Source organism: Centruroides vittatus, unplaced genomic scaffold (genome assembly GCF_030686945.1).
Source record: "Centruroides vittatus isolate TY-2023 unplaced genomic scaffold, ASM3068694v2 contig_644, whole genome shotgun sequence".
NCBI lineage: Eukaryota > Metazoa > Arthropoda > Arachnida > Scorpiones > Buthidae > Centruroides > Centruroides vittatus.
The window spans coordinates 141,922-214,010 of record NW_027122398.1 but is presented as its reverse complement, the minus strand read 5'-3'; the positions used below and the strand labels follow the sequence as shown (position 1 = coordinate 214,010).

Below are 72,089 nucleotides of genomic sequence, written 5' to 3'. Positions count from 1 at the left end.
TTCCGGTTGGACAAACGTTTATTCAACACTAATCACTTTTAACCTTTTCATCAGTTATTTATCTTGTTATTTAAGTGACAGTAATTAATAAATTTATTCATCAGTCTGCCAACTGCTTGAAGATCTATGTCAGAGCTTGACAGCAATTTTGTTTAGTCCATTTCCTTACTATGTGTTACTGAATATCAGATTTCCTTGCTACGGTTCCATGACTCACTTGCAAGGATAATTATCTACTTTGTATTGGATAATAATTACTTATACTGAAAGTAATTATACTTTAAGGTACTTCGCAAACATCTTTTCAATCAAAAATATTGAAATATAAATAAAATAAACTTCATTTTCAAAAATTAATTTGGAATTCGTTGCTTATCGTTTACATTTCTGTTGATTTATTCGTATTTTTATCCCTTTTCTTGTTATTGTAGAAAGGTAAATTAGTGTGGTATTAGTTTGAATTGCAAATTCGATAACAGCTAAATCTGTGTAAGGCGAGCTGAACTAATTAGCAGTCTATTTGATTAATATAGCTTTTCTCATTAAACAATTTTTAGAATAATCAGATTCATTGTTATTCATTAATTATTTTAAATGAAGATAAAATTTAAATATTAGTATATACTTTTAAATACAGAATATAACATATTCGTTTCAGAATTAAGATATTTCGTGCCCATTATATACGAATATAAAGAGAAAAATGTGGATATTCAACAAAGAGAAACACAGGTTAACAGGGGATTTTTTCTGTATGTTTGCATGTCATTGTGTTCACTGCATTTAAAGTTAACTAACTCCTGTGCCTCTTGTCGAAAACTTATGAAAGTTTGCAGAAATGTTTGTGTTTGTTAAGGGATTGATGCTATTAAATTTGGTTGTTTAAAGGTCAAAGGGTGAAAAGTACAATAATGTGTCATACCTCGAGTAGAGTTTAGAATGTTAGAGTTAGAGTTTAGAGTTTAAAATACGTAATGACGATTTAACTTTAGACATAAAACTAACAGAATAACCGAAATTTAAAGAGGAATTTCAAATTTATTGACGTATAAAATATTACTGTAAATTAAATCTTCTCTTTCATTTTTGTGCCACTTTTAAGTTATCACTTTCTCAATTTTCTTCACAATTCTTCTCCAACTGATATTTTATTGTACTTTCAACTTTATTATATACATATATATAACACTTCGCTTCTCTTTTATTTTCTCACACTGTTTAGTTTCCATTCCTTTTATTCCAATTTTATTCCATTTTCTATTCTCATTTCTTTCACCTTATGCATCTCATATTTGCAGTATTTCCACCATTTAAATTTCACACGTAGAAGGAAAAGTTAGTCAACTATGTATAAAAGATATATATATAATAAAATTCAACCGTTGGTGAATTATATTTTCAATTTTAAAACAGATTTAAATGCTTTTTTAAATAGGGGGATGAGGAGATAGAGGAAGTCGCGTGTTATATCTCGAGTGGTGTCAGACTTAAAGATTTTACTCGTTATTAGGCATTTACAACCTTTCTAAAACTCATCTCACCCTCAGAATTAAGCATTTGCCAATTTATAATTATTAATAATAAATCTACCCTTTCAATTAGTAAATAGAATACATATTCCCTGCATCCCTATTTCTCCAAATCAATCAATCACTCATTGCATATAATATAAATTTCATGAATATCTATAGAAATTTTTATATTATTTAATTATTTATATTATAACTGGAGGATATGTTTCTTTAATTTAATAAAATTTAATTGTATAATTAAGGTATTATGTAGGAAGGTATTAAGTTATCACCTTTAAATACCATAACTTTTTGGATTAAATTAAATCTTTAAATGTAAAAATTGACGTTTTTAAAGGGGGTAAATTTTATTTAATGATTAATATCATTTTCTAAAGGATTTAATTCTTTAAAATTTTGACAAGTCTAATCCTTAATTGCGTTATTCGAATGTAAAACGTGGTATTTGTGATGTCACATAAAGTAGAAGAAGAAGAAGAAGAAGGAAAATATCTTATCAAATTTTATAAGAATATTTTGAATATTTTATTAAATAAAATGTCTAAAATATATAATTTTGTAATTTAAATTCCATCAATTTCATGTAAAATAACTTGTCTTCTATAGAAAATTCGTTCGATAAATTTCAATTAAACAAATGTGGATGAAGGAAATAGATTTGTTTCGGTTGTTCGAAAGTAATTGAAGTATATTTGTTTTTAGGATAACTAAAGAGTTTTTTGAAAATTATTTTAAATAATTATATTTTTAATATACTAATCTTAAAAATTAAATCGTAAATGAGGAAGCATGTCAAAAAGGATCAGGCTTATGATGACTACAAGAACGATGCTTGTGTTCACTAGGATCCAGATGTTTATGACTATTAGGATTCAGATTCAGATGATCACTACGATTAGATGCTTATGATCAGTAGGATCCAGATCTTTATGAACCCTACGATTTTCTTAATCTGTATACACAAAATTGAATTCATATGTCTATTCAAACATCACATGAGAATGGGTTAACTGATTTATATAAAGCTTTGCACATAGATTCAGGATAGTCCTTGAAAGGATATGTGAGGGACTAGCCGGAGATACGGAGTTTGGAATGTACTCTTGTACAGTACCGTTTAATCTGCATCCAGTTGAGGAAACTGGCCCGCGATTGTCGAAAGATGGCGTCCTAAGACGTTGTTAAAGAGCAAATTCGTGTGAACCCCTGTAAAGTTTGTTTTTCCTGACACCAGCCTAGTTATAGCGTTAGGCGCGCTAACATTCGCTCGCGAGGAATTTCGAGTGGGGAGGGACGCAAATAAGTGGAAAGGCGGCTCGCTCGGATTCGAGTTATGAATGAGATCTTGTTAAAACAATAACAAAGTTTTAATAAAAACAAAATTAAATGGATTACAAATTATTATATACTAAGACCTATCTCGCGGAGAGATCAAACTACCTACCCTAATCTTAATTAACCTATACGCGTGAGAGAGACTTTGCATCAATCTAACATATTATACTACCTTCACTTGAGGTTTGATCTTCTTAGTTTCTATGTGTTGATAAGTAGTCTGAAGGATGTGGAACGGGAGAATCGGGTTCTATGATCTGCGCTACTTTATATGTGGCCTATGGCAACCTTTCTATGTTTATCTACTGAGATGCGTAGTTATATGGCGAATTCGGGTCTTATTGAACTGCCCAGAATGGCGGAAAAATGCCCCTTTTTATAGGGACTTCTGTCCGGCTCTTTCTGACAGCCCAGTAGCGTGTGCAAAGGCCGTATCTGATTCATCACACAAGTCGGACGTCTAAAAGGAAGTTCAACTTCCCTTCTCTGTAAAAATGACGAATGTTACATCCTTTTTGTTTAAAATTTTATCAAGAAAATAAAATGATATTTTACTCGAAGTTAAAACGTTCTTTTAACGATAATTCCTTTAAAATAATTAATCCCTTAATCTCGATTCTCACACAGATACAAATCTTAGGATAAGTTATATTAATTTTTCAATTTAAAATTTTTCGCTATTTTAAAAATTATATCGACTTAATATCTACCTCCTCACCTTCGTTTTTTTTTTTTTTTTTTTTTTTTTGTTCCTTCCAGTCATGAATCTAAAAAGTTTGGTTCGGGAGGTGATACTTAAGTCGAGTAATGTCTTTCTTCTCACCATTACCACATCATCAAAATGATTCAAGCGTAACTTAACCAGTCATCATTACAGTAATAGAAGATAGCTTGTATTTATTGATCGAAAAGTTAAAGTATCATTTATTCTATGTGTTTCTGCAGAAAATTATTATATAAAATACATAAACCGAAGAATTATCAGATTAATTTTATATATAATTTACTGTAATTTTATAAAAATATTACTTTTTATAATTTTACATCATGGTCATATTCATATTTCGGAGCAGCATCCTTCATTGAAAGGATGCTCCTCTGCATCCTCTCTTTTACTCGAGGATACAAGGATGCTGTAAAATATTATTGTATAAAACTCTATTTTTTATATAAAAATGTATATTACTTTATAAAAAAATGATAGATAAAATGCATTTTTTGTAAGATAAATCACGAAAAAATACTTTTAAATAATGAAAATTTCGTTGTACAGGAATATGTAAATCACTTTCTCTTTTGATGCGTGTTAAAATTTATTTTTTTATTAACTTAAAATATAAATATTTTTCTTTCAGAAGCAGTTTTTATTGAAAATTTATTGTCAGAATTCAATGTTAAGAGATAAGAAGTAAAATGTATTAGCTTCATCAATAATGTAGGATATAAAATCACCTCCAAACAACGGACACCTCTAAACAGCGACCATTCTTTTCATTTTCCTCGACAAAAATTGCATACAATAACCTCCACACAACGCATTTTTTTGCATTTAAAGTAACTTTATTTATTTTAAAATGAATTTTTAATGCATTTTCTTTTTAAATAAGAAACTTTATAATTTGTTTTATGAGTATCAATTCTTTAGAAGTTTTTATTTATTTATTTAATTTATTAAAATCTTCTGAATATAAAATATATTTTAAGTTAATATTAAAATATAAAATTGAAGAAGTTTTTATTTCATAAATGGAACATTTTTAAAGGGTAAATAAGCAAAAAATTCACTAAAAAGAATTTGTTTGTATGAAAGTTCTGATGAAATTCATTCGAAATCTTAACTATAAAATACTCTTTTCATCTCTTAAATATAGAAAATGAAACGAATTTAATACTTTAGGTTTATTTTAGACGAATCTCTATTTAAATTTCGAGTATAGTTGAACCTGTCAATGACGGCCACCTCTAAATAGCGATCATTCTTTTCAGAAACTTTTCCTTCTCCGTTAAGCAAAAGTGTGTACAAAATAACCTCCAAATAGCGGTCATTGTATAAAGAATGGCCACCTGTAAACAGCGACTATTCTTTCCAGAAACTTTTTAATTTTCTTTCAGCAAAAATGCATATCATTTCCAAATTACGACCATCTCTAAGCAATATCCATTTTTAGGACTTTTTCCTCTTAGATAAAATGTATACAAAATAACCTTCAATGATCATCACTATGTCCTTGTAAGTTTCCGTTATTAAGAGGTTTTACTGTATAATGAAGCCCGTTTAAAACGGAACTCGGCGATACTAGCATTAATTGTCCGTCGTAACAGGTTTCAATTAGCCTATACAAAAGGATACGTTTTTATTAATTAACTCTTCTAAAGTGGTGGGGGAAACAACGATGTTCTATTGTCACAGCCACCTTTCAGACAATTATAGTAACACGTTAATTAACAAAGGAAATAAATGACAGACTAGAAGACTCCTAGCTGACAAGTTACGACGTTACGATGTAGAATTTAGCTGCTGTTACTCCAAAAAATTCCGCATTACTCAGGTTATGTTACGCAATTGTTTCCAAAGATGTCTTTCGCGTCCGTACTGGACAGGTTTCCGTCTTGTAATACTGTTTTCGGTAGCGAAATGTTTCGTGTTTTCTTCATTAAACAGGTTTCTGTTTTGTTGAAAATCCATTTTAGACAGGTTTTCCTATATAAAAGTTCCAACCAATAATAAATAAATAATTTTTATTATTTCGAAACTTTCTTCTCTTCAATTCTTCTCGAGAGGTCATCAGATAACGTTAACTCTGTGAAATATTGACGACGAGTTTTTCTATTCAATAATAACTTATCAATCAGGCTAATTATATATAAGAAAATGAACGTTCTTATCCATGACTGTACTTGATATAATTATTAAATCGATTAATTCAATAATATTAGAAGTAATGACGATAATGGGATTCGCATTACATTTAACAAAGTTATTGATATATAAAGCAGAGAGGGCATTTGATTTCCTTTCACCATTAGCCGAGTGGATAAAAACTACTGTACTTGGTCATGGGTTCACTCCTAACTAACGGGCTGGCTACGTGGAGTTCGATTTTCTTTACATATCTAACATCTAGATAGGTGCTAGTACCCATACAAATTCCAACCTCTCCGGTCTTCTTCACGTGTCTAACATCTTGTTATGTGCTAGTTTTCATAGAAATCCCTCCTTCCTGGTCCAACATCTAGATATGTGATACTTTCCAGTAGAAAAACCTTTATTCCTGGTCTTCTTGACGTGTTTGTCATCTACATATCTGCTTATTTCCATTGAAATTCCACCCAAGAGGCACTATTCTTGGTAGATTGTCTACGTGTTGCGTTGCCTACTTCCAACAATTCAGTACGATTCCTCTTACAATGACGTCTGGATATGCCACTACACATAGGTAAAAACTGTTCATTTCTTGAATAATTTTTTCCGAGAAAAAAGATTATGGAATAAGGCAACGCAACACATGAGCGATCTGCCAAAGAAAGTGTCTCCCTGGAGGATCTTCTATAGGAACCTAATCTTTCTAAACTATTGAAGAACGTGAAAGAAAATTAAGAAAACTCCACGTGGCATTTCGTTGGCGATGCGCGAACCCACGACAAAAACTCAGCTACTTGGTGGGAACTCTGAAGAAAGAATCAAAATTGCATACTAACAGAGACTTCTTTCAAGCCAATCATGGATTCGGCAACCGGGTGGTGAGGGACCCACGCAACCAATGAGGCAACCGAGTGGTGAGGGACATATTCGAGACACCCCCAAAATTATTTACTATATTTCTTTCTACTTATATTTTACTCAAACAAAGAAATATATGATGATAAATTGGTCTAGCTATTTTAAAAATTAATATAAAAATAAATTTTATAGAAAAAATAACCCGAAAAGTCACGTAGAAAAACAAGAAAAAAAACCTTTTCTGCTATGCGAATTTGTACAAAAGAGAATTGGATACACTATTTTCAAACTTGTTTTGTAAATATGATAATTTATTATTTGTTTATTTGTAGAGTTAACAAGGCATTGCAGCGAACTGCAAGAAATACCCATGAATATATCTTATGTTTGGTAGATACTATAGAAAACATTTACTTAAATCATAAAAATCACTCTTTACACTTTACTTTTTATTATGAATTTTGAAGACTTTTATCCATAACTATTTTATTCTTTTCATAATTTAGTATTTTAGCCAGGCATAATATGGATGGATCATTGAAGGCAGATCTCCCACAACACGTGGTAAATCTCGTGAGACACTCCCTCCTGGCAGATCGTCCCATGGACTTCTACAGAAAATTTGTTTATTCAGGAGTTAAACACGTAAAAAAACCCATAAATCTCCACTTGGCAAAGAGACTCGGCGTGTTCGGTAGTTTTATCCATTTACTCACTGGAGGATGTTTTCTTCTTCTGGATTAATCCTTTATGGACATCGATGGTCACTGGAAATCGTATAAATTCGAGGTAAATCCAAGTTAATCTCCTGAAGTTGGATTAATAAGAGTAATAAGAGTAACAGCAATAGAAGGAAAATCTATATAGAATATTTTACAAAAAATATGATAGTAGGAATAGGAAAATATCAATCCTACATTGAAATATTCCATAGATTCTAAGGATGAAAGTGGATAGTCTCCGAAAAGGTTACCAGCAACGTCACGTTACGTAGGCGACGTACGTTACGTTGCCAGGAAGCCGTCTCGGGGGGCAACAATAACGTTACGGAAGTAATCTTACGTTCAGCCAATCAAAATTGCCTCACCATTCCATGCCGCTTGACGAATGAGGAGGGAAAAGTAAAGTTTTCTAGATAATTGTTTACTCATCTCATCGACAGTGTTACAAAATTAAAATACGTTAAATGTATTTTATATTATTAAAAAATAGATATAAGTAGAAAGAAATTAGAAATGTACATTTTTAAAACAAGTTTATGAAACTGACTAACTTTGTAGTTGATTATCATTAAAGATAAATGTCAATTTTCCTTTGGATTAAAAATTCAATGATAATTAAAGATTTAATTATACTTAACTGAAATTCTCATTTTTAATAATCGTAATTAAAGCGTATTACAGTTAATTTTGACAAATTAGTTAAAGTAACATTTCTATTTTTATAATTATAATTAAATTTCAATTGTAATAAAAATGACAATTAAAGTTTAATTATAATTTTAAAAAATAAAAACATTACGTTGCTAAAAATGAACAATAATTATAAAAATTCACAATTGATATTTAATTATGATTAAATATTTTTTTAATTAAAATCAAATTCCTTGTTCAAAGTGAAATTGACATTTATTTTTAATAACAATTAAAAATAATTGTCAAATTATCTTTTAATTGTTATTAAAAATAAATGCAATTTCACTTTGAAGAAAGAATTTAATTGAAATTTAAAAAAAAGTTGTCATTTTCCAAACTTGTAACATTTAAATACGTTTAAAAATTGACGTTTCTTTACTTATGTTCATTACTTTTTTCAAGATATAAAATTAAATTGACTTTAGTTTTTGCAATTGTTAAAAATTTATTTTTGTAATCTTAAACTAATTAACTTTTTCTTTATTTCTCTATCTGATTTTGTATGTTTATCGTGTATCATCATACTTCTAGGATTGTAATAAAATAATCTTAACATTTTTTTCATTAAATTTTAAACAATTAAATTAATTTAATTTTATTTTTTTTCTATTCTTGAGGAAAGTAAATTTATTTTATTCTGTATCAACTAAGGTATTCGATCTGGGATAAGAATTTAAACAAGTTATACGAGTCGTAAACTGGATTTGTAATTTTTATAACATTTCTAAGTATTTGAATAAAGCAATTTAGACTTTACAATGGTTATCGCCCTATAACACACAGCAGATTAAGTAAGGTATACATTCAATATACGCATTTATATTGTAAATTATAATTTTTTACAAGGTAGGTCACAAAAATTATTTAAAATTTGTGAAAAATATAAGAATTAAATACTACCTTAACCCCCTTTTTTATAAATTAATCTTAGTTATAACTTATAAAGTAATGAAAATATTTCAATTTTTATTATGTCTCAATATCAGTTTTGGGTAATTTAATTAAAGTAATGCATTTACAAGAAGGATAAAGAGTTTGGGTGTTGCAAGTAGTGACTCCAGTCCATGACCTTTTAACAAATCTCTCTTCCATCATCTCATCAGACATCCATTGTGTTGGGATTAAGTCGATCTTTCTGCCTTTACCTATGGGACACAAAAGAACTACTTCCTACTTCTAGAGCTACAATTAAGAAACTAAGATATAAGTTGGAAAAATAGAGACTAAACCAAAATTAACTTTTCTTGTAATTTCTAAAGCAATGTAATAATCAAGAGCATGAGAGGGGTAAAAGTAATACTTTATACACCTATAGAGAATCTTTACTTATACGTATAATGTTTATCGATTTTTCTCTTATTATAACACCATAATATTTTTAAAGCGCATTACTAACTTGACACCTGTATGGCACTTTTAGTATACACTGATGCTCAAAATTATGAGATAATATGCAAAGGGATAAATGATTCATTAAATATTGGAAAAATGCCAATGTTATCTTAATATTATTTTGTACGAACAGAAGGAGCATATACTACAGCTTAATACAGACAGCCATACAGCTTTCACGATTCTTCGTGCTGTTGATAAGCATACTAACGAGGTTCTGGCGAAAAATAAAGCCCGTTCTTGAAGTGATGTTCGCAATTTATGAAGGATTCTGGAACATGCTGCAATGCATCTCATCCGAGCTCGATGGGGGTTGAGATTAGTTGATCTGAATGTCTTCATTTTGCAAGAAGTCATCCACCAGATGGACCCGATGATGTCAGGCATTGTCACCCATACAAATGAAATCTAGGCCAACAATTTTCCTGAAAAGTCTGAAATAATTCAGAATTTCATCGTTGTATCCCAGCGCAGTTATCGAGAAACCCTGGAAGACGTGCGCCCTTTTACAATGATTCTTATCCATTCAAGAACGTCACTATTGCCTATCGTTTGAGGTTCAAAAGTGATGTCACGAATCTGGCGGGTGGAGTGAGATCTTTTATTAGCCTTTACAGATCCTTATGACGTCTTCTGTACACAGTATGTCGAGATACTCCTCCCTTATTTGATGCAGGTGTGGCATGAAGATAACCTTATCCTAGTCGACGACGTACACCCCTGTTTTTTGCAACTGTCTCCAGTCTCAAGAGGACATTCATGGCACTGGACACTTAAATATGAGACTGACAAGGCCTCCATCTTATCGCTGTTCACTGTTTAAAATCGTCCAAACGATATTTTCTGGACTTGACTAGTTCCTTTTGTAGATGAATTAAACTTAGCATTATCACACCTTCACCTGGTATCAAAGGCAATAGAATTGGAATACAGTACCTCTTTTCAACCCAGCTGTAATTTGCATATTCGAAGCCACGATATGCATTTGCATGGTGCTAAATTTTCTATGTACGAACTTTCATCATATTTCCTTGCTTACATTGAGAGTTTATCTAGAATATCCTTAATTTTGAACAGTATTATTTCTCACAATGAGGCCATACAGTATCTAAATAAGGCATTCTTAATCTACTATCAATATAAAATTTTGCACTGTTAATCTTTCTAACCTCAGACCTTTATAGAGCATTTTAATATCTACCTCTTATAATGAAACATCGTGACCTCTATCTGGCATTCTTGAAAGTTCAATCATGCCGACTGGAGCAAAGTAACTCCATTAAAATCGTACACTTTAACTTCTATTTAATTTAAGCAACAGGAAATAAAGGTATTAACCTTGTTTAGTCACCCGCGTGTGATTAATTAATACTAATTAAACAATGTGTGTATGTGTGTGTTTCTACTTGTCACTCGAATACATTAGTAGTATTACTAACAATACAATATGGTAATGTAGCGCCATCTATGAGCGTAAATCTTAAAATGTTCCTTTCACGTGTGCTTATCCCTCAGAGTATAAATTAAAAATGTATATTATATTATATTATATTTTAAATTGCTTCAGACGCACAATTACAGTACGAAAAGAACTATAATTCTCCCTGTAATGGAAGATAACTTTGACAGTAGGGGAAGGATTTAGAAAGCAGCCCTTATAAGGTTTTTCTCTAGTAAACCCTCAGGCATTAAGATTTCGTAGGGCATCCCCTTTAAAGATTTTTGGATCTGCTATTGATTACACACTGTGTGTGTCAATTGAAGATAATAGAAGAGGGATCTGTTTGAAGTGATCTGTCTTTCTGGTTGGAGGACAATATTTGTCCCCTGTCAGCATTTAGTGTTGATAGTTAACAATATCTACAATCAACGAACTAGCTGACATGTTACCGTTGATAAACGACGCTTAAAGTTAGTGAAGAGGACACCAATTTATCATTTTCGATCGTTATGATGATAATTTCCAGCATAATGTTAGTATGACTGGAAGGAATGAGTCGTAATTAACATAACATTTATTTTTATTTTTGCTTCCCTTCTGTTATATATAACAAAGAGAAAGTATGGTGAATGAACCCCATCAAAACTTTTACATCATTCTACTCAAGGAAACGTCGAGACATGTAAAAATTAGGGGGGGGGGGTTCTTCTCTGTGTACTATTTTGTTTACCACTTTAAAGCTCAATAACTCTTGCGTCTTCTGTGAAAAATTTCTGAAATTTAGCAGGAAGTTTTGGGTATTAGAGGGGTTAATATGATTAAATTTTAGTTTTAAAATTAAAGGTCAAGAGAATGGGGAGCTAGAGAGGGTCACGTGTCATATCTCGAGTGGGGTTATTTTACTCGTTATTAACATTTACAATTATTATACTTTTTAAAAATAAAAGTCATCCTTACTTTCAAAATTAGCTTTTCGCTATTTTAAATATTATATAAAACGTCTTATAATAAAAATATCATAACAGATGGCGCCACACGCAGTTTTAAATGTTACCGAAAAGTTATACAACTCGTTGCTGGATTCGTTATAATTAATTTCAACGCTTTTAAATATCAATATATTGTAAAGTATTGGCCTTTTAGCAGAGAGGGAACAAAAGAAGCGCGACCTTGTTAATTGGACCCACTGCGGTCAGGTAATATACCACTTGTAAGGTGTTGACTTGTAAACAGAGGGAAAACAAAGGAAGCGCCGACTTTTCAATTGGACTCACCTGTGGTCAGACGATAGGCCATTTGCCATATAAAAAAACTACTAAACGTAAACAAGTAGTGGACGTTAATGTAAGCTCCCCTCTCGTCGGATAACAGCGGACCTAAGTGTAAGCTGTTCACGAAAGAACGGTTTATGATTGGTCGGAAGTTTTCCGTCCAAAAAACACCCTTAAATAGCGAAGCGAACGGGAGATGGTGGAGAGAATGGCAAGAGACTGGTACACGGTAGTCTCAGGCAGCAGCGCCGCTAGCTGTTTGAGCGGCCGTGTGCAATACCGATTATGCCGCCCCTGTTTAACTACAACTACCTACGCAGAGCCTGCCAGCAATACCAATTTGCCGCCCCCTGGACGTGCCGCCCGCGTGCGGTACATGCCTTGCACGCCCGCTTACGGCGGGCCTGGTCTCAGGCACTTGGGAAGCCCACTGAGCGTAAAGAGAGTGTTCTCCTCTGGTAAACATCTCAGGGACGGGTTAGTGCGGAGACTGGACTGACCGTGCAGTTGAGCCAACTCCACAAGCTGACTGAGGCCTCTCCAGAGTTTAATAGTTTCCGGAAGCCAATCCAATACGTGAGACCATACTTTAAAAAAATGACAGATATATTATGTTGTCGAACTTTACATTCTACGTAATTTGTTTTGTAAATAAACTGTAAATATTCTCTGAATTGAGTGTGAAGGTGTACTTTCCATCGAACCTGGATCACTATATTGAATCGTGATACACACGGAAACCAACTCAACGAGACGGAGTTTGGGAAAAAACTTTACTAGATCCTCACTTTTATAAAATATAAAAATATTTATCGATTTTTCTAGTGTTAAGACCCAAATAGGGGACACTTTTATATTTACACTTTAACTCCTCAATAGTGACCAGTTTTCTATATTTTCACGTGTTTAACTCTTAAATAGGGCAGAATTTTTTATAGAAACTTCCAGAGAGCCACCCTTTCTGTAGATGAATTGTCTCATCTAATCACTATACTTCTCCACTCTATCACGCCCATTTATAAGATAAATTCCATCGTTACCTTGCAAGTTTTAATTACGTATCCTCTTGATTTTGTCACAATTGTATGAGATCCTATCGATTATTTCATGGAAAAAAGACTTATTTTTTGTGTTTATAGTTACATTATATGTACATCAAGTCTGCAGATGGAAAGATAATATATTAATGCATTTCCATCATATAATTATTTTCCTTTACTACTTAACTAATAACAGACCCATCAAATAAGTAACAGGTGAGTTACATTCAAGAGAAGTGAAAGAAAATCATTGTGAAGTGTTGATCAATAAACTTCACAAATTATAGGTATGTTTAGCCATATATTTTCTTTCATTTCCGAGCTGCATTAATGTATTTTCATTATCAAAAATACTGAATTGATGCAAGAAAAAATCGATATCATCTTGAAAGCCTTCCTGTACAAGAGAGGGTGATCACAATGAAAGTAAGTGTTTAGAGCTTTCTGTAAAAAAACTACTGGGCGTGCTCAGTAGTTTTATAATAATAAAACTCTACTAAATTTGCTACAAACACTGTACAGGGTATGCAGTTTTGATTTTCAGAAGAAAGTTTTTACTGCAAAATTCTACCGTTAAGAGAAACTTTGGCGCTGCTGTATACGATAACGCAACACGTGGGGATGCTTCCCGGAAGGATTTTCTAAAGGATAATTAAACTAGCTCCTATTTAGTTGTTACAAACGTAAAGAAAATCCGGAAAACACTATATGGCTCGAACCCAAGGTAGTGTTTGTCAGGTAGTTCAGAGCAAACACTAGTTTTGCATACCAAGATTGAGTGACTGGTCAAAGTTTACTGCAGAAACTGAGTGAGGACGAACGACCCTGACATTTTGAATGTGTGTGGAGTGGTTGCGTCACTCTTCTGAATCTCCACGTGCAACAGGATGGTAATGACGTCAAACATGAACAGCTAATTTACTGTGTATTAGAGGAATGGTAAATGTTATATGAAATAACTTTCAAAAGCAAACCTTTCTCTTAAAAAAAAAAAAAAAGCTTATTCTTTACATTTCTTTCAACCTTAAGATCGAATTTACTTGTCACGTAACATAGCAATTGTTGTACTTAAATCACGGAAGGTATACACCCCCTTACAGTGAGAAATTATATAATAACAGTCATTCGTACGTTATACAGTCGATACGTCATCAAGAAACAGTGTAAAACGTTAGTCAAGTGTTATATTTCCGAGTCGAATTTAAAACTAAGTCATGACATTTTTATCTTCAGACTGAAATGAATGTACTTTTCACGAAGATTATACCTTTCTATAATAGTCTGAGTTCATAATAATAGAATTGTTATTACACACTGCTATTGCTTAAGAAAGTTTCAGAAGTGGAGAATTTTTCGTTATTATTGTCTTATTGATCGATGTAGAAGGAAATATAATTATATATCACGATATCTTGCAGGGCATGAGCGAATACGTTAACGATTTTTGCTGTTATTGCTAGCTCTTCTTATCTGATGACCTAAGGAATTAAGAGGTTGACTAGCCCTTTCAGAAGGGTCTAAACCATCATTTTAAAAAAGTTAGACTCTTCTAAAGGGGCTATCACCCTTCAGAAGTTCAAGAATGATAAAGACATTTCTAAATCATCATTCTTTTTTTCACCGTTTAAAAAACCCTATGCAGAAATAAACCTGCCAAATCGGAAAAATATTCTGTTCAGTTCATTCCGGTTTATACAGGTTTTACTGTACACATATCTCACCATATAATTTGATATTTTTAAGTAATGATTTTGTATTATGTATGTTTCTAGACTTTTTCTTTTTAATATACTCGTAGAATCTCTAAACTTAAGAAAAGAAGAAAGAATTATTGATTTATTTTTAAAAAGTTACGCTGGATAAATATAAAGAAATATTTAAAAACTTTACATAAATATGTTAAAATAAGGTATAGGGTTTAGAATATTAAAAAAAAACAGAAAAAGAAATGGAAAGAAAGAGTGATCCAGAGAGTGATAGGAAGAGAAGGAAATGGATTTAGAGAAAGTAAGAGTGTCTGAATAGGAAAGAGTCGAAAAAGATAAAGAAGCTTTATCGAGTTGACCCAGCAACGGAATGATGGAAACTGAGAGAAAGACGTATAATATAAAAATGTGGCAATATTATAAGATAAATTTTTCATTAAACTTAAGTAATTATCAATTTTATATTTATTGCAAGTTGTTTATTAATTATTAAGTATGCCTATCAGTGGCAGAATAGATAAACCCACTGAACATTGGGAGTTGGTTGCGAGTTCGAACATTACCAACGAACTGGCCAACGAGTTCTTTCTAGAGGCATTACTTTCCGGGTTTCTTTGCGTGCCAGTTTTCCATAGAAAGTTTTTCCAGTGGTATCACCTTCCGGCAGAGAAATCCCATTCATTTGTTTCGTATTGAAAAATGTATTGTCTTCAACAGTCCATCAGAAGTAAAGGAAGAATTGTTTTTTTTTTTTTTTTTTTTTTTTTACAAGAGTCGTAGAAATATCTGGTAAAATGTCTTATTCTTTCTTTTATATTAAAGAATTGTTATAAATTCAAGTAAAAGAGAAAATAACATTATTTATTATAGCATAAAATTTTACTTTTTCTTAACGATATTATTACAGAAACTGTACTTAAGTAGAAAAACACACAAACAGACAAGTGTGTGTCTAATATCCGACAAAATCACTAACATTGATAAAAGATTATTGGATTTTGTGCAAGAGTAACATATTGGAAACGGAAGTAGAATCGACGTTGCATGTTTTTTCCTAATCCCTGGTAAAGATAAATTAATCTCAGAATTCAGGAAAATAAATAATCACAGTAAACAAAAAATTCAGATACGTAACTTAACTGACTTGTGGGTATGAAACATCAGAATATTTTTGTATCAATCAGATACAATTAAATTCCATGCAATACGATATTTCCTTTTCGACTTTTTTATCCACGTGAGGTTAGCCAACTGAAACCCACTTCAAACCCCTGTAATTTATAATGGGAACTATGCAACATGCAACTTTGACGCAATACCATGATTTTCAAGTGCTTGTTACATATTTTTTCATGTTTCAATGGCAAGCATGTCATTCCTCCTTTCCAATAATAAGCATCTTTTAACAGATGACGTTGAAGACTAAGAATGATCTTCAACACCATCTGTTAAAAGATGCTTATTATTGTAAAGCCTACAAATTATTGCATCTTATTCAAATTTTAGTAAACCCGTGTAAGAAAACTTCAATAAGAATTTTACAGCATTGTAAATTCGTTCATGGATGCTCTTCCTAGAATTGAATTCAATAGGGTGGTGTCTTCAAGCTCAGTTTTACTTCTATAATTTGCATTAATTTTCAGAAATTCCTGAAAACTTAAATTCCTTAATTTGTATAGAAATTATATTTATAAATATCTAGAATATTAATAATAAAATAAAACAGAGCAATGTCTATAAATTAAAAATTCCATACAAAATCATAAAGAGATTCTAGTTGATGCCCATTCTACGCAGGAAATTTCTGCTACAAGCTATTGAAAATCAACGTATTGCATGAAAATTGCATGTTATATATGTTTTTAATGCAGTTACATTTGATTGATCCCTGTTGATTGATTTTAATCATGTATTTGTTACATGACAAATGGATCGGATTTAATTTGGTTGATGGTTATGGCTACGCATCATTACAAGGAGAATCTGCCTAGGGAAGAGTTTTTATACGAAACTGACCCCCATTTAGGTGTTAAAGTATCGATATAATTCTATTAAATGCTGATTTATATGCGCTCTTTTCTAACTACCCTCTTGTGACGAATTACGTTGCATTGCCAAATACAAATATCTTCTTTCTTATATCGAATTTAGCAATCTTTGTAGACTTAAAAATAAGAAAATCCTATTATAATAACGTAGATATGTCATTCTATCGGATCTTCTAAGTAAATCAATGAGATAAAGAAACTAAATCCAACTTCAAAGAAAATTCCGAGCCATAGTATAAATATACCTTGAATAAGAAATTGAATATGTTACTCTATCTTTACATAAATTTATTTTTTCTAAGCTTATTTTGATTCCTATCTACACATATAAATACCAATATCTTGCGGCATAACTTTCTGGCTCGGTGCTGCCGTCATTAATTTCAACCCTCGTGCAAGAAATTTATAGTGACGTTTGAAGGGCTGTATTATGAGGTGATAACAGGTTTCGCTTTACTCCTCCCTTCCCTCTGGTTACTTTTCTCATTCGATCCCTGGTACATCTTGTTTGAGAGGAGCCAAAATATCGGTCTGTCTACACCCAAAAAATAGCTACAACCATCTTCTGTGTTGTTTCAGATCTTCGAGTGACACTCCAACAATACTTGTACCGTATGATGTAACTTAATTTCAAATATGCATAACAACAAATTACTTTTTTACTGTTATTTCTTTACTGTAATTAAATCAAGAACAATTTCTCAGTACAGACGGAATTTAATTGTAATTAAAAAGTTAATTGACATTAGAAACAATGTAAATTTTAAAATAATTACTGAGGTAATTTAATTTTCTGTAACCGTGTATAATGAATACACGGTTACAGAAAATTTGTGTGCCCATCAGCAGTGTAATCGATAAAAACACTAGACACTGGTCGCGTAAAGTATCTTCACCTGTATAACACCTGAACAGGGACCAGTTTCCCTTAAAAGTCTTCCCAGGCACTCCTCTTTCCTAAAATAGTAATAATCATCATCAATATTTCATATACAATTGAACTTGTGAACAACGGCCACTGATAGGAGCATAAAAAATAACCGTTGTTGACAGGTGGCCGTTATTACAGGTTCGGCTGTAATACATTTAAACAATTATATTTTTATCTCTGATTTAATAAATATTTAAATATTTCGAGAGGATTATCTTGCAAGGAGGACACAAATTAATAAATTAATATATAAAAGAATTTAATTTATAACATGATAAACAATATGAACAGTGAATAGTTTACTATTGATTCATAGAAAAATGCCGCATTCTACAGTTTATAATAGAGTTTAATGGGTGGAAAATGGAAGAAGAATTGCAAATTTTCATAATACACCACATTAACTTTCATTTTAATTCCATTTAAGTTGTTAGTAAATTAATTAAAATAATGCAGGTGGGCTTTACAAATCACTTTAATACTTTCACTTTATTGTACAACCTTTTAAGAAATTATTCCTCCATCATCTCATCAGTGATCGAGTTGGGAATAAACTTCAATTTCTATGCTTTTACCTGAGGGAAACTGGAAATTTTCTACTTATTTCCTGTCCCTTCTTACTTAAATGTTAACTTATTTCCTTTACCTTTTATTATGTTGAAAATAAGGATATTTATACAATACATTCACAATATCGATATCATACGAGCAAATAGGGCATTTGCCAGGGGCTCCCACCATCTGGGAACCCCAAGACAATTATTTATAAGAAAATATTTCCATCCAGGAAAAATCTCTGAAGTCAACACTAAACATGAGGCCTCTAATTCAAATTCACCTGGGCCTCATGGATGCTATAACACGCTACATACAGTCCATGTTGACAAAATTTTATATGAAAAGTGTAAAACAAATAAATAAATAAATAAAAAATACTGTATTCTGCCAGTAGTGTACGCATTATATTCTTTTTTAATAGAACGACGTTTATCTGCCAGGGCCGAATTTTGTTTTTTAGTTCGCAGTTTCAGGAAGGCCTTATTATAGAGCTAATGAAGGCAGGATAGCCATTTTGAACTGACTAAGAAAACGTTCCGGGTAAAAGAGGACGCAAGGTTATTATTTTTTACTGTACCGGTATTTAGCGGCTTTTTTCTATTTCGTGAGCACCACGAGGACCGTTTTTACAAGCCTATCGTGGCAGTGGCCTGATGGCCAAGCGGTCAAGGTGGAAGCCTACCGCTTTAGGAGACCAGGAATTGAATCCGAACGTGTCGAAAAATTTCCAGGAATTTTTCGGAGAGTGGTTTGTCCAGATATGTCGGCCCCTTTCCTATACCGCCCGTCCGCCCCATTGTGGGCCTGGCCGAACCCATAACGGGCTTGATAAAGGAGGCTCTCTGAGTGCCCACAAAGCGGAAAGAGTTTAGGAAAAGGCCCATCAAGTGGCGAAAATCGGAATTAATAATTTATTCATAATTAATTGCCCAGGAAAAATTCTGAGAATTTTTTCCGATCGCCCAGATTCGAATCCGGGTCCGCCAGCGAGGTAAGTGACGTTCTAATATCCTTTATTGAACAATAATAAAATTTTTGAAGTAAAAATTATACTTTTTCTAATTACTTTCCAGTAAATTATTTTTATAATTTAAAAAAACCTATTAAAAGTTTTTTAACTTATAAAAATATAAAACATTTAAAAAATTTATGATAATATTTATTAATGTATTTTATCGTAAAAAACAAATTTTAGGCAGGGGGCGTTGTCGATTAATATGGTGGCGGAATGGCTGTGAGTGGGAGTGTCAGGATGAGGTTGAAGTCTTCTAGTATCGATTATGGGGATTCTCCCAACAAGGTCAAGCGTTTTTATTGTTATTTTAGTACATAAACGAGTCTGTCTGTCACACTATAACGAAGTTAAATTATTAAACGATGGTATTTAATTAATATTCTAGGTTGAAACTAGGGAAGATGAAGAACAAGCTATCAAATTGCAAGAAATAATCGATCTTCTTCTTGCTGCTGGTTATTTTAGAGCCAGGATTAAAGGACTATCGTCGTTTGATAAGGTATATGAGGGTTTTACAGTCACAGATGTGTGAATCAATATGGTGTTTTTTGTAGGTATTTATCATCTACTGACACTGAAATTGTATTATAAATGTTAGTAGAGTTTACATCAATACTTTGCACATTCTACAGAAACAGTCAGAATGATACAAATGAAGCTGTTATTAGAGCTATAGACCATGCTTGTGGAAGTAAAATGCTCAAAGGAACTGACAGTCTGTGCGTGACTTTTTGGGAGATATTGCCTCTCAAAATTGGTGCATGTGGAATTTTGGGTAAGATTTGAGCGCCAAATGAGGGGTTTTTCGATCCCCGAATTGTAGACTCCCTTACACTAGCAGAAAAGTCAAAGGATGCGTATCGGTATGTGCAACCCTTTCTGAGATATTGTCTCCGAAGGTTGGCAGATATCTCGGAAAGACTTGTATACTGCCTATTCTCTACACTCCGCATCTTCAAGGTTTGCTTTCGCTTGCCTTGATCGAAGCTTCATGTGTATTCATATGGGTGCTAAAACTATATAACATCAAGTACTTCACAAATAGTCAAGTGGGTTACTGAAAGCCAGTATAGTTGTATGGGCTAAATAGTTAGGTTCAATAGTCTTAGCAGAGCAATGCAACTCGTGATCTTGTGTGACCTGATTCTGAGAGATGTATCTTGCAAAGGGTGGCTTGTAGAGGTATGATTCCTTTGACTTTTTTGTTCTTATAGGTATGTTGTAATGTCCCAAATGTCTCATTTAGAGCTTGAATTGAGCTGAATTTTGAGGACACTCAAAAATTGGATAAAATTTAAAGATAAAGTAATCTGGAACTATTTCCTGAAACAGTGCTAAAAATTTACTGTTTTCTACTTTATTATGGATGGCTTATGTAAAACATGAGAAATTCTTTTCATTTGACTACTTCCAGGCTATATGTATATTAGGGTGTCCCTTATTTTTCGAATATTTTTTTTTTCTAACACATAGGGCCTAGTTTTGTTTATTTTACCCTTAAATACTCTCACAATAAATTTCAGCTCATTTTGATCACTAGAACCTGTGTCGACTTGCATCGAATCATTTCCATACATATGGTGCTAGAGAAGTGGCACGTATTCGCTTTGTTTGCCATTCTAACACAATTTGTTGGGCTATTAACACGTATAGTTTTTTCAATGATGTCAGTGGAATTACGAAGCATTAAAAAACATTTTCTTAGTTGGAGAGATAAACCACCAAATCATGGGTGCAAAATTACCATCAAATTGGCAAGTACTCACAATTTTGTTTTTTAACATCCGCAAAGTTAAACTAACTGTGAGTGAAAGCATAAATCTTGTAATATGCGAGTGTACCATATTTTGGGAAAAAGCTAGAATACCTAAAAACTCTATACCTAACTGTGTCAAGAAATTGGTGGATATTTGTCAGGTATGGAGAGTCTCCATAGCTGATAAATATCAGTGGCGTGCCGTCATTGGAAGCGGTGGAAGCGCCGCATCCACCTTCCAATGACCTTCCCTTGTATTTTCTAAAATATAAATTTTCATATTTTAACGTACTTTGAATTAATTAAAATTAATATTTTATTATAACTGCATTATGTATCTTATTAAAAAATTTTATACTATATGTGAAAAAAACGATAAGATTGCTATTGTATATTCGAATGTCAGTGGCGGAATGGAAGCGCTTCCAAGACAGCTTTCAAGGCGAGGATAACTGAATGGTGTAAAGCGGCCAGAGGGCATTGGCGCATGCGCTTTACAGAGCACCAACCTCAGCCGGTTTAGCTGGTGGAAACTACACACGTGTAACGCTTCCAACGATTCTATCCCTTAGCCACTTGGTAGGGAGCTATCTGACTAAGTGAATTGTTTAAGATTTAAAAAATAAAGAGTATTCAATGTTATTTTTATGTACATTTTGTACATTTGTACATTATGTACGTTTTATTGCAAAGTTATATTTAATTACAGTATAAGTAAAAGAAAATTATAATTATATTGACAGATTTTCAGACAAAATCTTTAGAATTTTTATCACTTTTAGATGTTTTTCATAATATTAAAATTATTAACAATTTTTCCGAGCGTATTTTAATTCTTTAAATTAAGTAAATTTTATGGGAAATTTTTTGATTTATCTAAATTACGTAGCGAATCGCAGTATTTATATTCGTGTCCGGACTATATCGACAAGTAACTCTTAAACATAAAACATATTATAATTAATGTCGATCCGAACAAAGACGTACTAAAAGAATTATATGATTTAATATCATTAATATTTACGGTACCATTTACCGGTGGGTCTGCTGAGCGCAGTTTTTCGACCACGAAGCAAATTCATACATTGGCCAGGAACACTCGGTCAGAGGGAAAAATTGTCGTCGCTAGCGTTGCTTTCGATAGAAAGAGAGCTTTCAAATGCGTTGATGGAGTCGACGACCAGCGACTTTTATGATAAAGTAATTAACGACTTTGCGGAAAAAATCGCCGAATAGAAGTTAGTTTATAAAAAATTTAAAAAAAAGTTTTTCTATCATTGTTTGTATCGTATCAATTTGTATTATGTATGTATTATTTGTATTTTATAACTAAAATACATAAATTGTTTATTTTTGTCATTTCCAGTATTTGTTTAAAACTTTTATGGAAATGTCATGTACCGGACAGGTCTGACCCGTCACGAAAGACGCGAAAAAACGGTTAATTTAGAGAAAAATTTATTAGTTTAAAAAAACATAGGTAAAAGTCGCTTGTAGTCGGACATCCATTGTTTATATCAAACTGCCAGGCAGAAACCATAAATCGCGGAAGGAATCGTTCTATGATCGGTGGAAGATCGAATTTATCTTCGATTTTGACTTTTCTCACTCTCCAGGTAAGAGTCTCGTTACGTTTAGTAACGATGGATCCACCACTAGGGAAGCGTGATTGAGGGAGAACGACCAATCAAAATGGATGAAAGAAAGAACGGAGATTGATATAATCTCCGACAATCGAGGACACCTGGCACTCGGTTAACGTTCCGAATAACCAAAACCCGTGTGTCAACGCGCAAAAAAAAAAAAAAAAATTTCTCGTCTATTGTGCCAACCTGTAACCTGTGCCACTTCGGACTTAGACCGTGTCCCCGACTCCAATGGACAAAGTCTCCCCGTGCCTTACGGACTCGTCAACGCCACTGTCCCGGAGCCACCTTCGATCGACTATCAAAGAACCACATCGACGCTCAGGACGTCCGAACGGCCGATTGTCCTAAAGCAAACTATTTTGTACATAGTGTATGTTTATTTTATGTTAAAATAAACGGTTTTTTGTCAGATACTTGTCATCTTTGTCTCTACAGCCACCACCTATGTACGAATGGACCCTAGATTATTACTGACGCGCAATTAACTGATTGCCCCTGGAAGTCGGCTTCTTACAGAAACACAGCTTCCCTATCATCAAATGTGACGGCATGCCACTGATAAATATCCACCAATTTCACTATCTCTCCGACTAAGAAAATGTTTTTTAGTGCTTTGTAATTTCACTGACATCATTGAAAAAAACTATACGTGTTAATAGCCTGACAAATTGTGTTAGAATGGCAAACAAAGCGAATACATGCCACTTCCCTAGCACAATATGTATGGAAATTATTCGATGCAAGTCGGCATGGGTTCTAGTGATCAAAATGAGCTGAAATTTATTGTGGGAGTATTTAAGGGTAAAATAAACAAAACTAGGCCCTATGCGTTAGAAAAAAAAATATTCGAAAAATAAGGACACTCTAATGTATATATATATATATTCACCTTTGTTTACATTAAGAAAAAATAATACTTCAGTCACGGGCTGTTCACCCAGTAGTCAATCAATGGGTCACACAATTGTTTATGGCAGTTGAAAACTGGGTTTTTCTTCAAGAGATTCACATATATGGCAACTGAAATGATACACAAGGTCAATAATAGGCATTTTGTAGAAAATATGCATCTGAAACACAGAGCCCTCATTATCTTCTAAAGACCTGACAATGCCTCACTATGTGGTTGTCTATCAGAAGGAGTGTTGTACAATAATTTTCCATCACTGTTAGGGTTGTTGTTAGGCCAGGAACATGCATGTGTAAAATTGTGTGGCAGAAAACTGAATCAGAAATCAGCTTTCAGTTCAGTTTCTGTTTTACACTTTTATGCCAGAACACACATACGTAAAAATTCTGGCCGAATGGGAACGCCACTGCCACTAACAGTGCTACATTTTATTAATTTTTGTTTCTCTCATATATCTATCTCTTTATACCATCTGATTTTTCTCTGCTTCCTCTGCTATAATATAGAAAATTTAAATTAATAGACTTGTATTCCGAATTGAAATAAAGAACATGTGATCGAAATACTATATATTGATTCTACTAGACCTACCTGTTATTTGAAATTCAGCACCTATGGCTGTCCATACACTTTGTTTAAACAGTGTCTTTATACATGACACTTTTTTGGTCATAAAGACACTGATGTGATCGAACGGATTCAATAAACTCCCCTATTTCAATTATTTTTCGTTTTTTAAGACCTACACAATAGTAAGGTTAACTCTCATTGCCACCATTGTTAGAATAAAAACCACGTGTCTACTTTGACATCACAAAAAGGACTTCTCTCTATTGGAGGAATTTTATGGCATAAAAAGTAGAGACATGCTCTACTCTTTTCTCAGTTATGTTTCAGCCAAAATTTCAGAAAAATTTTTACACTGTTTTATGCTAGATTTTATGCCAAATTTTATGCATGTGTGTCTGGCCTTACATGTCATTGAGAATGGGGTCGTCTTATGCTTCCTGTAAAGATGGTTTGCCTAAGCCAACTCCGATGGACTTAATCACACGTGGATTTTGGCATACGTTGTCGACTACTGGAAGTGGCTGACAATAGGAGCCCCCCACTCTATATACTACATATAAATAAACAAAAATGCCACAAACCCAATTTTTGATTAATGCCAGACAATATGTTGAATTATCAGGCTACAGTAAGACTAGTTCGAAGCAATAAAGTAATTTGTCATAAGGTTGGCATTTAAGTTGCCATTTAATAATTGTAATAAATTAACTTTAATTTGGAATTTCTGGAAGAAAAATTAAATTTTGGATATCTAAATTAAAAATTAATTAGTTAATTTATCTTCATCATACACACCGGGGTGTATAAAATATAATTCGAACTCACTTGTGCCTGTGACCGGTGTGAAATAAATAAATTCAAGTCAACGAACGTTTTCTGGACGCCTTCCGTGTCCTTCTTCAGGTTAAACTGCTGGATTGTATTATTTTTAAAAAACTGCGTTCCGATCTTTTAAGAACAAATTCAAATGAAGATAGTTCGAAAGCGCGATGACCAGTTTTTTAAAAATAATAGAATCCAGCAGTTTAACCTGAAGAAGGACACGGAAGGCGTCCAGAAAACGTTCGTTGACTTGAATTTATTTATTTCACACCGGTCACAGGCACAAGTGAGTTCGAATTATATTTTATTACAATTTTTTAAATTATTACAAGAAGCCAGCTTAACCTACCTCTAGACTAATTACTTTGTAACTAATTATTAAATTAACCTTATTATAGCCTGATAATTCAGCAGATTGTCTGGCTTTAATACTACATACTTCACCACTATATCTTGCTAAGGGTGGAATGTAGATCATTGGTTCCTTTTGACATTTTTATTCCTATGGGCTTGTCTACAGTTCTGGTAAGGTTCCAATTGCTTCATTCAGAATTCAGTTTTATTCCAAATTGTATTAAAATTGTTAACAGTCAGTTTGTATCAATAGACTATTTCATTTTCACATTCTAAAGAAGCGATTAAAATATACAGTTATTTTAAATTATAGATTCAATTCATGAAGCAACAAACTGTTTCTGTATGATCTGTAAAAATAGATTTATTACAGATATAGTAGCTGAGTGATTAAGCTGTCAGCCTATATCTCTGGAGGACATGGGAACAAATTTGGGTTGAAAAATCCTAGGAATTTTTCGGTGTAGTCTGTCCTCTCAGATATGTTGCGTCTGTTATGGATATGGGCCTGGCTGAACCCACAATGGGCTTGATAAAAAGGCAGAAAGAGTAAAAAAAAAAGAATATGCAAAATGTAACTCTGTATTTTACATATTTATTTTAGAAACCTAACTCTTTCTGTATCCTGTAGGCACTAAAAGGGTGTTGTTTCACATACATTGTGGGTTTGGCCAGGTCCACAATGTATAGGAATACGGTTGGACGTATCTGGAACTGACCTGCTCATGAAAAATTCCTAGAATGTTTTGACTGCCTCCCATTCCAGCTTTTCCATATTAGTAGGTTTAAGTTTTAATTGCATTGGCCATCCATATGGTGTATTGTAAAACAATATATTTATTGTATTGAACATCAAGTAATACTGGTAAAATATTTAATATATATAGGTTGTATTATTCATATTTAACATAAAATGATTATTTAGTCATCTAATATGAATGAGAATGAATAATCGTATTTATATATAATTAAATTCTGAAGCTTTTCAAGCTGTAAATAGCTAATAAATGTGATTTAGTCAGTTGGTTTTATAATAATAGCAGACAAAAATTCTTAGATAGCATTTAGTAAGTTAATGACAACTTACTAAAATAATAATTATGAAAATTGTCATTCAGATGCTCATGAAACCTTTAAAAACCACAAATACAATTAAATTATGAACATTTTTGCTCAATTTGAAAGATGCGAAAGTCACCTTCCTAAACGAATGCAGACCTTGGGGTATACCCTATCAGCAGGGAAGCATATTCTCTGAGAATATGCTTCTCTGCTGATTTTGTTTCTCTCCTCCTGAAGTTAAGGTCCATATCAATACCTTCTCCGTGGCATGGAGAACCTACTTTGAATTAGATGTGGCATAACAGGAATCGACTTCTCCACACATCTGGACGTTTCCCATATTTTTATTTAAACTAACCGGCATTTTGTGTTTGAAAATTATCCGTTATATTCTAGTTTTGCTAAGTTCAATTTTGTATACTGTTTGTGGATGATCTTTAAAAATTACTGATGATGATTCAGCATCATAATTACACCTTGGCACACTGTTTGAGGTGTAATTATCAGTCTATGGTAGCTTAATCTGAATATTCCAATGTCAGTTATGAACTCCACATAATATGTCTAAGCTTTTTTAATATACAAAGGCAAAGGATCTGGATTCTTCAGTGATGATAAGTAGACAACAAGACTATTCTTTGATTTTTATAATAATAATAATTTACAATGAACTTCTTACTTTCAAACAATGTATTAATGCTTTGATCTTCTTAGTCTTTGCTGACTTAACTTAATGAGGAGGTATGCAATTTTACTTTTTAATTAAGCAATTCAGCAATTTACTGCATACCAGAACCCAAAAGTAGCTAGAGAATTTCAATATTTATGAAGAAATTGTTATTTTGTCATCATAAGTAATCATTTGCATTGTTTTTTTTATGCTTTGTTATTAATGAATATCTATTAGTTTGAAGGCAGCTGTCAGATATTCTTACATGAATAACTATACCATACCATGAAAAGCATTAAAATTGCATGGCATTTTATTGTTTTTTCATGGTGTGGTTATTTAATACAGGTGCGGTATCCAAAGAAGTACCTTTGTTTAAATTTGTTGTGTGATTTTTTTTAGTGAAGACTATAACATGAGAATGAATCAAAAATTTGAAGTTCATTATTTTCCCATACATGACAATTACTCTGAAACAGCTTTATAAAAGTATTGTTATGGAATTGACTGTACTTCTGCCATTAATTTTGCCAATCCTGAAGTTGTATCCTTTGAGATGTTCTTCAGAATCATCTCTGATGCTTTGACACTGCTATTGTGGGTGGAAAATGTGTTAAATTAACTCTGACTTTAATGATGGGAATAAGAAAAGGTTCATTATTTCAATGCTACACTGTGTTATGGATGTGGGGCAGAAGATGTTTTTTCTTGTCCATAAATTCCATTGCCTCATTACTAACAAGTCAGTTTGTCATAGATAAGCTGTGTATGACCTTCGCTCTGCATGTTCTATGATCGTACAAAGGGTAGCTTATTTCTTTATCAATATTTTGTGAATTGTGAAACTTATCTTGTAAAAATTTACTATATAAAATATATAATTGTTTATACATTTATAATATAATAATGTTTCTTTGTATACAAGGTAGTAGGTGGGATGACTTGGTGTATTGAGACATGTAATGTTGATATAGATGTAGATCTTCTCTTTCAAGAAAATTTAACAATTGGGCAGAAAATGTAAGTCTTCTACAGTTTTCAATACTTAAATTCTACTTTACTGGAGAACTTAAAATAGTAATGGAGAAAGAAAACAAAGTTTCAAGAACTTTTAAGTATTTTGACTTATCTCCACAGAGGCATAAAGCCATAGAAATTTTCGAAATCAATAGCTTCAACCACTAAACAGTAAACTGTTTTCAGTTCTCCAATCAAATAGCATGTAACTTACTTTTAAAATATTGAAAAACACAAAATTTACAATTACAAAATATATATTCTATAACAGCAATTATACAGAATTCTGCTCGCTTAGGAGACTTATCAACGTTTCTAAATACTCTAGTGCTTTTGGATATTTCTCATCCATCTTCAGATGTCATGTTGCATTAATGCTGAAATATTTGACTTTTTAAGATGGTGAGAAATGTCTGAAAGCACTCAAGATTTTAGAAATATTGACAGTACTTCAAAGCAAGCGATGGCTGCGGTGGTTAAGGTGTTGGTCTGCGTCTCTCGGAGATCTGGAATCAAATCTGGTTGTTTGAGAAAACTCCGGCAGTTTTTTTGTAGTTAGCTCATCATACATATGTTGGGCCCCATCCCCCTCTAATTTAAGGTGGAGAGTGTATATTTTAAATTAAATAAATTAAAAATATCATTAAAAATTGCAGTTTAGCATTGTAATGATGTCACAATAAATTGCTTGTTATTAGTATATTGTATTAATCAAAAGCATATATAAAAGAAAGTTCATAGTTTTCCACTAAATTTGGTAGGAGATACAGTAATTTATCTAGTATTCTGAGTAGCCACATTGTTATGTATGGCAATGGTATTGGTAATACCCAAGAGTCAACTAGTGTTGAACTAGCAAACAGCCATATTACTGAATACATGTACGGTTTACTCTTGGTTATTACCGATACCGTTGCCAAGTAGCAGATAAGTTCTCCACCAAATATGCATGTTCCCATTGCATGTATATTTATAAGCATACATGCAATGGGAACTATCATAAGCACTGTTAATATTTTATTTTAGATTATAGATAGAAGGATATAGTTTATCTACAATTTTAAAATCCAGAAATGACTAAAAAGTAATTCTAAACAGTATAAAAATAATTATAATTACAGATCTCTAACAGAGAAAATAGTTGCAGTTCTTCCCAAAATGAAGTGTCCTCATCGTTTAGAACCACATCAGATTCAAGGATTGGATTGCATTCATATATTTCCAGTAATTCAGGTACAAATTTGCTGATGGAAGCTTAGTTGTCATATTAAATATATTTTAGATTATACATTAACACTGCATAATAAACATAATATCTTCCTCATACACACTGGGGTGTATTATATAACTACAACTTACTTGTGCCTGTGACCGGTGTGAAAATAATCAGTTCAAATAAACAAACGTTTTCTGGACGCCTTCCGTGTCCTCCTTCAGGTTAAAACCGCTGGATTCTATTTTTTAAAAAACGCTGTTCCGGAAGGCATCCAGAAAACGTTTGTTTATCTGAACTGATTATTTTCACACCGGTCACAGGCACAAGTAAGTTGTAGTTATATAATAAACATAATTTATCATTTTTTGCAATAGAGTACTGATTTATTTTTTTACACAGTGTGTGGTAAAGTCCTTATAAACCTGCGTAACTGACGAACACAGGTAGGTATAGTTACAAACATGATGTATAGTTTTAGTAAAACTATGCATTACGAGACAAGACTGCATGTGGTGCACCTAGCAGTAAAATTTGAAAGTTAGCACGCCTTTCTTGAAACTGTGATGATATGAATGAAAAGTCAATTACAGAGGCGTAGAGTACAATTGATTTAGTACGAAAGGACACACTGCATATGTGAATACTACAAATAGAAAATGTAAAATGGGAATGTGTGTGTTGAGCACATGCAATAAAATGTGTATTAATGTGCTTAGTTCTGCACATTCCAATTTTAGGATGATGTTGACCTGAAGAAGATCAGAAACATTCGTCAGTTATACATTAAAATTATTTACTGAATTATAAAGGTTTTGTTTGGTGTATTTAGTTCGTGTGCTTATTTATAATGTGTATTTCTCATTTTCCTATCTTGAGTGGTCAGTATTTATTACTGTGTTGTATGTTGCATGTCATTCATAGATCAGTATATAAGGACTTCACTATACACCGTGTGTAATTTAAATATTCTAAATCAGTTAATCTATGTTTTATTAAATTATAACATAATTTTGTAGATACTTCTCAGTATTGAATTAAATTTTTGAACTTTTTTTTGTAGTGGCTGGTGAAGAAAGCAATTGAAACCAGACAGGAAATGGGAGATTATATTAGAGCTTATTCTATTTATCAATTTAGTAAGAATCATTCAACACCTCAGGTAAAATAGTTTTAAAATAATTGCTACTATAAAAACTAGTTTTGGTACTAGTGAAGGAATGTAAAAATTGGAATAAATTAATATAATAATAAGCTAAGTGACAATTGAAAGTACTTTCTGTATTTTATGGCATTTATGATGCAAGTTTTGTGTAAAAAGAAGGCTCAAAAAATTGTTCTGCATCTTTTATTCGAAGTTTTGATCTCTTGTAGGCTAACAAATTGCCCAAGCAGTAGGTTACAAATAGCCTCTATCCAGCCTGACTCTTGAATAAAAGGCTATTGTTTAATTAAACACATAATATTAGTATTATTTTTATTTACTATAGCTAAGTAGCATTTGCATATATTCATGTAAAGTATTTTAATTGTAAATAACATTTTTTAAACTCTTGTTTCTCCCAGTAAATGAAAGTTTGCATTGTAATTTTACTATTTTTTTTTAACTAGAATACAGTAAAAATAATTTGGGGCTGAATGTCAAAGGCATGATATGGCTTAAATACACTATGAACTTTCCCTGTAGATATTCTGTGCTAAAATAAAGGTGCATCTTATGTGCCTGTGTGTCTTGTATGCTGTAAAACATGGTAATTAACTATTATAAGATTTTTCAATATGTATGATGATTACATCTATGTTAAGTATACAAATAATTTTGCTGCAGACCTGCAAGAAACTGTAAGGATTGCATCATCTGTGATATCTTAAACACAACAATGCTTCTCATTGGCCAACAAGTCTACTGCAGCAATTTTCCTAACAACTTTGTCATCTACTGGTATAAAAGAACCTGACAATGGTACACTTTTAAAGGAAAAGTGGAAACTTTTTGACAGTTTGACTACATAAAAATGTCCGTAATTGTTGCTTTGAATAATGAAGGTCTGCGTAGGGCAGAGAATGCATTTGTTAAGAAGATGTGAACATGGAAAGTTGAAAATAGTATGAGTATGCCATGCTGAGAAAGGATACTGAATTATTTCAGCCTTCAAATACCACTACTATTATCAAACTGAAAGTATAATGTAAACTGCAGACAGCCATAAAAGCAAGTGCATAAACCATGCAGCATTGGTTTAAGAGCAATTATTGATAACTAAAATGTACAGATAGCTGCTTATCTGGGCTAAACAGCTGGTAATTCAAAAATAATTTATGACAAGTTGGTGATTCAAATTCATTATTTAGAAGTTACAGTAGAATCTGTCACTCACCAGTCTGACACATCCAGTAATCCAACACTTTGCAGGACGATGCACGTGAAATTTTCATGTTATCCCTTGTCGAAGTATGTGACGGAGAGAGACTGATGTACTGTACATGTATACTGATAGTTGCTAGTTGTTTATTGCACTTGCAAGCAGAACGGTCACAATCATGATTAATATGACAAACTAAACTATGAACTGAATGCATTTTTTACTGTACAGTACATTACATATATATGTACAAAATCCAGTAATCTGACACCTGCCAGTCTGATATATATCAGATTACAGAGACTCTACTGTATTGTTACTTATTATTTAATCCAAATATGTAATGATAATGAATTTAAAGATGTTTCTAAAGTAGGATATTGAAGTTTTATATGTACGTTTTATGTAAAGTTGAGTTTTAATTCTAGCTTAGTGATCCTAGCATCACCATGAAAGTTTTTCACACTATATTTAATTCCTTAATAATTGCAAAATAAAGATAAGGTTTCAATAGAACAGAGATTGGGGAATTTATTGCTTTCCAGCCAACATAAAATTAGACTTGAATTCAGCCTATATAGTAAAAATTTTTCTCAGAGATTGTATGAACTTAAGTATGACACTTGCCACACTAGAAACAACATTGCATTCAGTCATTTTGTTAGTGTTGTACTTCGAGTGCATGCAGTGAGATTCAACTTACTAAGGGCCATATTCTGGTCACTGTCTCTGGTCTCTCATCTCTCACAAGCCGGTCACTGATTGGCTAATCCAAATGATTAGCCAATCAGCGACAAGAGACCAGAGACGGTGACCAGAATACAGCCCCAAGAGTTTTATTTCCTTGTGTACACCTTGCACTGTAGTAAAAATGGAAACATTTAAATGAAAGCTTAAAGAACATTGTTTAAATGCTAAAGGTGCTGATTCACACTCTCATTTTGGAGGTTTTCTTTATTGTCTGTATGCTTAACCTCTTATAACACACATTGTTCAACATTGTCTCAATATGGCAGCACTGACCAAAACTTGTTGACTGTTCTCTAGCTTGTTAAAGCACCAGTAAAGTGAATCTTTCATAGTGTAAATATAACACATTTTCTAATGTTGGTAAATTAGTCTTCTGATAACGAGTATGTTGCTGGCTACAAAGGTCAGAATTGTTTGTCTCGATAAAGCTGCGTGTCTTACCAATTCCGTTGTTTAGTCACACTGATAAACCTGAAGAATAAAGACCCCGATGTGTAGAATTGTTGCTTTATCTAAGAATCTAGTGTTTATGCACAAAGGAAATATACTTGTAAGTTAAAATAGATATTCTGTAAGCAGTACCCCATATCAACTAGTAAGAATGTGCTGTTCATTGTATTTGAACCTTTTATCTGGAACCATATATTTTACTATTACATAGCAATAGTAAAATATGTGATTCAAGGTACAATGTACTTGAATGCTTCTACATATACAAAAGTATATGTAGAGGCATTCTGATTGTATGGAAAAATGATGATAATGTTTAACTAAATCTCTATTTTTAATCCAAAATTTCTCTGAACTTAGGATGTAGAAAAGGAAGTAGTTAAGGAAAAGGTGATTTCAACATTAAAGGATTTGAAGGTAAGAATAAAATAATGTCAATTAATAAATATATATAAATATGCAAGAAGAAAGAGCTGAATATTAATCATAACATGTACAGGAATCGTACCAGCCGAAGCGGCGTTATCGTCACCACGCATCTCATAAGTTAAAGGAGGAGGAAGTCAGGGTACAGACGACTTTATTAGAATACGGAAGGTTTGATACATATAAAACTGTTCGTAAAGTTATATTTGCCTATATTATTTTAATTTCAATATAATTATTTATTTCAGAAAGTACGGAATATTGAGATTACATCATAAAAATCAAGTTTGTATATTTAATTAAATAACTAATCGAAGATTTAGTTATTTAGTTAATTATAATTTAAAATTGCCTGTCTTATAACTGATTTTAGGCTACAAGTCAGGACGAAGAATCTAATTTAGCACCTAAAAATGATGTGAAAGAAAGTAAAAATGCCGAAGAGGTAACATGTTTCTCTTATATTATCCGTATAAATGGTATTTGTGGATGTGAAGGTGCATTTCGTAGCATGATATTAAAACGTATTAGAAAATTTAACTAATGATTAAATACCTACATATTTTAACAATGTTTAAAATTTATTTTTTGAAACAATTAAAAATATTTTAAAGGATCCAGCTTTATCATACAGGTATGTGCTGCTTAATGACACATCTTGTATATGATAGAGGTCCTTTAAGTTTATGACGGAGTTAAAATATTTGTAGCTGCCTGTACTTTTTCTATGTTTAGATACATAAACACTTATAATTGTGTTACAAATGCAGAAAGTCAAAAAGTTTCTGTAATTACAGTATAGCACTTTAATAGTAGGACACATGGAAATGTTTACCTAATCACTTTCAAAGTAGGATCCTTCAGTGTACAGAACTTGCCCCATTAATCCTGCCATTGTTTGAAGAATCATTAGCCCATTGAGACTCATTTTCAGCATAGGGAACAGCCGAAAGTCACTCAGAGTGTGATCTGGTGAGTACAATGGTTGGGTGATGATGGGAAGTCTTTTCTCAGCAAGGAATTGTTGCAAAACAAGTGGTGAGTGACTCATGATGCAGAAACCATCCTTCTCATCACTTCACACACAGTTTTCTCGAAATTGCATGTAGACCAGAAACACACTATTCAGGAGGTACAAACAGTGCACTGCATCATCTATGCTGAAATATGTAATCTTTTCAAATGCAATGAACATCATTGAATGTACCAGCCAAACTCCCAAATATTCTGAAAGAAGCTTCCAATAATGGTAAGATTAATGGAGCAAGTGTGTGTTTGTGTGCTTGAAGGGTTCTACTTCGAAGGTGATTAGGTAAACCTTTACCATTACAGTGCTTTTTCACTGCCTGTGTATAGCTTATGAGTAGTGACTATACTAAATAGTACACATCACTGCATTCACTTAACAACATATTTCTCAGAACATATCTTCATTGTTAAGCATTAGATACATGTAATTGTTGAATATTTGTCATGAATATGAATGTAAGAAAATAACACAGAAAATATGAATATTATGCAAGAACTAAGGTTTATAACATGCAAGTTTGCATAAAACCATATTACAGAAATAGATTGCAATGACTTCATGTATGAAATGTTTAGCCAACTCTCTAAATTTTTTCATGAAGGAATGTTTTCATTCTGCTTCACTGACATAAACATTGTTTGATATGTGAAAAATGTTCAAGTTCAGTCGGAACAGCGACTTTTGAAGCTGAAGTGGTCTTAAAACAAGTTGGAAATGCTCCTTTATGAAAAAATTTAAACAGTTGGCTACCTGAAAATAAGCATTTTATACCTGAAATAATAATATGGAGCTAGAAACATGAGATAATATTAGATTGCAGTGAACTTGCTATGTAAATTAAAGTTGATTTGTAGCATTATTTATATTGACTATTTAAATACATTAGAGTTTGTTGGAAATTATATAAGTTTTTTTAAAAATCATAAAATTTTATGTCAAATTATACATTAAATTCTTAAATTCTATTTCATCAGAGAACAGACTCTTATTAGCATACTCTTTTTTAATGTTTCCAAATGCTTTGAGATCTTTTGATGCATTGTCATCATATAAAAATATCTTAAATCTTATATTTAAATCATCATCTTCAATGTTTTTTTATTAATAGATTTTTACAAGGATTAGTGGTATGTGAGATTTGATTAAAAGATGTTAAAGATGATAGTTTAAACTGCACAAAATAAAAAGTATAGAAATAATAGACAAGAAGAATGATAAGACCATGGAAAGGTTATCTGTTCATTACGTTGAGAGCTCGGGAAATGGATTTCTACCAGAAATTAAAAAAATTAACTAATGTGAGATTCAAAATATTTATCCACTCATGGACTCTAAATGAAAACTGTTATTTTGTTAACTTGTATAAGAAACTTCAAAGGAACTGTACCCGGTACATTCGTCGATACATTTCCAAGAGATCACCAATAACCTCAAAAGATAGTGGCCTATTCCTACAAATTACTTATTTATTATTTGGGCCTAACAGCCCAATAAAAGAATTTGGCTGTTTGTTTGATATAAGTTTTCCTGTCTTGCTTAGTAATTTCTCACAATTCTCTTTTCCCTTTCCAATTTCATATTTTCTCTGCACAATCTGTGCTTTTGCCTTTTCTAATCTATTCTATAACTTGTTTTATTCCATTTTGTCTCTAGCTGTTTTCTTAGCACTCTTAAGAGTAATTTGTTTTTTGTTTCTTACAGATTTCTTCCTTTTCAAAACCCTTTTTCTCCTCTTAGGCTTGCAACCACGAGAGTATTTTGACTTCATTCGTCTGTTCTTCCTTTGAAGATTTTTGACCTTGATTGGTTTGATGCAAATAAAGGCTCCATTCTCACTTCTATTACATTTTATCATCTCAATCTTGGGCAGATCAATAAGCTTTTCTGCAGAAAAACATCTTTTTTCTTCAGCAGTGACTACAAAAGCAGCACTCATTATGTACAAAAGATTTGACAAGAAAGAAACAGATAATAAAACAGAGAAAGTGAATTTAGGAGCAGATTTCAAGGTCTTCCTTAGTATGTGTCTTGTCTTCTGTCAGAAAAGACACGTTACAACTGCAGTATTTTATTTTCTGGATTTTATTTGCCAATGTTTATGTGAGAACATAGGGACATACTAACTTCAGTGACACGTCTACACATTCTGACAGGAGAGAATCTCTTTTCCTTCTGATTCACTCCTGATAAGAGATTTAATGGACACGAAGGCCTGCCAATTCAGTATCCAGACAGGTCAAAAAATCCCAGGAATTTTTGGGAATGATCCATTCAGATATGTTGAGCTCCATCCACCATTACCTGGCCATAATGGTCTTGCCAAAAATGCTCTCTTAGTACCCGTACGGCAGAATGAGTTAAAAAAAAAGACTTGAATATGAGATTTAAGATATCTCTAAAGGTTGGTCAAACGGCCCAAAATCATTTGAAAAGTTTAGAAAAGTATGCAAATAAGAGCCTGTTCTCAGGTATGGAAGGATTTAAGAGGTAGTAGATCCTAAAGGTAGGCGTAAGGTGTCATCTCAATGGCACTTTATGCCTACCTCCAGGGTCAAACATATTAGTAATTTATAATTATTGCTGCCAATATATAGCTTGATGTTATACGACAGTTGAGGTAGTGTTATTGTAATGTATCGGGTTTTATTAGATGTTTATATTTAATTATTTAATATTCTAAAATTGAGAAATTGTTGAGAAATTTCATGTATATCACAGAAACTGTATAGTTTAAATAAAATTCTATCACTTCTCTGCACGAAGTTCTTTATGCTCAAAAAATTCAGGATGAACTTCAAGAGCATAAGTCACAGGAGTCACTTGTGAACATGAATTTATTCATGAATTTTTCGAAACATTCTTATAATTTTAGTAAATTGTGACCTTGTGAATTGCATGATAATTAATTTTATGTAAAAACTTGCAACCATACAAATGCATGATACCGCTTGTGCTAGAAGTAATTTATGAAAATTATTTTTATATTTATTATTTTCTGATTTTGTGCATAGTTTAGTTGATGTTAGCTTGCTTTGTTTTTATATTTAAATAAATATTTATGCATCTTCATTTTTGGAATATATGTTTGCCTATTTAAAAGATTATTATATTAATAAAATTTCTAGGAAAATCAGAGTAATTATCTGGAACATTTGTTAATAAATTTGATGAGCCCATCAGTGGCCAAGTGGATAAAGCTACAAAATGATGGTAGTCGGTTTTGAGTTTGCACCTGAATGGGCCAGTTGTGTGGGATTTTTCAGGATTTTCTGGTGTGTAACACCTAGACAGGAGCCAGGAAGTTTTTGTAGAAGTTGTCTCCTTTCACAGATCTTAAAGTATAACATTTCAAATGAAAATAGGCATACAATATGTTTCAAAATTGCATGATTTTTGAGCTCTTTTATTATTAATTCTTATATATTTAGAATTTTTCTTGATTTTTTACTGATACGTAACTCGAACGAAATAACCGAGAATGCTTTTTATTAAATTCTCACTTTGCTTTGTGCCTGCTTTGCATAGACACAGATTGACAAGTTGATGAGTGGTATGTCGGCAATGGATGAATTCGAGGTTGGTCCATTTTTCAATTAATATCTTTAATATTTCGAGTTAAAATAATAATTAACTTTAATTCTAACAAGCATTAATCATTTTTTCTAATGATTAATATTAAATATTACAATTATTTTATTACTTTTCAGTTTAGATTAATTGTGTAGACAGTAAAAATTATACAGTATTGTAGTGTAGAATTTAATTATTCATTACGTAATTTAATTTACTGCTTTTCGGGAGTGTACTAATCATGTATAAATGTTTAATGTAAGTACTTCTGGGCCGATGAGTCTATCGTTAAACTCCAAACCTTTTTTGCAAAATTTAAAACATAGAACATGTTACTTCGATGGCTTTAGAACAGAAGTTATCAAATTAAAAACAAAATTTGAATTTAAAAATCATGTTAATTTCTTCAAGTACAGTTTAAGACATTCTTATCTAATCAACTTAAACAAACTTAATTACTATTGATAAAGCATACATCTGCCAATTATCATTCTATATTATGGCTACGTAATTAATTTATTTACTGAATAATTAAGTGGTAAGTGGGAGTTGCAGGTTCAAGCCTCGATTCTTTTCTTATGGGAAAAGCTCGATTAAATTTATCATAATTATTAAATCTAGTGTGAGATGACAGCATCAGTGTCTACCTGTAGACAAATTAATTATTAAAGCTAAATGATGGTACCTAATGAAAAATGTTCTGTAATTATTAGAGTTTTATTCATGCAGAATATTGGGCAGTTTTGATAAAGAATAGTAATTAAGCATGATGAGTGTGCAACTTGATTTTTGAGTTTATTGAGACGAAACTTTTCATCTTTTGGTGGCATTGCGGGATGTCCTTGGGGGATGAATGGGACAGTTGCTCCTCCTTAGATTGAATAAAATTTTCACAAATTATAATCGTAAAAGTGATTGAGATACATAACCATTTACTTTCGATCATGGGATGCTTTTTCTGTTGTTCTGTATTGTTGCAATACTACATTCTATGATACACATGTGAAAAACCTCAGAAAAAATTAAATAATAAAGGCTTTTTGAAGTTTTTATGTCTCCAAGCTCATGAATGCCTCCTTAAAATATTTTCTGTGGATGTGAATGGGCGTTAAACTTCGTTTTTATTGTGGCACAACTGTAAATGAAAGAGAGCGAGTTTCATATGTAGCTATATCGGGAAACTAAATTGGAAAGTTTGCAAAAGTGACTTCTATGTTTTTATATGAGAATTCTATACTAAAATGACTAAAAATAGCTTAATTTAGTGTTAAATTTAACAATTAAATTAATTTACAACTGAATATTTAGCTTTTGCAATTGATTTTATTTGCTAATATCAAATCAATTATATTATTAATTTAATACATGTTTTTTAAATTTAATGTTGCACTTTTTATAGTTTGTTATAAAAATATTGGCAAAATGCTCTTGTTATATGCTATGTTACATCATAAGATAAATATTAAAATATAGCAGAAAATAAATTACTTTTTAAAAAAATTATTATTTTTGCTTAGACCAAGGTCACAGCCAGTGTGGTCGGATCGATCGTCAGCATGCAGTCCGACAAAATCCAACAGATCGCCTCAGAGTTTGCCGATAAGGTATGCGAATAGAATTAAGACGTCTGTTTACAAATCTTATATTTTTCTAAATGATTGTTTTAAATGATGCAAATTTCTTTGTAGCAAGCCGAATTAGCAAGCGAAGAACTCGGAGAGAAATACGGAGGAATTCAGCATCACAAGAGAGTCATTACTTCATTAAACAAACAAATAACGGATAAAACTGAGAGTTTAAATCAGGTTGGTAATTAGTAATTAATGATTTTATTGTAGCAATGAGCTGTTTAAAACATGTGCGCATTTGATTAAATTTGAAGAGGTATTTTAAACATGTACATTCAAATTACTATTCAGTTTTTTGGACTCTAAAGATTCTCCCCTATAGTCTTTTATATGAAGAAAAGTATGTCAATGATTTGTTTATGGAGAAAGGGAACATTTTTTTTTTTTGATATGAAGTTAGTTCATTAGTTCATCAGATTAATAGGAGTTGAAATAGTATAATTGAGAAACTAAACAGGTTTTGAAACACTTAATTTCTCAATTAAATGAATTTCTTGGATGAATCTGAAGCATGATTAATTAGAATGTGATGTTAAACATATTATTCCTTGCTAATATTCATGGTAGAGAATTGCTTGAATATGCTCTTTACTATTATATTGATATACTCTATTGGATAATGAATATAGTCTATATTCACTTCTACCATTGAAACAATTTTGTGACATAGACAATAGATAATTATACTGATAAATATTGGCTGACTAGTCATTATTTGATTGATGAATTCTATGAATTTTCTTGTTTAGCTCAGATTCTACTCACAATTTCTCAGACTGGAGTGGAAGTATAGTTTAAAACATATTACAGATTTCTTTAAATTAATCTCCTGTTATCACCCATAGAAATTCAACTATTTGCTTCTCAAAAATTCTATTTTTATAAAATTATCAAAATGTTTAATCGGAAATGATATGGGCTTTACTAACTGCATAACATAAATGTTATCTTTATGCTTAAGGGAATCATTAAGAAACTTTACTTACTACATAGCTTTAGCTTATGCTAGAAAAGTTTTAATATTGGAGACAGCCAATGCACATTTTAGTTGTTTCTTTAGTGTTTTTGAACCTTTATCAGCACTACAGCAGGTAACTTAAGAGGAAGTTATTAAATTGTCTTTTACCAAAGCCACTTTAAAGCTGATTTACATGCATTTTTTGCCAACATGAAGCATATGCTGGCAATAGTTGTATCATGTAAACTAGTCTGTAAGCATCTTAGCATACAAATGTAAGGAACAAAATTAATGTTAGAGCTTTGCAAAATAATTAAATTTAATCTAATTTCAGTTATAACTGTGTATTTACAAATATTTTTCTTATGAAAACTATTGCAGCTTAACCAGAAGTATAACGAATTAAAATCTAGTTATGAAGAGAAGCGTAATAAACTGAAAGAGGTCAGAAAAATTTATTTTAAAACAATAATAATTATTACTCCAAAATAATTTTTTGTACCTTTATTTTCAGCTTAACAACTATTACGATAAACTCTCCAATGAGATGGAAAAGTTTGAAACAGTAAAGAAGGAAGATAAAGAGTAAAAACTTTTATTTAAGTCATTTTATTAAGAATATTTTCATCTGTAATAAGTAATATTTAATGCTCACAGAATTATAGAAAAGTTGAATTCATTAGTGTTGATGAATGAAAATTTGAAACACCAAGAGCAAGAATTTAAGTCCCACTGTAAGGAAGAATTAGCAAGATTACAAGCCGATATTGAAGAGGTTAAATCATCTAATAAAGAGTTATCATCAGAAGATAAGGTAAAATAAAATTAAACTTGTATGTTACAGTGCTGTTTAGTAAAATGGTGCAATTGTAAAGTCCCTCTGCTAGTGGACATACATACATATATGAAAGACATCAACTATACACAAGGTGTTTAGCCAGTGGAAAAGAGAGTAAGAGAAAGGGGGGAGAGGAGATAGACAGTAGAGAAAGGTAGGATCTCTCTGAATGGTGTATGCATGGCTACTGTACCTCTGTGTTTGATGTTGGCATGCAGTTTTTCGGCTGCAAGGTTAACAGAGAAATGGGAGAAGCTTACCGGAACAAAGTAATGATGTCTCTACGGACCGTGTGTCAAAGGAGTTAAAGTAAGCTATGACGTCGGCACTTGCCTGAACTGCACGAGTGTGGTCCACAATTGCATCATAGTAATATTTAGTGTTTCATCTATGAATTTGATTGAATAACATTAAACTAAAATTTGAAGGATTGCATGTGATTAATACTTAAACTTAGGGATTAGAAATGGCAACAGTATTGCCTCTTTCTGCTGTTATTGATGAAATATATTTACCATTTATAATATTAGAAGTATTTTTCTGTCATATCAATTAAGTTTTGTATATTCTGAAAGCTTATATATTAACATTGTTGAATTTCAGTTTGTTTTTGATGATTTTGTTGCAGCTCAAAATGGTGTTTTGGCTACAGTCGCTAAATTTATAAACTGCAGTAAATAATGAAATGTTTAACATATTCACATACATAATTTTATGATATTTAATAACATATATTATAGACATAATGTTAATGTTTATCTTTCTGTTAAGTATGATTTTATAACTTTATAAATTAAGAGAGAATTAAACTGTCTGAGAACTTAATAGTGTGGGGGTTGGGGACCATCAAAAATTTGATTACACAAGTTCAGGGTAGGATCCTGCTACCAGGTGTGTTTTGTCGGACACACCTTTGATTTAGACAAAAACAAATAGTTAAGGCGTGAGAGTAAGAGTCACTCTGAAGTCCAGGAATGAGTCTCTCAGGAGGATGAATGCAAAGTCAAATACAAATGGAAAAGAAGTTTATTATCAAAATCAATGTACTGAACGTTATAAAATCTAATTTAGGAAATTGGCCTATTCCTATCTATAAAATGGGGGAAACCTAACGGGGGATATCCGAACTGCGCGACTCACAACATACCAGGAAAAGAGTTGTCTTCTCCTCTTTCTTTTTGTCTTCTTGTTCCTTTACTTGGTTCTCCACTAGGTCCTTCAGTAGGTCGGTTGTCTCTTCTGGTCAATCTCCTGTCAAGTCAGTCGCAATCCTCTCTCTCACTCTTCCAATTCTTTTTTACTCTCACAGTTCTGTTGCACTCTTTCAGTTCTTTCTCACTCTCCCAATTTTATCTTACTCTGCATTAATTTCATCATTTTATATTTTTCTTTGTTTTTGACCAATCATGCTTTCGTTCTGGAGGAAGGTGAAGTAATTTGTAAAATGCATGATTGATCATCTAGTGGTTCTCTTCCTCTCTTGTCAATGAAGAATGATGTGTGTCCATGTGACATGGATAGCATATCATTTGTCATATAACACCGTCGAAAAGGGGGGAAACGATGAGCATCTCCTCATCTTTTCCTTTGCATGTTGTGAGATTTATAATGATTAATTGATAAATTTTTTGTTCTAATTTGTTTCTCTAAATTATTTTAAGTTGATATTACAAAAATTTTGGAAAGGGGTCCCTAAAATTGGAATAATAGGCAAAATTCCTTTACACCTTTACTTGATAGATAAACAATTGATATATAAACAATTTTGGTGTCACATTTACATATGCATTTTCTCTTTGAGATGTGGGTCTAAAGGCATCTTGCATATGGCTAGCTAACAGTTTTTTTTTTATACAACCAGACAGAGCAAAAAAGGATATAAAATAAATAGAGTTTAGAATACAAAAAACAATTTCTAACTGATTAATTAAAGTAAATACATTATTAGCAAAAGGATTAAAATAAAGTGATTAAAACTAAAATTATGCAGATAATATAGTATAAATGACAATTTACAAATATATAATATATAGATAGATAGATACAATAATAACAAAATGTTCTTGGGGGAGGGAATGATGGACTTCACAATAGAGATATTTGCAGTGGGAAGCTTTTCTTACTCTTATTTGTTGGACCACTGTATTTGTATCTGTATTTGTTGGACCACTTTATTGGTTGGCATTATATTATTTTAAATCATAAAATGGCTGATTAATAACAGCAGATTTTGACAATTGGCAAACATTCTGTTAAGCTGTTGGCATTTGCTGTAGAGCTTTCACTAATGGAAAAGTAATGCTTTAAATAAGCTGCAAAAATTGATATATTTCAAGAAAAACTGCACCTTTAATGATCACATAACATTCTATCTTTTTAACTTCTTTCCTTCACTTCAATGTATCATTTAACTTTGTAACTATCAACTATATACAGTGAAGTCCCATATAATGCACTCCCTTATAACTGAAATTTGTATATGAGATGAAAAAATTATTATTAGTACTCATACAAAATTCTAATTTAGTCATCCGAAGGTATATGTTTTCTTCTTCAACTTCCTATGTTTAAACTTGCATGAAATCAGCCAATAATGCATGTCTTGATAACACAATTTCCTATAGCGCAAACCATTAATGCTCTACTGACCGATGACTAAACATATGAATACTCTGTTTTTTTTTTATATTGTAATACATAGCTGAAATTATTATTTCTGAAAGTATTTAAAGTGAATTTAGTTTAAACAATAAATTTATAAAATTTTTGAAGAATTTTATAGCAGAAATTTATTTAATTTTTCTAATATTATAGGAACGGAGAGAAGTAATAGAGAAACAATACTCTACTGACAAAGAAAAGTTACAAAAGATACGAGGACTGCTGGTATGTTGAAAACTTGGTAGCGTTGTTTTATGTATTAGTCATGGAAAAACATTTTATTTGAATTATTGTTTTGTACATAAAATAAATTAAGAAAGTATTTATAAAATCTTTTAAAATTAGGGTTGATTTACAGTCCAATGGTTATGCAGCACTATGATGGCAGGGTTTGTGGAGTTTCACAAAGTTTGTCATCTGCTTTGTTAGATGCACACTTCTAGTCTATTGACAACTGTAAAGTTGAATGACATTTGGCTTTGACATTCAATGCCTATTCTACCAAGTTAGCCACTGGACAATGTTTTTTTAATTCCTGTGATAGCTAGCAACCTTGAATCTTTGTGTTACAATTGGACAGTAAACTAGCTTTCATTGTTTTCTTGAAATATATATATTGATTTAATTTTATCCCAGATTTGATCTTCATATCTACAAAACTCATATATCATATAAAACAATGATCTGTCACATTCAAATTAGAACAGAGACCATAATAATTCTTTTAAACATTTGTCTCCTTACAAAATAATGATAAATAATTATTCAAAGTGTAAATTACCTTCATAGACCCAAGAAATAATCCTATTTCCAATAACTATTGCTTTTTACACTTTTTGACATTAACAGTAAAAAGTGGTATAGTAATAAATGTTCCATTTTGAGTAGAATAGATTTTCTTTTTTTAGTAAGCAAAGACTGGTTCAAACTTCTATTGTAGAGCAATTAAAACATCTGGTGTTAGCAGATCATTCTACTATACTCGGAAAATAGGGGTTAAAGTTTAAGGATGCCCATTCCTGTAAATGGATGCAGTCTCTTGCAAACACCTGCTAGTTTGCATATTAGGGAGTGCATATAGTGATACTAAATTTTACTCCTTTTCTACTCTTTCAAATAATCTTCAACAGAAAAAATTCACTGATTTCTTTTAGTTTTGCTTTGTTTAACTACTATGATTTACTGCTCCACACTTAAACTAATGCCGTCTCCTCCTCATTTTGTTTGATTTGGAAATAATTTAGAATGCTGATTTGTTTTTGTAAATAAATTAAACACCTACCTCTAATACCAAATCATTTAGAAATTAGTTTAAAATAATAGCACCATTTAAGTGCAGTAGTTGTTTGGAATCTTATTATAATATCGAGTTTTGGGATGCTTATATATATGTATAACATAGAATTTCAAAGCATAATCTGTAAAGATATTTATATAAAATATTATCAGTATATTTTACCGATACTATAATAAGTAAATGTTTTACAATGAGTAGACGTACAGTGATACCTCGGTTTTTGTCGATAATCCATCTGAAACAATTGGCGAAATCCAAAGCCTATGAAAACAAAGGCAATTATTTCCATATGAATCAATGTAAATCCAATTAATTCATTCTACACACAAAATACATACCAAAAACATTTTATAGAGAATAAATATAGTGTTTAATACAAAAACAATAAGAAATTAATATAAAATGAATATAAAAGAAAGAGTAATGTAAAGAATAAATGAACATTTAACATGGAATTTGAAAGGCTACTAGCTTGAAACTTTCTTTGTTCCCATGATGGAGCTAAAAGGAATGAAAAGCAATGGAATTGTTTGGTTTTTTTTAAAACTCTCTCCCTATGGGCACTACGAGCGCCTCCTTTAGCAAGCCCATTATGGGTTTGGCCAAGCCCACAATGGGGCGGTCGGGTGAAGAGGGATGGGACGGAGTCTGACATATCCGGATGGACCACTTTCCAAAAATTTTCTAGGGATTTTCCCCCCCTCCTGCATTCAATCCCAGGTCCTCCAGAGCGGAAGACTGCCACCTTGACCACTCAACCATTTGGCTGTCATAGGAGTTGTTTGGCTAGAAGCATGAAATAATGCTCACACAACAAGAAACAACAACAAACTGAGCAGGAAAAAGTGTGGGTCGCCCTTTGATTTTGCAAAATTAGGAGCAAGGGCACATGGGCACACCAATGAAATCTGAGGCAACTGACAAAAACTGAGGCAAATTTTTCACAAGAAAAATCGATGAAACTGAAACTGACGATAACAGAAGTCAACAAAAACTGAGGTATTACTGTACTTTTGGAATCTCGTACATAAATATGTAGACCCCTGGTCTATATATTTATGTACGAGATTCTCATACCTAAAATGAAATGAATCGGTCCGTTTCTATGGTTGCCATGACAATGCAGACATTTGTCTGGAGCTCATCCAGCGTTGCCATATTTGGCCACTTTGCGCCAAATCTGGCTACCCTTTTTTTAGTTTGGCGTAAAAAATATCATTTGGCGCATTGGCTACTTTTTGGGTTACATAAATTTGACGTGGCTACATTTTTGGCTACGTATTATTTATAAATATATTACTTGAATAAAAATCACTTTAAAATGGTGGTTTCCTCATTTTTGATTAATTACAGACCCAAATAAAACAAATATTTGTTTTATTATGTTTTTCAAATTATGCTTTTTTTTAAATACATTTTTGTTTGTCTCCTTTATAATAAATGAATATATCTGTTTCTAAGTAAAAATTGAAAGTGTCTGTAGAAGTAAGTTTTATTAATATCCTTTTTTGTGATAAAGTTTTAATACTTATTATTATAATCTAGACATGTTAATCCTTAAATAATGAAAGTAGAACAAAAATAATAATAATTTTCCTATTCCAAAGAACTTCTCAAACCACAGTTATTTAATTTGAAAGTTGGGCATGACATTTCTTTATTAAACTAATATGTGCATTTTGCATATATCATGATTCTTCGTCAATTTGGTTTTAGGTTTTTGTTTTAAAAGATATTTTAAGCAATTTTAACTTTTCCTTTTTTAAACTTCCCCCCCTGTAGGCACTAAGGCCTTTTTAAGCAAGCCTATTATGTGTTTGGCCACCATACAATTGGGCGGCCAGGTGATGAGGGACGGAGCCCGACTTATCCGCTTGGACCCGATCGGATTCAATCCCGGGTCTCTCCAGAGGGGGTAGGCTGGAGGGGTAGAGATAGAAATTTTGGATCTTCAGAACAATATTCTTGACATTTGGATTTTCAGAACAAATTTCCATTCTTGAAAAAAGCAGCATATAAAATAAAATCGTTTTTTGGTACCACATACTTGTGTGAATCATTGTTTTCGACAATGAACATCATAAAATCAAAGTACAGATCACGACTTACAGATGAACACCTTGACGATTGCTTACGACCAGGAATAACGTCATACTCTTTTAATTACAAAGCAATGGCCAATGAAATGCAATGCCAAAAATCATATTGACTTTGAGATTTATATTTTTTTATAAAGAATTTTTATACTCCCCTAACTTCTCTCAGACTCTATTAAACCGTAAGACAAAAAACACCTTAATGCTGAGAATGTTTAAATTTAATCATAAACAAATGTTTTCGGCCCATTCCATGGCCATCGTCAGGCTAACTACATTCGAATACTATTTCAAACAACCAATTTCAAATTGAAATAAACTACAAAAGAACTCTCGCGCTATGCTAGACTACGTAAACTAAAACTAATACAAACAACATAGAAAATAATAAAATAAAATATGCCAATGTTACATGTATACATTGTAAAAATCTACAGTCTATAGTTCTCTAGGCAATCCTTTTGCCCTATCTAATGTATTCCTGTGACTTTTTTAATTAGAAACTTCCAAGCTGACGGTAAAATCGCCGCATCCTTGTAATTTAAGCATTTTTTGGTTAAGCTGGACTTATAAATTTCACATTTTTCGGTTGTAGCTGCAAGTGTCGGCGAATGTATCGGTGTTAAGATCCTGGCCTCTTCCCATTTAACCACGGACCCCTCAGTCTGCGCCATTTTTGCTAACGTTGTTGTGCATTTACCTTTCGCCACGTCATATCTGTGTTCCTTAATCCTTTTACTTAGGTTTCTCGTCGTGACCCCGATCTATTCTTTATCAATCCTTAATTGGTCGTTGCTGTACAGTATCGAGTACACCCCTGGTTGCTCACTCGGTTTAATTCCATCTTTGTCGTTCCTTAGTAGCTTATATATTGAGGGAGCTCTTTTGTATACAATAGTGTTGTTCATGCGGCCCGCAATACCTTCCATGATCGAGGATAGACATTTATTATACGTGAATTTTGTGATACCGTTTGTCAGATCCCGTTTTTTCTTGCTTACTTTAGGATTCTTGTAAGCGGCAATCAAACGTTCAACCTTTCTTGGACCAAATCCCAACACCTTAGCCACTTGCCTGATTCTATCCAGCTCTCGCATCGTATTGATTATGTTAGAGCAATACTGAAACGCTCTTCTAATTAAAGCTCTAAATGCTGAGAGCTTATAAGTAATAGGATCATTCGATGTTGACGGTATATACAGCGGGTCTTGTGTAGGTTTGATATACACCTTCGTGTCTATTGACCCGTTCTTAAATGCAATACTAATGTCCAAAAAATGTAATTCGTTGCTACTAACTTGCTCCAAGCTCAGCTTTAGGCCATGATCGTTGGAATTCATGGCACTTAAGAATTGTTGTATTCTTGCATGGTTCCTCCATATAACTAGCACATCGTCCACGTACCTTTTATACATGATTATGTCTTCCTTGAAGTTGATAAGTGTGATGCGCTCCATTTTTCTTACAACTAACTCACAGCAAACTAGACATTGGGCTGCCCATCGGGACACCTTTTAACTGTTTATAGACTTTACCCTCGAAAACGAAAAACGATTGCGCACATATTAGATTTGCCATCATCTCAAGGTCCTTACGGTATTCTACAGCCGTTGGATGTAAGCCATATAACACTTCCATTAGTGCATCAAAATGGAAGAGCCGTGGTTAAATGGGAAGAGGCCAAGATCTTAACACCGATACATTTGCCGACACTTGCAGCTTAACCAAAAAATGCTTAAATTACAAGGATGCGGCGATTTTACCGTCAGCTTGGAAGTTTCTAATTAAAAAAGTCACAGGAATACATTAGATAGGGCAAAAGGATTGCCTAGAGAACTATAGACTGTAGATTTTTACAATGTATACATGTAACATTGGCATATTTTATTTTATTATTTTCTATGTTGTTTGTATTAGTTTTAGTTTACGTAGTCTAGCATAGCGCGAGAGTTCTTTTGTAGTTTATTTCAATTTGAAATTGGTTGTTTGAAATAGTATTCGAATGTAGTTAGCCTGACGATGGCCATGGAATGGGCCAAAAACATTTGTTTATGATTAAATTTAAACATTCTCAGCATTAAGCTGTTTTTTGTCTTACGAATATTTATACTTTGTAGATTTTGTATGCATTGTTTAGTAATTACTTGTTTTATAAAAATTATTGTTAATGTTCTTGTGTATGTTAAATTTCATCTTTGGAATTAAATGTTTTTTGTATATCATGTGTATGTATTATTAACTACATCCAATTCTAAATTTACCTTGAAAAAATAAATGGTGCCCACCGTCCGACTGGTATTCTAAAATGTGCTCTTAGGTACAAAAAGTTGGGGACCCCTGATATAGACTATATATTTTTTATTTTTTACACCCTATGGGCACTAAGAGGGCTTTTAATCCATACACTTTGAGGGTTTTGGATTTGTTTTGGGTTCCCCAGAGCAGTAGGATGATGCCCTAATCACCTCAACCACCATAAATATCTATAAGAGGAGGTTTATTGCATTTCTTTTACTCTGTTCTATATGAAATTTTATCTACATGAAAATATTTTGTATATTTATAGTTTACAGTGCGTCAAACTAGATAATAAATTTTCATTTATTACTTTATCATCGTTATAATAGAATGGTTACATATTATGTTGTTAATTTAAATTATTACTATTTAATCTGATAATGTGACAATGAAGAACTGTTAAATTATTAATTGTGTTGCTGTACATAATTTGTTTTAGATCTGTAGTATATTTATGTTTAATTAATATTTATACAGTATATATGAAATGTCAACTAATTGTGATGTACTTTTGTATTTTAAGGCACGAAAAAATCGAGAAATTGCATCATTACAAAGAAAGATTGACGAAGTTCCCGCTCGAGCTGAATTGAGTCAGTATCAACGTCGATTCGTAGAATTATATAATCAAGGTTTGTATCAAAGAATTAGTTTCGATCACCATTTATTTACATTTTGCTTTTGTGGTTATTCTTTATCAAGTTATTAAGTGCACATGAAATAATTTTGTGTTTGTCAGTTCTTAATTTTTGTTTTGGACTTTCAAATTTTATATGAAGTTTTATCACAGTTTATCAAGTTAATATTCAAGCTAGTACAATTTAAACTTCACTGTTTAGCATTTAATGATTCAACTGATATATTTTAGTTATGCTTTGAGTAATCAATAAATTTTCTCATTGTTCATTTACTTTAAAAAGGACTAAAATACAGTAGTACCTTGGTTTTCATTGACTTCAGTTATCGTTAGTTTTGGTTTTCATTGATTTTTTTTTGTGAAAAATTTGTTTTGGTTTTTGTTGGTTGCCTCTGATTTCATCAGTGTTCTTCCATGACCTCACTGCTAATTTTTTGAAAACAAAGGGCGCCCTATGCGTTTTCTGCTCAGTGTTGCATTTTTTCTCGTTGTGTGAGCATTACCCTGCATGTCTAGCCAGACAATTCTATTGTTTTTCTTTCCTTTTCGTTCCATCTTGGAACCAAGAAAGCTTCTAGAGTGAGCAGCCCTTCAAAGAGAAAGGCCAGGAACGTGATTGAGTTGAAGGAAATAGTTGAAAAATACAAGAGTGGCATTAACCCTAGATAACTGAACTTAAATCAGTGTTACTCTACCTTTATTTATTTCAAACAAATTAGTTTATCTCAAGAGAAGTATTATAATATTTCAATTAAAAAGTAGAAAGGTGCACTCTTGGCAGATGTTAAAAGTATGGTCTCCACAAATAGCATTGTTGCAGTAGTTTCATATGTACTTTGTCATTCTGCATTTTTTAGATGTACAGAAAGTAAAAATTCTGTGTTTGTTTGCTGCACTTTTAGTCATTTCTTCTGTAGGCTTCCAATATTCAAAATATCTTCAATATTTATTTTGATGGAATGTCTTAAAGTTAACATATTGTAATTCTTTCGTAAAGTTTGTCGTAATTTGTCGTAAAGTTTGTTTGTAATTTGTCGTAAAGTTAACATATTCTTTCAACCACTACTTTACGAGGCTGTCAGCCAATGTTAATGCAAAGTCTCTTTGTGAGATGGGTTTCTGCCGCTGTTGTACTTTATTTGACATACAAATAACATATTCATTTATTAAGCTTATTAGCCTAAGCTTAATAAATGCAGAACATCATAGAATAAGCAAAGTGGCCATCTACAAGTCTTACGAGCAGTACTCATTCCTGAACATGATTGATTCACAGTATCTACTGCTCCTTTGGTCCTGTTGTAATAATAATTATCTCAAGCTTGTTTGTCATAGGATTGCAATTCAGCTGATCATGGGTGGTAGAAAGAAGGTATACAAATTTATTTGATTTGGGTTTATATGACACCAAATTCTTCTGATTGTCATAGCAGAACATTGAAGTACCTACTTTTCTTGTCCTTGAATTTTTCAGTTCTTTTGGATTTTCTTGTTTGTTACTACTCAATATACCAACAATTGTAAAATTGTAAAGAGGCTGCAGCAATTCAGAGGCAAGCAGAATTGACATGAACTAGTTATCATTGTTATATTGTGATTTGAACCTTTCAATGGTTCACAAAGCTGCTTTACAAAGTAGCTAGTGGTACTGTACATTTGCTGGGTTCATACCTTTACCCAAATAAGTCATGGCATTATAAATGTACTTTGAATCTGAAACAGCTAGCATCACAATCTTGATCCCATATTTATTGGGCTTGTTCAGTAATTACATATGAAATGGGCATGGTCCTCAACCCAATGAGCATTTCATCAATTGTGACATTTGGACTCTGTACCTCTTCTTGCAATTAAGTATAAATTTTTTTCAAAATTCTCTGAATGGTGCAAACATGTCTGTAGCTCTTCTCATTTGACTTGTACTCTTGTCATCAAATTAGCAACATCTTATCAAAAAATTAAATCTCTCAGCACTCATAGAAGCGTTGAAAATGCAGCCACTTTTTTTTGTTGTCAAATAAAGTTCTCGTAGGCAAATGATTGCTTTTCATTGCTGCTGATTGAATAAGGAGACCCAGAAATGCCTTTATTTCATCGGTTGAGGTATGAGAAATGGTCTTGGTGTCCATTTTGTAGTTACTTCTATTATATTAATTCCTGCATTGGTTAGTAAACCATGTCATTGATCATTTCTTCAGAAACAAACAAATGGAATAAATCTTGCAGGTTTGAAATATCTCTAACTTCATTGACAGGACCAAGTATAAAGCTAATAATAATACGAGCAGCTGTAGAAGTTGAGAACTGCATGGATTTGTGGACCATTCGTGTTTATTCTTACTATATATAAAATTTTTAAAGGGATGAATTACAAGCGATGGATTGTGTTGTGAACATGATTGCTGACTTGCAGGTAGCTGCGTTATCATCAGAGTCAATAATAAATCTTTGATTACGGTTTTGGCGAGCAATATTCGGTTCCTCATCAGAAGATAATGCAGATTCTTGCTCACTTTCATCAGTTAGGATATGAATTTCTTTTTCACAGTTATCTTCTTGTTTGGAGCTTGATTGTATTTCAACCTGCTCTTCAATTATCTCATCATCCAATTCATTCAAAAACTGCAAAATTTATTTTGATCTTTTATTACATTCATCTGTCATAAAATAATATTTAGGGTAGTAATAAAATGCAGGAAAAATGCAAAAGTACTCACATTGGCCGATTATGGTATTAACGAAGGTACTTGTGAATCTTTGTCCCAGATAGTGGTTCCACCTTGGCAACCAACATCTCACCTAGTGACATCGCCAGTTCGGTGCCACCTTTTGGGACAAAGATTCACAAGTACCTTAATGCAAACTTCTGCATGTTATCACTAAACATTCGACTGTTAGACGACAATTACAGCAAATCTCAAAAGGTAGCAAGTGTACAGCTGTGCTTATAACCTTCGGATAACTCATTTTACTATTTATGAAGGTACTGTGAGTGTGAGGTGGTGTGAGTGAAATGGGAACATTTCAAATTCTAAAACTGGCTGGTTGTTGGTAGTCTACTAGATGAATGTTTAATTATCTAGGGTTAAGATTGCTGAAATTGGCCGCATGTATGGGAAGTTGCCATTTATGATAAGTTCCATTGTGGCAAAAAAGGAAGCAATATAGGTGGCTAACATAGCAAAAGGTGTGAATGTGCTAACAAAATAGAGATTGCAAACAATTGAAGATGTCTAACAGTTGTTATTAATTTGGATCAATCAAAAACAGTTAGATGGTGATTCTGTTTCAGAAGCTGCCATATTAGTCTTTTACATTCATTTTATATTAATTTCTTATTGTTTTTAGTATTAAAAACTATATTTATTCTCTCTATAAAAATGTGTTTTTGTATGAATTTTGAATGAATTAATTGGATTTACATTGATTCATATGGAAATAATTGCCTTGGTTTTCATCAGTTTTGGATTTCGCCAATTGTTTTCAGACAGATTATCAACAAAAACTGAGGTATCACTGTAGTTATAAGATTGACATTAGAAATTGTAGTTTCACTTCAATGTTGTCAAAGATTTGATATGGTTATGCATATTCAGAAGGCTTTAGATCTTTTAAATTTATCTGAATTGCAAGAAAACATAGTACTGAGTGTAAGAACTATTTTCACAACTGTAGTTATGCAAGAATTGCAACTTGGCTCTATTTTTACAGAGCTTCAGGACTAGCTTCCTTTAATTTCTGGCTAACTAGTTATAGGAACTAGTTATTGGAAACTCATCTTGAAGCTTTGTACAGCTAGAGCTGATTTGGAGTTTCTGAAATGGTCCCATGATAACGCAACTTTTTCTTTGCAAGAATTGTTTAAGTAAATCATTTAGGATCACAATTTTAGAACTTATACATTTTATGTTTGTTCGAAACATTTTTGTCGTCTTTGTAATGTGATCATAACAACAAATTGTATGTTTAAGCAATGTGTTGTTTAAATCTGAAACTTAACAATAATTAATTTCACACTTTCCAGCAATTCTTTATTAAAAACAAATGTTTTTGGCCTAGCTTATATGCCTGCATCAAGTTCTACACATTTGAGTTGAATGGTACATAGAACCTGAAGCAGGCCCGTAAACTATGCCGAAAACATTTGTTTGTAATAAAGTATTGCTGGAAATGTAAGGAAGGTGTGAAATTAATTATTGAGTTGTATATTTAAATCATTCAAGATCAAGTTTGAGTTGATTTGTAGAGGTTCTCTTTATGAATTTGTAATTTTCTATTTACTGTGATTTTTAAAAACAAGATGGAATATTTTCAGCCATAATTTTGAAAGATCTGATGACATCATGAGACTTGGCAATTATTCTAATCTCAAACACGATGATCAAATTTTTTTCATGCAAAGATGCAGCAAGCATAAATGGTTGTAAATGAGAGCTTGTATTTGAGTGTATATTAAAAAAGTAGATATGAGTATAAAAATTGTGACATAGCATTGTGTACAGCAGGGATGGGCAATTTTTTCTATGTAAGGGTCATATTTTAAAACTTTTGAACTGACGTGTGCCACATACAAGAGAAAAAAGAATCAATGCCAGTAAATCACCACTATTTATTCATGTATAATTATAAATTAACACAGGTATACTTAATTTAATTTCTGGAACTGATGTGAATATAATATATCAGAAATAGTTGGTTGAATTTTACCTACTATTAGTGTTAAATTAGTTTCGATGAGAGTCTGTTAGCCAATTTCTTGTTTTAATTTTTACTAAATTCATTGCAGGAAAAACTGTTCACATACATAATTTGTAGAAAATAGTAATAGAATTTTTACCGCATACTTTCTTAAGCTGGGAAATTGATATGGGTCAATTTTCCAGCTTAAGGAACAGTCTGCCGACAGACACTTACATATCTTGAAGATAAACATTTCAATGTAATTAAATGGGAACATTACACTAACAGAATGTCAATTCTTGGTTTAGACTTACAACAAACACTGAGTTAGGCTACTTGCCTTGTATGCTATCAACAGGAGTTTGTCACACAGTTAATAAAATCTGAAACCAAAAATGATTTCTTCTTCATTTACCTCATTGTCTGATTTGTCAGACACCGAGCAAGTCGATATTGAGGACATGTAGATGTAACAGGTAGATGAAAAGTAGTGAGTTCGGACTGTGTTTCACAAATTGTTACAGCAAACCACCAAAATATAAAACAGAATGGAGATTGCCCGACGATACTGTCAAATATTATCAGTCACATGTTGATGAATTAGAGTCACAGAAACTATCAAACCTAGGAGAAATAATGAAATGGGTCATCTCCTCTATCAGGAAAGAGAAGATAAAAATTTAAAAAAAAATTGTGTTTTCACTGTATATTGTGACAAGATAGAATACTTTTTAGCATGACGAACGTAAACTGTACCCTCACAATGTGGGATGAGGGGCATTAATTAAAATAATAATAAACTTTGCACATAAAGTATAATTTCTTTTTTCTCATCCAGACAATAAAAGGAGGAAGGATTTAGTGAGATGTTTCATTGCCTTCACATGGAATACAGGATAGGAGCTGATGGGTGGGACATCTCCTGAAGAACTATTACAAGAACTTGTGTTGATGAGAATGGAGAGTGAAGGAAGAAGGAAACTTTGGAAGATTCAAAATAGTAGTGCTACTCTTCAAGGTCACTGTTGCAAAGGACCTCCAAGATGAGGTGGAGGCCACAAACCAAGTAACAAAAACTCTGAATAAAAAATCTGGAAAAAGCCAAATGGGCAGTGGAACAGCTGGTTTCGCATGGATAGAATCAGACAATGGCCATGAAATATGAGAGGGATGGACGTGGAGTTAGGGGAGAGGAGCTAGACCTCTGCCTAGTGAACAACCAGTATTAATACATTGGCAAGAGATGAAACTTGTGCCAATCTCCTTTCATCTAACCCAGAAATAACAGATGAATAAAATGAAAGAAAGGAAATAAAAAATATACTCCCTAAAATTAAGTTATATGCTTAGCCTTAGTAGAATAGCCTTGTGTATGTGAATAAATTATTTCTTGAATTTTTTTTTTTTACATTATCAAATTTCGTTTATTAACAGTACTTTTAAATGAGTCATTTTAGAGTCATTTGCTGCTGGTGATGAAACGATAGCATGGGAAGAACAAATGTACGTTCGTCAGGTACTCGACATCATTTCTAAATATGGTTCAATGATGGCTGCTCTAAAGACAGTTATGAATCTATTTGGCCCATTTGATGTTGGTGAACCACGTCTTCCATTACTTAGTCTAACTACCCAACAAATTAATAAGTTGAAAGCTGAATTAGAACAAGTTGGTGTAGAAAGATGGTATAAATAATTCTTATTATTATTTCTTGAAATTCACTAAGTAAAATAAATGTCAGTTTTGGTTTTAAATAAGTTTCTCTATTATTTGTATGATGGAAATTTCAAATGAACCTGTAGGTAAAGCCATAAGAGCAACTGTAACATCCTAGAGTAATGCTTAACTGAACATGTGCAAAAGTGAGAGAGAATAAAAGGGAATGAATTAAATTCTATTTCCTGATGTAGATTACTAAAATGCTGCATCAAAGTGCAACATTTTTAAAGCTGAGGAGTCTTGTGAGGTCTTGACCAGAGTTTAAAATGGCAACCAAAATTTGTATTAAAGGAAAAAGTTGTTTCAAATAAAATGCTTTTAGTAGATAAAATATTGTGAGAGAGCAGACCAGGAATACAGCAGTTTTCTCCAATGATTGCAAAAATGAGAAGAAAGAGTGCATAATATAACCAAATATCATGTGAGTGCAGCTGGTAATATTTACAAGGGTAAAAGTGCTTGACTCTGAATTATTGGCAGATTTGTGATAAATTCAATAAATGTCTTTGGCTGGTGTCCAATCTTCAAATTCTGTATCAACTGGCCCTGGCAACAAACTAGGGATCAATAGGAAAGTAGTGGATGGAGATCACGACCAATCAAAACATTTGAACAGGGATGTGAGACCTTTAAGATGCCCCCGAAGAACAGAGGGCAGTTTTCTCCCCACTAGAACAGCAAAGATTCTCACCAAGTCAATGAAAATGATTCCACCAGACAGAGTGACCATTCCTTCCAAGACCAAAAAGCTCTCTGGCTGGGATATGGAAACTTATCCTGGATACAAGAAATAACGAACTGTGATTTTGCATACTCCATCAATGGACAGTCTATTTAGAACACTGATCCACCAATAAAGAGTGACGAACTTTGGGAAACTTTATCATCATATGAACATCGCATCCTGTTCGAACACTGGTATTGCATCGGATTAGTTTTAAGGTCCAAGGCCAATCTCCTGTCTTATGTATGATGTCTTTTGTATTTTAATAAATGTGTTAAATGTAAATGGAGTTTGTGCCTCTGTGTCTAATACCACCACCCACATATTCAGTTCACACTTTCTTGCCATCCTGAATGACACTTCCTCCTTAATTAGGGGTGTGTCGGTGCAATGTTGGGAAATATCGGGTCTGTGATAAAACATCATGGGGGTCCTCCACAATACCTACGAATGCAACCATGAAAAAATTCCAGAGTAAAATGTTCAACAAAGCCTTCTTAAACATGTTCACATGAATCAAATTTACTAGATCTGGGATAAGGGGCGGTTAATGTCACATATTCAAAGTTGTATATTTATTGGGCATAAGTCCTGTTGGATACTGAAACTTTCTTATAATCATAAGTGGTTAATACTAGGCCCTGATAGATGCTTGGCAAGCTTAAATCTTCGAGTGCTGTAGGGAATTTTGGTTTATTTAATATTGATTTGGAAATTGTGGTTTTGAGTAAAATAATTGATATAATTTTTAATCTAATTTCTCCCAAATAAACTAATATAATAATTCAATTCGAATTATTATATTAGTTTATTTTAGAATTATTATATTAGTTAATTAGTAAATTTATTTTATAAAATTTTTATAGTGGCTGCCAAACATAAAGAAACTAAACAGTTCTATACGTTATACAACACTTTGGATGACACAAAAATGTATCTTTCTAAAGAGGTAAATCATTTTTAAAATACAGTAGAGCATCAATTATCCAATCCCCGATTAACCGACTTATCGGTTAACCAACCACATTCTAGTCGGCAAATTCAAATGTCCGCTAGTGATGTGGCACTACAATATTTGGTTACATCTTGCTATTTTAATATTATTTTTGTTAAATTTTTGCATGTTTTAGCTGGCAGCACTGGCTCGACCACGAAAGGGAGGCTAGTATTTAAAACATGCCTAATACACTATACCAAGGATGGTGAACCTTTTTGAGTCCGTGTGCCGTATTGTAAGCATACTTAGTTTTAAAGATGTTAATGCGTGCCAATGTCTTACACTTCGAATAATGATATTTAAAGAAATTAAACGAATACGCTTTAATTCGAATAAATGTAAAAAATCTGATTGAAAAAAGGATGATCAGGTGATAAACAGAAAGGATGATTGAAAAGGACAGAAATCATATATTACATGCCAGATGATTTCTCTTATCTGACACAGGTTTGCCATCCCTGCACTATACTAATAATGTATTTTTTCATACTTTTCGGTTATCTGACTTTTCAGTTATTCGACCAACCCCAGTCCCCAATTAAGTGGGATAATCGATGCTCTACTATATTTAAATTTTGTTCTTAATGCTTCTAATTGTTCAAATCTTAATTCAGGTTAATTTGTTGAATTCCATTTTGGATAACTTTTCAACGTAAGTATAATAAATTTCAATCATATTACAGGGTGACAATAATTAACCCGTACAAGTTTTTTGTATCGTAAATTTATTAAAGAAATGAAAATTAGCAAAACAACAGCATATAACAGTGACAATACTTTACGTATTAATCAGATATTCAGCCAGTTTCAAAGTGGCCTCCTTTTGCTTTGATGCAGAGCCCCAAACGCGTTTTGAAATTCTCAGCGATGGGCCGCACTCTTCTGGAGACAGTTTGTCTCACTCCCAGCGCAAGGATTGCTTCAGCGACTCCAAACTTTCATGGCACTTAGAACAGGCCCTGGCCTCCAAAATGGACCACACACTGTAGTCCATTGGGTTCAGATTCGGCGAGTACGGTGGCCATTCCGCAGACGAGATGAAATCGGGAAAATGAGCCTTGCACACTCCTGAGTCTTCTTCGCCCTGTGTGTCGGCGCCGAGTCCTGCTGAAACGTCCATTTCGCACTGCCAAAATGCTGCTGAGCCCACAGAAGTACCACAGCCTCGAGAATGTCATGGTGGTACACATCTTGATTGATTTTGGCCCCTTGATCGACGAAAACAAGGGGTGTCTTGCCGCTCGCACAAATTCCGCCCCAAACCATGACTGACATTGGATTTTGTGATGTTCGATGACGGCTGAGCGTCCAGGAGCCCCCGCGGACCAGTTCCTGTCGTTTTGATGGTTGTACGGAGAAAAGCTTCTCGTCTGTGAAGAGAATGCACTCCCATTGTCGACCTGCGGCCCGACGCTTGAGTTAACGGGATCTTTGGAGTCTCACGCACTTGTTTTCATCGGTGAGGAGCTGAACCTTTTGGAACTTGTAGGGCTTGAGTACGAGTTCCTTTTTCGCCATTAACCGCACCGATTCGCGATTGATTCTGATCTCACGAGCAATTTTTCTCATGGAGACCTTCGCATGTCAGTCAACTCGCTTTGTGATGATCTTGCGGTTCCTAGACGTGTTGACAGTGCGCTTTCTTCCACGTCCGGGACGGTCACCATTGTGGCCAAGCTCCTTGAATCGCCGAACTGCATCTGAGACTGTCATTTTTGGAACACCGAGCAGACGAACAATTTCACATTGATGCTTTCCTTGCCAGAATAGCTCCAAAATTGCACAACATTTGTTCGACACCATTAAAAAAATAAAGAACTAACCCTTATTACATCGAAAGTACATCTACACGGGCAGGAAATCATGGAGAATTAAACAATAGTATGTAAATTGGTGACAGTAAAAAAGTTCAGGTGCAGCATTGCTACAAACTTTGTACGGGTTAATTATTGTCACCCTGTAGAAGCTAATTAAATGATGAAATTAATCAAGAATAAACTATGTTTTTTTAGTGCTATGGCATCTCCAGGAACGAGAGATCAATTCTTATCCCAGTTTCAGCAGATTGTTGATGGAATATGTCAAAACAAAATCAGGGTAATTATATATTTTGAGCATTTTATATATATATATCTATCTGGTGGATGATGGGCACGAGAGCAGCTCTCTTACGTAAAACACTGAACACAGGTCATGGGTTTCCATTTTGCTAACAAGCTGGCCACATAGAGTTTTTCGAGTTTTCTTTTTATTTAACACCTATTTAATAAGGTCCAAAAGTTTTCAGTCTGACCTACTTTATGCATGTGCAGAAAAATGAGAGCGGTAACACTTGAGATACAGTAGAACCTCGATTATCTGGACTAATTGGGATGAAGGTAGTCCAGATAAGGAAAAATCTGGATAATCAAAAAAAAATAATAATAATAATTGACAGTGAAAGACATGTACAGTACATACAGTATGAATAATTTTTATTTGTCTAGATTTACATATAGCTTCAATATTAAATTATTTTTTATTAAGAAATTCAATTATTGATTTTTGTTTAAAGCTATCTGTTCTTTTTGAAGCTGCTAAATTGCAAAAACTTTTAAGGCATATAAGTTGTCCTGAGTTACTCTTCTTGGCTCTCAAACCACTTTATGGCGACATCTAAACACTGGGCAAACTACATTTCATCAGGCCCTTGGTGGTGCAAGAAGGTGGATTTTATAAAATAAAAAGCAGTTGAAACTCAAATTTTTATTCATAAAAATGCAATCTATTTATCATTTTATGATGAGTAAAATTTTTTTGTCACATTCATGGCTTTTAAGTACCATATGGCCAAGGGGGGTGCAAGGCATGGCGATGTGGGCCACTGCCCACATCGCCATGCCTTACGCCCCCGTTGGCCATAGAAATGAAGTAATTTGAATATAAATTATTTATAAATATGTATGCCAAGTTATATTTATATTACAATGCAAAATGTATTAAAAAGTTTACAACCACTGTGCTAAGTGAGACATTGTTGGAACAAAAGAGTTATGCATTCCATCATGTACATATAAACAGTGTTGCAATTTGCCAAGTGCAAATCAGCAAATTAGTAAAATTTTTGTTTATTTTGAACAATCTGGATAATCAAAGTTCTACTGTACTAGCATTCTCAGTTGCATTTTTATATTCACATTCCTGCACATCAGGATAATGTGGCTTAACATAACCATGTCGAATTTCGAGTATTGTGCAGTGACATAGTTCTTGATAAAAGAAGGTTGGCCACCATCAGACATTCACAAATGCTTTCATAATGTGTATTGCAACGTTTCTTCATTGTATTCAATGGTAAAACTATGGACAAAACATTTCAAACTTGAAAGAGAATCTCTTGATGATGCAGAGGACGGCTGACCACAGTGATCACCGAAGAAAACATCACGCTTGTCAAGGATGAAGGGTTTTTCAATTGACGTACGAAGATGAAAGAAATTTGTGCAAGATTGTGCAACTTACTGAAAATGATGGTTCTTCAAATTCTTCATGAACATTTGTTAATGAATAAGGTCGGTGTATGTTGGGTGCCTGAAATTCTTTTCACAATTCAGAAGCAATAGCAGGTCAGCTGCACATGACAGTTTTTAGAGCTCTGCAAACAGAACAAAGAAGTAGTTCTTCAGTCCATCATCTTTGGGAAAGAGACCATGGTTCTATACTATGATCTGTCCAAAAGAGAATTGATGGAATGACACCATTCATCCAAATCTTCTCCGAACAAGCCGAAAGTGTCACTGTCAACAAAAGTTATGGTGATAATTTTCTGGTATTATGTCAGCATTTTATTGATTAACTTCAAGGAGAGAATTTCTACATTGAATAAAAAAATGGTAAAATAAATCAATATCCAGCACAAAAATGTAAGACATCTAACATTTTCACCCATGTTAAATGGGCATCTTCAGGATAACTGACCATTGCAACTGTTAAAACAATGGGGATGCTGAATATTATTCCAATCTGATGATAATACTTTGGGATGCCATAAAAGAGAAAAGGAGGAGTAAACTTTTAAAAGATGTATGGCTCTTGCACAACAACCATCCATTCACTCTACATTTTGCACAAAGGCTGCCATTAAAGAATGTGGCTTCACTGAACTTCTTCATACATCATACAGTTGTGACCTGGCCTGAGTGACTACTGTTCTCAAAATTGAAATCTGATCTTCGCGGACTACAGTTTAACAGCGACGAAGAGGTCAAGGCAGCTATTTTTGAACATTTTGAGGGCATAGACAAAAAGTATTTTTCTGACAGTGTAAATTTGTTAATTATATTAATTAACTTAATCATATTAAATGTATTAAAACAGATTAAGAAAAATTATTCTTAACTTTTTGTATTTACCAAAGTCAGGTTGAACTACTTAAAATTATATTAAAATATATAAATTTTGATAAATTTGACCAAAATTTATATATTTTAATATAATTTTGATAAAACTTTGATAAAAATTAGTACTTATCCTGACTTTTCATCCATGGTGAATGTTAAAATAACTATAAATCAATATTAAAAAATTTCCAAAACTGTTACTTTGTTATTTTCTTTGTTTTTTTCATAAATGCATTTTGATCTTCCAATTATCTTCAGTATGTTATTACACATCATAAATTGTCTACCTGTTTATCCTATATAAATTCTTTATTATTATTATTACAATTACTCATTAATTCATACTCTACACTGCTGAATAAATTTTTTCTTCTTTATTTTTATTTTCCTTTTTCCTATCTGTAAATTTTAGTTTGTTGGTTAGTATAGGTACTAGTTGATGTCTTCTCTCTCTCTCTCTTTGTGCCATATCAGAAATCCTGATGTCCGGCGAGCACCTAGCACAAGTTAATAAGTGGTTAGGAAGGAGTCAAGGTGTATCCTGGAGGAAGTTACAACCAGAGTGGTTCCCCATTGCCTTCTCTGGTGCGCGATGTTACACGAGGGAAAATGCCTTCCAGGAGGTCTTGTAAGGGAAACTGGCCCCTATTCAGGTGATACAAATGTGGAGAAAATCCGGAAAACTCCACGTGGCTAGCCTGTCTGAGCGTGGCACAAACCCACGATCGAACTCCCAGTCTTTAGCGACAAAACTGCTTGGCCACTGGTGGGTCAATTGATGTCTTACTTGTTTAAATTTTCAATTTTGTTTTTCAAACATTCTCTTAATGTACAAAAATTTATAAAATTTATCTACATCCAGTTTTTTTATGTTTCATATATCTATGTAGTCTCATGACTAATCAGCTAGCTTCGGACCAATTACACAGCTCATGTTAATTCCATCTTTCTGCATATAGAATTACCTTTTGCCATCTTGGAATTAGTTGTTTTTAAATACAAATTTCACTAATTTTATTTCTTATTCTATTTTTAATGCTTCATAAATCATTTCTTTTACTATTGATGGTTACATCAAACTACTGTAATATGTAGTCCTATAAATGCCAGGTTTTTTGTTATTAATATCTTACTTAATTTATTAGTTAATATGTTTGTATTTTGTATACTATATTTTGAATATTCTAACCTTAGTATATTAATTTTTAAATATTTTTCTAGATTATATAAACATCCTAGTTTACTATCTATCAAAGGTCTCATTTTATCTCCTAGTTAACGTGTTTTAATTCTTAATTTGAAAACTGGAATTCTAATCTTACTTTTCTTGTTTTCAGTTATAATTTCCTCTTTGTCAAGTTCTATAATTTTCTTTTTTAGTTTTTTTTTTAATAATTAATGTTGGATTGTTTTCTCTCTCTTTGTAATTCCCAGTTTCTATAAACTTCTTTCTTCAGTTTTAATTATTGATTAGTGACCAACACTAATTGTTTTGTTTTGTCTGCTTGAATTATCGATAAGTTATTATTTATTAAAAACTTATTAACTATTTTTTCATTTAAATTATGGTATTTTTTATTTTTACATTGTATGTAAATCTTACCTTTTTGTTGTCGTTTTAACCTACCTAAGTTTTTTACCATTTCATTTTTTAAAATTGCTTTATCTTCACTTTAAAATTTAATGTCCTTAAATAACTTTTCTATTTCTGTTACTAATTCTACTGATGGTTTATTTATTGGATTACAAAAATCTTGTCGTCTTATTAGTTTTTTCTTTACCTGCAATGGAATATTTACTTCTGTTTTTTTTAAGATTATATTAATTTCTCATTTATCTTTCTCTTCTCTTATTGATATACAAATAATCTTTTTAACTTTTGTTTTTTTTATACTCTGTATGTTTTTTTTTTATTTCTTTCATCTGAAAATTATTTATTTTTGAGTTTAATTTTTTAATCTTTATTCTTATAAGATACAATCTTATATACAATTAATAAGTATATGCATTCTCATAGCATTGTGATTTTGTACTACCATACAAGTGGTTGTGTTACCGTACTGTATCCATTGTATCCTATGCATTTTTCATTCAAGGAGAGAGTTCTTAGAGAGAAATTGCACAGGTTAAAATATACTATTGTAGTATATCAGACTGTGACAATCAGCAAGCAGAATTGCTCATAGATAACATATGAATGAAGCTATTATTTATTTTTTATTATTCTTGAAAGTATTGTGATTTTTGTTACTCATGTTTATCACACGATACGCTATTATTGTTTCTTATCAAGTCTTACATAAAGTGAATTTATAGTTTATCACAGCATCTTTAGTTACAACAAATTAATTTGCATTATAAAATCATGATGTGTTAGACTGTTGTATCAGGACTTAATACCAATTATAGTTTAGTTTAAGTTAAATAATTTATATAAAAATTTTGAATATATGTTTAAGCTTTCTGTATAAATGTTTTACTTGAAATTTAGGTTGAAAAGAAAAAACAAGAAGAAAAAATGAAACGCGATCAACTAAACGATACATATCTGGACTTAGTCGAAAAACAAAGATTATATTTCAAGACAGTAAAGGATTTCAAAGAGGTAATTATTTAACCCTTAGCCTGCCGTTTGCCACGCCCCCTTATTTTGTAAAACGGCCAAGGTCAAAATAGGTGAATCAGGCAATATTATTTTAAAAATTCACTAAAAATTAAATTATTATTTTATTCATATGAAAAAAATTACATATATTTATCAATATAGTTAGTTTTAAATACAACATATTTCAATAAAGTTTGTTTGAAACATTTATGAGAAAAAAATAATAATATATGATAACTGACATTCAGACTTGAAAATTTGTTACTATTTGTCAAAATTAACATTGCCTGCTTACTCCATTCTTATTGTCACTGAGCCAATACGACGTAGAATATTGTTCTGTACAATTTGATATAACATTTATACATGTACGTTTATTCGTTGTGAAATTATCGCACATTATATCAAACATTTGTTTAAAATTTGAACTTTATTCTGCTTTCAACTAATATAATGAACTAATATACTTTATTCATTTTATATCAAACAAGATTATTTATTTTCGTAATAAACATATGATTACCAGTAGCAATAGATGTAACATTTTCGGATATTTTAAATTTAAAAAATAATTAAAAATTAAAAATTAAAAAAATATATAAAATATCAGAACTGAAGGTCATAACTTGAATATTTATGATGCATTAACATATTATAGCTGAATAAACTTATTATAGCATTAATGAACTTATTATAGTAATATTATTGCATAGATATGCTAAAAATAAAATAAAAAATAATCAGAAAATGAAAAATTAAGGAAAAACTATCGATAATTAAAAGTTTTTTTAATCGACAGAACACCACCTGGACAAAAATATGTAAAACAGACGATAAACAAGACGATACCATCAAGTGCTGACATCTGTTGTCGATAAATTTTATAAAAATCGATTTTTAACAGGGTAACGATGAATTGGTACCCTGGCCGTTTTGCGAAACAATTAGGGTAACGATAGATCGGTACCCTGGCCGGGAAAGGGTTAAGAATAGTATTTGAAAAGTAGTGAGTTTACCCGTGAAGGCATTGTCCCATGCACACTGCACTTCTCCCAGTGGTGCTCTGGTTTTGCAAATCCTTGGCAAGAAAACATTTGTCTCGGTTCTCACACCATACACAAATAGCCTCTATGATAGCATTATCGCTGTTGAAACACTGTTCTGTGTAATGTTATTTGAGTGTTGGGAATGAATGAAAGTTTGATTTTGATAAGTCTGGTGAGTAGGATGAGTGGGGATAACAGTTCAAAGTCACATTCATGAATTTTCTGCATGGAGGTGCAGGCATTATGACAGCACATTGTCTTGGTAGTAGATCTGCCATGTTCCAATTTTCCAGGATGTTTCTCCTCAAGGTGGAAATTATGTGTTGAGAGTTACACTTCAAAATGCTGCAAACTTATTTTTCCTTACAATCTTTCACAGGTAGGCTGACCACTTTTCAAACAACCCTAATTTATATATACATATAATTGTTTTGTTGCTTTTCTGTGTGACACCAGACTAGTTTGGCTTTAGAGTGCATATAAACAATAATCAGTATTAAAATTTAACTATTGCAACGACCCATGCCTAAGATGCGATTTATACCTGCAGTGTGGAAAAATAGCAACAATGACATCCTATAATGTTAATAAAAAAAATCAATACACAGGATGTCTCATAAGCCTGGAACTGTTAGCTATGTTGATCTTTGTTTAATATTTTACAGATAAGTTTAACAGGTTGCATTTAGTCTAAATGCAGTCTAAATTTTAGACTTACCGTCAATCAGACAGAGGTCTGGATGCAGCCTGTAATTTCTTACCAATTGCAGGTTTTCATCATCAAAATAACTTGGTTCCCATTACCTCAGTGGCATACTTTATCTATAAAAGAATATACAAAAATTAAACATATAGTTTCACACTTATGGGACATCCAATATAACATTTTTTCTTGTGAAATCATTTAACTATGCTAAGGTAACATACCTGTTTCATAGTGTATCTATAGAAATTAACTATGTAATTTACAATATACATGAGATGATAAAAAAGTAAGTTTATAATCTCAATAATGCAGATGAATATTTTTATTGTAGAATTTTATCTGAAAGCAAAATGCCAATTCTCACTCAGCCTGTTCAAGCATTTATTGCATTATATAATAAGTTCTTTATTAGTAGCATGGCCAGTGCTTGCTGGGACATGCTGGTATAAAGATAATTATTACATTGATACCACATACATTCGAAACACCAACCTCACAATTATGAAACTGGCACACCCCCACCAAGCCACCGGCCACTCTACAAATGACAGAAATTCTAAAAGTTTTTAGTGATTTGAAATTTTCAATGTCAGTTTTCTCCTTTAATTTTGAGTATAATACCTTACTGTTTGATCATAATTGGCGACTCCAATGTCATGCTGTTCCCTTGTTACACAAACCTTTATAGGTCCCATATAGCCTACATGTAACACAACTTTAGTGCAATAAGTATTTACATATCTAAATATAGGAAAGATTCAGAGGACTACAAATCTTCAGTTCCACTATAACCTTACAGGACCTCCATTATACATTTTATATAGGTGATATAAAATGTTTCTGGAATCATGGTATAGCTCTGTAATAGTAGGACATATGAAAACACTTACCTAATCACTTTCAAAATAGCACTTTTCTGCACGTACACACTCAGCTCATTGATTCTGCCATTGTTGAAAGTGCTGTTGAAAGTAATGTGTCAACTGAAGATCCATTTTCAGTCAAATGTCACTCAGAGTAAGATCTGACAAGTACAGTGGTTGGGTGATGACAGGAAGTCTTTCATCAGCAAGACATTGCTGCACTGCAAGAGACGAGTGACTCATCATTAATATGATGTAGAAAACCACCCTCCCACCACTTGTCACACCATTTTCTTTGAATTGCATCTCAAAACTTATACAAACTAATTTAAATTTAATTTGTATACTAGTACTTTTTATATATTAACAGAACTTATTATACTGGAAAATATGGATGCAGATATTTAGTCTTACAGATCAAAAATAATGTTTTTTATTTAGTTCACCTGAACACATACACTTTAAACATGTGTTTTGGACTTGTTCGTCCCTCCTCAGCAGGCTTTTAAACGACACTTTCTACAATTAACAATAAAACATTTCTTGGTACAATTATAACTAAAATCAATTAAAACACAATCATTTCCCGACAATAAATTAAAATTTCTTACAAATTTATTTTAATTTATTGTCGGGAAATGATTGTGTTTTAATTGATTTTAGTTATTATTGTACCAAGAAATGTTTTATTGTTAATTGTAGAAACTGTCGTTTAAAAGCCTGCTGAGGAGGGACGAACAAGTCCAAAACACATGTTTAAAGTGTATGTGTTCAGGTGAACTAAATAAAAAACATTATTTTTGATCTGTAAGACTAAATATCTGCATCCATATTTTCCAGTATAATAAGTTCTGTTAATATATAAAAAGTACTAGTATACAAATTAAATTTAAATTAAGATAGAAAGGACACAAAGGCATAATAGTTAAACTTATACAAACTAGTTCATAGAAATGACCAGTAACACTTTCCAGCCAGTACAAAAGTAATAATACACCACACTGTCCATGTCAAAGAATGCAAGGAGCATGATGGCCAAATTACTGAATATTCTCAAGGAAGCCTTCTAGCAGTGCTTCCAACAATTGCAAGATTGCTGGGTCAAGTATTTATGAGCTTGCTTTGAAGGTGATTAGGTAAGCATTTCTGTATGTCCTATATCACAATTCCAGGAATTTTTTGAATGATCATGTGTATGTAGTTGTTAAGCAGAATATCATTAAGCAACAAATACCTGTACTAAAAATGTTAATCAAATATTAAGCTCATAATAATTTTTATTTTTAAAGGAATGTCGTAAGAACGAATTACTGGCTGCAAAAGTCAAAGAAGTTAGTCAAGAGAGAGTTCGAAATTAAAAGAAGTTTTGAGTTTTTTTGGTTCTTTGATGATGTATGTATTAACGTGAATTGTATAGATGTAAAAAATAAAAATTTGCTTTACATAGAATGTATGATTAGTAAATAATTAATTAACTTTATGTCAGTTTAACTGAATTGCTACGGACAAAGGAATGTCAGTTGTCCTTGACATGTTCTTTCAATTTGCCAAGTGATCCCATTCAATCATTAAATGATTTTTCCACTCTGTTCCCAGCAATTGTCATTGTCACATATCAGTATTTAGCATAAAAAATTAAATGCAAAAACTGGGTTATCACAAAGAGAAGATCTCAACGACAATAAATTCCAGTAAAATTCTTTAGTAACAAACATTTGACCTTTGAAAATGCCAAATGCATTATTAGAAAGAAACTCAAGACATTCTGTGCGTTTCTTCAGTGTTTGAAGTTACGTTGTCAGATGAAATCCTTGGAGTAGGGTCGAAAACATTCGTCATTACAGAATTAGTGCTGGAGTCTATGGTTGTTTGTTTCCTGCAGTATTTATTGTTGGAATTTGTTTGATTTTCTAACTTCTTTACACATTTTAAGGATGCAAAACCTCTTACAATGACAGATAAATGGAAATCTGACAGTGGCAAATAGAAATTGATTGCAGATGAAGAATTCCATAGATCTGCATCTTCAGGTCTAGCAGTTGATTACCTCCATAGTAACTAATTCATTCAAGCAAAAATCATAATCTCTGTCTAAATATATTAATTTTTTAAAATTTATTTTGTTTAGTTACATATTGGAAATTATTCTGTGAATTCATAATTGCTACTATTTTATATTAAGAAATGTTCACTCACCTTACCATTTGACTCTATATACCGGCCACCGAGAGGTCTTCAAAATTGAATTTTCTGTATACAGAAGATGGACGTGGAAGTGTTAAAATGTAAAAATTTATTTTTTGGATAAATAGTGGAGAAATTTTGCACTTTTTATTGATTTTATACACGTGTCTATGACTGTCGGAGATGATAGACTTATCTCTGCTTCTGAGTATATCCATTACAGATCAATATGAAGAATTCATCATTAGAAGCTGACAAATTACATGCTTGAATATTTGGTATATTTACATCAATTTATAAATATTCAGTTAAATATATTTATCAAACTGATAGATTATCATCGTCAGTAGAAATTACCCGACAATTTTTATGAAAGGAAAAGAAATTTCGTAGTAAAGACGTTATTTCAAGAATTATTTATTACTACTTTAACTGTTTAGAAGACTAGAAAATTGTAGATTTTTCCTCATACTAAAAATTGGCGTCATCTTGCTGAAGTTTCATATTTAAAATTAAAGCTTCACACGCTTCATTTGATTACAATTAAAAACATAAGTTAATTTTAATGAGTTAATTAGATAAAAGTTAATTTTAATTAAAGCATTAGCTGTGTAATAGCATTTATTAACAGAAACAGAAGAAATTAGTTTTAAAAAAACGACAAATTTATTGTTGAAGCCCAATAAAATGATGAATTAGTTTGTCGCCTGTAAAAACATCATCTCCTTATAACAGGAAGCTGTGCAGTGAAGCCAATTTGTAGTTTATCCGTAACTTCGATATAAAATCTAAATTAATTTAAAAATTTTTAATTAATTCTTTAGGAAACTTTCAATAAAGCATCGAGATTAAATTTCTCTTTTTTATAAAATTTTATTTTTTAATGAATTTGTACACATTTATCAAAGAAAATAGCTGTTTGATGTTTTAAATTACTTGAAATGTAATTTTATAAATGATTTTTTTTATTTAAAAAAAAAAAAGCTAATTTTAATGTTAGATGCTATGTACACAGAACTTAGAGGAATTTACTAAAACTTTATCAAAAATTAAACGAAATGATGCATTAAACTTAATTACATTTACTTGTAATGTGAAGAAGTGGATGAAGGATTTACTTGAAGTTAGTAATTATTTAAAGGAACGATAGAATTCATAATTTTATAGCATTTAACATACAAATGATATTAAAATTCAGGGGAAAACAATTGATGCATTAACATAAGAGATTGATATTTATGCATCACTTGAATTTTATTAATAAACTAAAGAACTACATTAACTGATTATAATATCAAACAGCATTGAAGTGAAGAAAAATTAGCATAAATTTATCTGAATTTATTTAGCTCATTACTTAGAAAATAGTAAAAATATAATAATTTATCTTAAAAGAAGTTTCAATATTAATTCACTTCATTTGAATTGCAAAATGGCGATTTACTTAATGATAAGTTTATCAGATTATAACAACAAAAATTTTCGGCATTTTACTTAATTCTTTTTATATGAACACCTTAGTGTACAGTCTTTAACATTATATATACAGTCTCATCTTCGTGTTATTCTATGATAACATCCGAAAGGAAGATGAATATCGTAAGATAATATGAAGATAAAAGAAGTAGGAGTGTAAGGATGATGCAGGAAGGAGAGGAATTACAGCATCAATGAATTGAGAAAATTACGAAGGAATTGTGTGATTCATGTTAAAGATGTGGGATTAAAATTTAATGTGTGTACTTTTAACTGAAA

General features: G+C 32.1%; 1 protein-coding gene across 4 annotated transcripts; it reads left to right on the top strand.

Annotated features, from left to right (window-relative positions):
- Positions 1-19,584: 19,584 nt before the first annotated feature.
- fidipidine (coiled-coil domain-containing protein 93) lies at positions 19,585-69,599 on the top strand. 4 transcript variants are annotated; one of them, XM_067275844.1, is made up of 22 exons: positions 19,585-19,690; positions 19,791-19,904; positions 28,124-28,218; positions 29,337-29,448; positions 30,492-30,590; positions 33,352-33,408; positions 33,491-33,588; positions 33,666-33,702; positions 33,791-33,862; positions 37,979-38,023; positions 39,535-39,621; positions 39,706-39,822; positions 40,985-41,047; positions 41,118-41,188; positions 41,261-41,417; positions 44,256-44,327; positions 50,317-50,425; positions 58,421-58,503; positions 59,166-59,203; positions 60,564-60,648; positions 65,422-65,535; positions 69,440-69,599. In XM_067275844.1, exons 1-22 carry the CDS (start codon positions 19,619-19,621, stop codon positions 69,506-69,508), a joined length of 1,866 nt encoding a protein of 621 aa, XP_067131945.1. In that variant the 5' UTR covers positions 19,585-19,618; the 3' UTR covers positions 69,509-69,599. The 4 variants fall into 4 exon arrangements, with proteins under 4 accessions (XP_067131945.1, XP_067131944.1, XP_067131946.1 ...); XM_067275843.1 differs by having other exon boundaries at positions 37,973-38,023; XM_067275845.1 differs by lacking the exon at positions 37,979-38,023.
- The last annotated feature ends 2,490 nt before the right edge of the window (positions 69,600-72,089 follow it).

Excerpts from the sequence above, each read along its gene's own strand:
- fidipidine (XM_067275843.1), top strand. The coding sequence starts at position 19,619 with ATGGCTGTGAGTGGGAGTGTCAGGATGAGGTTGAAGTCTTCTAGTATC. Across the intron at positions 33,589-33,665 it reads ACTTTATTAGAATACGGAAG|AAAGTACGGAATATTGAGAT; the intron begins GTTTGATACATA and ends TATTTATTTCAG. Across the intron at positions 65,536-69,439 it reads CAGTAAAGGATTTCAAAGAG|GAATGTCGTAAGAACGAATT; the intron begins GTAATTATTTAA and ends TTATTTTTAAAG.